This window comes from Lissotriton helveticus, chromosome 3_1 (genome assembly GCF_964261635.1).
Source record: "Lissotriton helveticus chromosome 3_1, aLisHel1.1, whole genome shotgun sequence".
Taxonomy (NCBI): Eukaryota; Metazoa; Chordata; class Amphibia; order Caudata; family Salamandridae; genus Lissotriton; species Lissotriton helveticus.
In genome coordinates this window covers 1,351,486,539-1,351,558,627 of record NC_136061.1, presented here as the reverse complement: position 1 = coordinate 1,351,558,627, position 72,089 = coordinate 1,351,486,539, and positions in this window count along the sequence as shown.

The window sequence follows — 72,089 nt, the reverse complement described above, 5'->3', positions numbered from 1 at the left end:
AAAATGTACGTAGAATGAGATTTTCAGTGAATAGCAGCCAGGCACATTTTAGCAAGTTTTACTTGTAAGTGGGGATGGAAACGCTTTTTAGGCTCAGTACTGGGCTCAAAAGATGCAGCCCTGATGTCTCTCATGATAGTAGGTGGTTAAGTAGAAATTCGCTGCTCGGCTGACCCTGCAGGAGCAAACGTATGCTAAAAATGTTCGTAGAATGAGCTTTTCAGTGAAGAGCAGCCAGGCACATTTTAGCAAGTTTTACTTGTAAGTGGGGTTGGAAACGCTTTTCAGGCTCAGTACTGGGCTCAAAAGATGCAGTCCTGATGTCTCTCATGATAGGAGGTGGTTAAGTAGAAATTCGCTGCTCGGCTGACCCTGCAGGAGCAAACGTATGCTAAAAATGTTCGTAGAATGAGTTTTTCAGTGAAGAGCAGCCAGGCACATTTTAGCAAGTTTTACTTGTAAGTGGGGTTGGAAACGCTTTTCAGGCTCAATACTGGGCTCAAAAGATGCAGCCCTGATGTCTCTCATGATAGCAGGTGGTTAAGTAGAAATTCGCTGCTCGGCTGACCCTGCAGGAGCAAACGTATGCTAAAAATGTTCGTAGAATGAGATTTTCAGTGAAGAGCAGCCAGGCACATTTTAGCAAGTTTTACTTGTAAGTGGGGTTGGAAACGCTTTTCAGGCTCAATACTGGGCTCAAAACATGCAGCCCTGATGTCTCTCATGATAGCACGTGGTTAAGTAGAAATTCGCTGCTCGGCTGACCCTGCAGGAGCAAACGTATGCTAAAAATGTTCATAGAATGAGCTTTTCAGTGAAGAGCAGCCAGGCACATTTTAGCAAGTTTTACTTGTAGGGGGTTGGAAACGCTTTTCCATACTCAATACTGGGCTCAAAAGATGCAGCCCTGATGTCTCTCATGATAGCAGGTGGTTAAGTAGAAATTCGCTGCTCGGCTGATCCAGCAGGAGCAAACATATGCGAAAAATGTACGTAGAATGAGCTTTTCAGTGAAGAGCAGCCAGGCACATTTTAGCAAGTTTTACTTGTAAGTGGGGTTGGAAACGCTTTTCAGGCTCAGTACTGGGCTCAAAACACGCAGTCCTGATGTCTCTCATGATAGGAGGTGGTAAAGTAGAAATTCGCTGCTCGGCGGACCCTGCAGGAGCAAATGTATGCTAAAAATGTTCGTAGAATGAGAATTTCAGTGAAGAGCAGCCAGGCACATTTTAGCAAGTTTTACTTGTAAGTGGGGTTGGAAACGCTTTTCAGGCTCAGTACTGGGCTCAAAACATGCAGCCCTGATGTCTCTCATGATAGCAGGTGGTTAAGTAGAAATTCGCTGCTCGGCTGACCCTGCAGGAGCAAATGTATGCTAAAAATGTTCGTAGAATGAGATTTTCAGTGAAGAGCAGCCAGGCACATTGTAGCAAGTTTTACTTGTAAGTGGGGTTGGAAACGCTTTTCAGGCTCAATACTGGGCTCAAAACATGCAGCCCTGATGTCTCTCGTGATAGCAGGTGGTTAAGTAGAAATTTGCTGCTCGGCTGACCCTGCAGGAGCAAACGTATGCTAAAAATGTTCGTAGAATGAGATTTTCAGTGAAGAGCAGCCAGGCACATTTTAGCAAGTTTTACTTGTAAGTGTGGTTGGAAACGCTTTTCAGGCTCAATACTGGGCTCAAAAGATGCAGCCCTGATGTCTCTCATGATAGCAGGTGGTTAAGTAGAAATTCGCTGCTCGGCTGATCCAGCAGGAGCAAACATATGCGAAAAATGTACGTAGAATGAGCTTTTCAGTGAAGAGCAGCCAGGCACATTTTTGCTAGTTTTACTTGTAAGTGGGGTTGGAAACGCTTTTCAGGCTCAGTACTGGGCTCAAAACATGCAGCCCTGATGTCTCTCATGATAGGAGGTGGTAAAGTAGAAATTCGCTGCTCGGCTGACCCTGCAGGAGCACACGTATGCTAAAAATGTTCGTAGAATGAGATTTTCAGTGAAGAGCAGCCAGGCACATTTTAGCAAGTTTTACTTGTAAGTGGGGGTTGGAAACGCTTTTCAGGCTCAGTACTGGTCTCAAAAGATGCAGCCCTGATGTCTCTCATGATAGCAGGTGCTTAAGTAGAAATTTGCTGCTCTGCTGACCCTGCAGGAGCAAACGTATGCTAAAAATGTTCGTAGAATGAGATTTTCAGTGAAGAGCAGCCAGGCACATTTTAGCAAGTTTTACTTGTAAGTGGGGTTGGAAACGCTTTTCAGGCTCAATACTGGGCTCAAAAGATGCAGCCCTGATGTCTCTCATGATAGCAGGTGGTTAAGTAGAAATTCGCTGGTCGGCTGACCCGGCAGGAACAAATGTATGCCAAAAATGTACGTAGAATGAGATTTTCAGTGAATAGCAGCCAGGCACATTTTAGCAAGTTTTACTTGTAAGTGGGGATGGAAACGCTTTTCAGGCTCAGTACTGGGCTCAAAAGATGCAGCCCTGATGTCTCTCATGATAGCAGGTGGTTAAGTAGAAATTCGCTGCTCGGCTGACCCTGCAGGAGCAAACGTATGCTAAAAATTTTCGTAGAATGAGATTTTCAGTGAAGAGCAGCCAGGCACATTTTAGCAAGTTTTACTTGTATGTGGGGTTGGAAAAGCTTTTCAGGCTCAGTACTGGGCTCAAAAGATGCAGCCCTGATGTCTCTCATGATAGCAGGTGGTTAAGTAGAAATTCGCTGCTCGGCTGACCCTGCAGGAGCAAACGTATGCTAAAAATGTTCGTAGAATGAGATTTTCAGTGAAGAGCAGCCAGGCACATTTTAGCAAGTTTTACTTGTAAGTGGGGTTGGAAACGCTTTTCAGGCTCAGTACTGGGCTCAAAACACGCAGTCCTGATGTCTCTCATGATAGGAGGTGGTAAAGTAGAAATTCGCTGCTCGGCTGACCCTGCAGGAGCAAATGTATCCTAAAAATGTTCGTAGAATGAGATTTTCAGTGAAGAGCAGCCAGGCACATTTTAGCAAGTTTTACTTGTAAGTGGGGTTGGAAACGCTTTTCAGGCTCAGTACTGGGCTCAAAACATGCAGCCCTGATGTCTCTCATGATAGCAGGTGGTTAAGTAGAAATTCGCTGCTCGGCTGACCCTGCAGGAGCAAATGTATGCTAAAAATGTTCGTAGAATGAGATTTTCAGTGAAGAGCAGCCAGGCACATTGTAGCAAGTTTTACTTGTAAGTGGGGTTGGAAACGCTTTTCAGGCTCAATACTGGGCTCAAAACATGCAGCCCTGATGTCTCTCGTGATAGCAGGTGGTTAAGTAGAAATTTGCTGCTCGGCTGACCCTGCAGGAGCAAACGTATGCTAAAAATGTTCGTAGAATGAGATTTTCAGTGAAGAGCAGCCAGGCACATTTTAGCAAGTTTTACTTGTAAGTGGGGTTGGAAACGCTTTTCAGGCTCAATACTGGGCTCAAAAGATGCAGCCCTGATGTCTCTCATGATAGCAGGTGGTTAAGTAGAAATTCGCTGCTCGGCTGATCCAGCAGGAGCAAACATATGCGAAAAATATACGTAGAATGAGCTTTTCAGTGAAGAGCAGCCAGGCACATTTTAGCTAGTTTTACTTGTAAGTGGGGTTGGAAACGCTTTTCAGGCTCAGTACTGGGCTCAAAACATGCAGCCCTGATGTCTCTCATGATAGGAGGTGGTAAAGTTGAAATTCGCTGCTCGGCTGACCCTGCAGGAGCAAACGTATGCTAAAAATGTTCGTAGAATGAGATTTTCAGTGAAGAGCAGCCAGGCACATTTTAGCAAGTTTTACTTGTAAGTGGGGGTTGGAAACGCTTTTCAGGCTCAGTACTGGTCTCAAAAGATGCAGCCCTGATGTCTCTCATGATAGCAGGTGCTTAAGTAGAAATTCGCTGCTCGGCTGACCCTGCAGGAGCAAACGTATGCTAAAAATGTTCGTAGAAGGAGATTTTCAGTGAAGAGCAGCCAGGCACATTTTAGCAAGTTTTACTTGTAAGTGGGGTTGGAAACGCTTTTCAGGCTCAATACTGGGCTCAAAAGATTCAGCCCTGATGTCTCTCATGATAGCAGGTGGTTAAGTAGAAATTCGCTGCTCGGCTGACCCGGAAGGAACAAATGTATGCCAAAAATGTACGCAGAATGAGATTTTCAGTGAATAGCAGCCAGGCACATTTTAGCAAGTTTTACTTGTAAGTGGGGATGGAAACGCTTTTCAGGCTCAGTACTGGGCTCAAAAGATGCAGCCCTGATGTCTCTCATGATAGCAGGTGGTTAAGTAGAAATTCGCTGCTCGGCTGACCCAGCAGGAGCAAACGTATGCGAAAAATGTTCTAGAATGAGTTTTTCAGTGAAGAGCAGCCAGGCACATTTTAGCAAGTTTTACTTGTAAGTGGGGATGGAAACGCTTTTCAGGCTCAGTACTGGGCTCAAAAGATGCAGCCCTGATGTCTCTCATGATAGCAGGTGGTTAAGTAGAAATTCGCTGCTCGGCTGACCCTGCAGGAGCAAACGTATGCTAAAAATGTTCGTAGAATGAGATTTTCAGTAAGAGCAGCCTGGCACATTTTAGCAAGTTTTACTTGTAAGGGGGGTTGGAAACGCTTTTCAGGCTCAATACTGGGTTCAAAAGATGCAGCCCTGATGTGTCTCATGATAGCAGGTGGTTAAGTAGAAATTCGCTGCTCGGCTGATCCAGCAGGAGCAAACATAAGCGAAAAATGTACGTAGAATGAGCTTTTCAGTGAAGAGCAGCCAGGCACATTTTAGCAAGTTTTACTTGTATGTGGGGTTGGAAACGCTTTTCAGGCTCAGTACTGGGCTCAAAAGATGCAGCCCTGATGTCTCTCATGATAGCAGGTGGTTAAGTAGAAATTCGCTGCTCGGCTGACCCTGCAGGAGCAAACGTATGCTAAAAATGTTCGTAGAATGAGCTTTTCAGTGAAGAGCAGCCAGGCACATTTTAGCAAGTTTTACTTGTACGTGGAGTTGGAAACGCTTTTCAGGCTCAGTACTGGGCTCAAAACATGCAGCCCTGATGTCTCTCATGATAACAGGTGGTTAAGTAGAAATTCGCTGCTCGGCTGACCCAGCAGGACCAAACGTATGCTAAAAATGTTCGTAGAATGAGATTTTCAGTGAAGAGCAGCCAGGCACATTTTAGCAAGTTTTACTTGTAAGTGGGGTTGGAAACGCTTTTCAGGCTCAATACTTGGCTCAAAAGATGCAGCCCTGATGTCTCTCATGATAGTAGGTGGTTAAGTAGAAATTCGCTGCTCGGCTGACCCTGCAGGAGCAAACGTATGCTAAAAATGTTCGTAGAATGAGATTTTCAGTGAAGAGCAGCCTGGCACATTTTAGCAAGTTTTACTTGTAAGTGGGGTTGGAAACGCTTTTCAGGCTCAATACTGGGCTCAAAAGATGCAGCCCTGATGTCTCTCATGATATCAGGTGGTTAAGTAGAAATTCGCTGCTCGGCTGACCCTGCAGGAGCAAACGTATGCTAAAAATGTTCGTAGAATGAGATTTTCAGTGAAGAGCAGCCAGGCACATTTTAGCAAGTTTTACTTGTAAGTGGGGGTTGGAAACGCTTTTCAGGCTCAGTACTGGGCTCAAAAGATGCAGCCCTGATGTCTCTCATGATTAGCAGGTGGTTAAGTAGAAATTCGCTGCTTGGTTGACCCTGCAGGATCAAACGTATGCTAAAAATGTTCGTAGAATGAGATTTTCAGTGAAGAGCAGCCAGGCACATTTTAGCAAGTTTTACTTGTACGTGGAGTTGGAAACGCTTTTCAGGCTCAGTACTGGGCTCAAAACATGCAGCCCTGATGTCTCTCATGATAGCAGGTGGTTAAGTAGAAATTCGCTGCTCGGCTGACCCAGCAGGAACAAACGTATGCCAAAAATGTACGTAGAATGAGATTTTCAGTGAAGAGCAGCCAGGCACATTTTAGCAAGTTTTACTTGTAAGTGGGGTTGGAAACGCTTTTCAGGCTCAGTACTGGGCTCAAAAGATGCAGTCCTGATGTCTCTCATGATAGGAGGTGGTTAAGTAGAAATTCGCTGCTCGGCTGACCCTGCAGGAGCAAACGTATGCTAAAAATGTTCGTAGAATGAGATTTTCAGTGAATAGCAGCCAGGCACATTTTAGCAAGTTTTACTTTTAAGTGGGGATGGAAACGCTTTTTAGGCTCAGTACTGGGCTCAAAAGATGCAGCCCTGATGTCTCTCATGATAGCAGGTGGTTAAGTAGAAATTCGCTGCTCGGCTGATCCAGCAGGAGCAATCGTATGCTAAAAATGTTCGTAGAATGAGATTTTTAGTGAAGAGCAGCCTGGCACATTTTGCAAGTTTTACTTGTAAGTGGGGTTGGAAACACTTTTCAGGCTCAATACTGGGCTCAAAAGATGCAGCCCTGATGTCTCCCATGATAGCAGGTGGTTAAGTAGAAATTCGCTGCTCGGCTGACCCAGAGGAACAAACGTATGCCAAAAATGTACGTAGAATGAGATTTTCAGTGAATAGCAGCCAGGCACATTTTAGCAAGTTTTACTTGTAGGGGGTTGGAAACGCTTTTCCATACTCAATACTGGGCTCAAAAGATGCAGCCCTGATGTCTCTCATGATAGTAGGTGGTTAAGTAGAAATTCGCTGCTCGGCTGACCCTGCAGGAGCAAACGTATGCTAAAAATGTTCGTAGAATGAGCTTTTCAGTGAAGAGCAGCCAGGCACATTTTAGCAAGTTTTACTTGTAGGGGGTTGGAAACGCTTTTCCATACTCAATACTGGGCTCAAAAGATGCAGCCCTGATGTCTCTCATGATAGCAGGTGGTTAAGTAGAAATTCGCTGCTCGGCTGATCCAGCAGGAGCAAACATAGCCATAGCCACTGAGTCAAGCCAGAGTCCTGCCCGTCTGCGCCCGTCAGCGTCCCGGAGGCGTTGCGGCCGGCGGGTGGGGCTCTGTTCTTCTAGTATGTGTAAATCTGGCACACTTCTGGTGCGGTACACAGGTGAGGAGTTGCGCTCTCTGAATCATAGGGAGATTTGTTGCTGCTCTGTCTTTCCGGGCCGCCACAGGGGTAAGTCTCGGTGCCCGGGTTGTGGCTGGCGTCCTAACCGGGCTTTGTCCTCAGCCCCGTCTAGTATCATAGCTGGCGCAGAGTACGCCTGCATGCTGCTAAATACCAGATCAGCGTGCAGTCATGCGCAAGACATCTTTGAGCTTCTCGAGACAGAGAAGCCACTCTGTTTAATGTTGACGGAGACTTGGTGGGGAGAATCCTCCAACCCCGATGTGGCAATGGCAATCCCGCCTGAGTATAACATCTTCAGGAAGGACAGAGCGAAGGGCAGGGGTGGTGGGGTCGCTCTGGTGGTGAGGAAGGGCACGTTGTGCACCGTTCTGCCCACGGAGGATATCCGTGGATCGGAATCGCTGGCTTTTTCACTCACGCTAGCGCCGCACCAGTCAGTGAAGGGTCTGTTGGTCTATCGACCCCCTCGCCCGCTCGGAACTTTCTTTGCCGACCTTGATTCGGTGCTGTTGGGTCTGGCCCTGAGAGCAGAACACTGCTTAGTGGCGGGGGACTTTAACATCCGGATGGATGATCCGTCTGACCCCGCTGCTATAAAGCTTTCTGAAGCCATGAATCCACTGGGCCTTATACCTCATTTGCAGGGGCCGACTCATGCTAAGGGGCATACTCTTGACCAGGTTTTTTCGACATCCCCTTTGGTGGTGAAAGAGATTCTCCCGGTCTTGTGGTCGGATCACTGGCTTGCCAAATTTGTGATCAGTGGCACTGCCAGGTCGTCCACCCCTGTCCCACAGCAACGGGGACGAGCTTTTAGAGCATTTAGTAGAGTGACCCCTGAGATGCTGGCACAGGCTGCTTTGAATCACCCCTGTCCTCTCTCAGGTGAGCTGGAGAGGGATTTGGAGTCCTTGCAAGATTGGCTTACGGAGAGGCTTAATGACCTGGCCCCGATGCAGCCCCCCCGCGTGACATCAAAGTGGGTGTCGGCCCCTTGGTTTACTCCTGCACTGTGGGCTACGCGGCAGCAGTGCAAGGTAGCCGAAAGGGCCTGGCGGGCTCACTATGACAGCATGGACAGGTCCGCCTATAAGGCTGTGGTTAAGGTCTACCACCGGGACATCCGCCTTGCAAAGAAAGCCTATCTCGCGGGGAGAATTGAAGCGGCCGGGAATTCCAGCAAGGAGATTTTTACCATCGTAAGAGAATTCATTTCCCCTCGGACCATTACATCGGAAGAGGTGCCCTCAGGTTCCTGGGCGGCGGATCTTGCTTGTTTTTTTACAAGCAAGATAAAACTTATACAGGACTCCTTTTCATCTGTAGTACCTGTTAGGCCGCCGGTGCCCGAGGTTGGTATGTTTTCCTCTGTTGCGCAGGGCGCCATGTTGGCCGAGTTTCCATCTTTGTCAGCCCCTGCCTCTCTAGCGCTTATGGGCAATTTAAAATCTGGGTCTCCGCTGGACCCTTGCCCAGCTAAGCTCTTGGGTAAATTGGCGGAGGTGATCAACCCACTGGCGAACCCTCTCCTCAACTTGTCGTTGAGTTCGGGAGTGGTTCCTTCAGAGTGGAAGCAGGCCATGGTCATCCCGCTACTTAAAAAACCTGGGCTTGACCCAAAGGTCCCAGCTAACTATAGGCCGATTTCGCTGTTGCCGGCTCTTGTAAAAATCTTGGAGAAGCACGTTCAGTCGGTGCTCTCCAATTTTTTGGAGTCCCACGAGATTCTGCATGACTCCCAGTCAGGCTTTCGCTCTAATCGTAGCACCGAGACCGCGCTCCTAGAGGTTTCTGAAACCATCAAAGGGGTGTTGGACACCGGGGGCAAGGTCATGCTGGTGTTGTTGGATCTGTCGGCGGCTTTTGACACCGTCCCCCATGATGGCCTTCTCGCAAGACTCTTTGAGATTGGTCTCCGGGGGACGGTGCTCAGATGGTTTTCGTCTTTCTTAGCCGGCCGCCGGCAGACGGTCTGGACATCACCTGACTCCGCCGTGATGCCGCCATTGGGAGTCGGGGTCCCTCAGGGCTCTATATTGAGCCCGACCCTTTTTAACATCTTTATGACCCCTTTGGCGGCAGTGGCGGAGTCATTTGGTGCCCGGATCGTGTCGTATGCCGACGACATCCAGCTCCTTTTCTCTTGCGAGAAGGGGGCTGACTTTGACGGGGAGAGTATCCGGAATTGCCTTGGGCGGTGTTCACATGGTTCCAACTGAACAGCCTCAAGTGCAATTCCGATAAATCTGAGGTACTCTTTTTCGGGTGCGATTCAGAGCCCAGCTGGCAGGCCTGGTGGCCCGTCGACATGTTCCCACCATCCGGCTCTTCCCCTATGGCTAAAAACTTGGGGGTTAAGATGGATCAGGGGTTGACAATGAAAGCCCAGATTCTTGGGGTGACCGGCACCTGCTTCGGCCTATTAAAAATGCTGCGGAGGTTTCTGCCTCTTCTGTCAGAGGAGCATAGGAGGCTGACTGTGCAGGCTCTGATAGGCTCCAGGTTGGATTATGCCAACATTCTTTACCTGGGCCTTCCAGAGTACCTGCTACAGCGGCTTCAAGTTGCGCAGAATGGGGCGGCCAGGGCCATTTTTGGTCTTAATAGACGTACCAGCGTCTCTGGGCTACTGCTGACGCTGCATTGGCTACCCATCCGCAAACGGATTGCCTTCAAGGCTATGACTTTGGCCTATAAGGCGCTCCACGCGGTGGGGGCAAAGTATCTCCAAAAGAGACTGGCCTTTTACCATCCGGCTCGGTCGCTGAGGTCTGAATCTCTACTCATGGCAGCGGTCCCTCGTGTTAAGAGGGCCAGCCTGGGTGGCCGCTCCTTTAGTCTATTGGCCCCACAGATGTGGAATTCGTTGCCGCTCCCACTTCGGGGGGCTACTACTCTTCTTGAGTTTAGGAAAGGGCTCAAAACCTGGCTGTTCTCTCAGTAGTCCTCCAGGTAGATGCAGTCCTGATGTCTCTCATGATAGGAGGTGGTTAAGTAGAAATTCGCTGCTCGGCTGACCCTGCAGGAGCAAACGTATGCTAAAAATGTTCGTAGAATGAGATTTTCAGTGAATAGCAGCCAGGCACATTTTAGCAAGTTTTACTTTTAAGTGGGGATGGAAACGCTTTTTAGGCTCAGTACTGGGCTCAAAAGATGCAGCCCTGATGTCTCTCATGATAGCAGGTGGTTAAGTAGAAATTCGCTGCTCGGCTGATCCAGCAGGAGCAATCGTATGCTAAAAATGTTCGTAGAATGAGATTTTTAGTGAAGAGCAGCCTGGCACATTTTGCAAGTTTTACTTGTAAGTGGGGTTGGAAACACTTTTCAGGCTCAATACTGGGCTCAAAAGATGCAGCCCTGATGTCTCCCATGATAGCAGGTGGTTAAGTAGAAATTCGCTGCTCGGCTGACCCAGCAGGAACAAACGTATGCCAAAAATGTACGTAGAATGAGATTTTCAGTGAATAGCAGCCAGGCACATTTTAGCAAGTTTTACTTGTAGGGGGTTGGAAACGCTTTTCCATACTCAATACTGGGCTCAAAAGATGCAGCCCTGATGTCTCTCATGATAGTAGGTGGTTAAGTAGAAATTCGCTGCTCGGCTGACCCTGCAGGAGCAAACGTATGCTAAAAATGTTCGTAGAATGAGATTTTCAGTGAAGAGCAGCCAGGCACATTTTAGCAAGTTTTACTTGTAAGTGGGGTTGGAAACGCTTTTCAGGCTCAATACTGGGCTCAAAAGATGCAGCCCTGATGTCTCTCATGATAGCAGGTGGTTAAGTAGAAATTCGCTGCTCGGGTGATCCAGCAGGAGCAAACATATGCGAAAAATGTACATAGAATGAGCTTTTCAGTGAAGAGCAGCCAGGCACATTTTAGCAAGTTTTACTTGTAAGTGGGGTTGGAAACGCTTTTCAGGCTCAGTACTGGGCTCAAAACATGCAGCCCTGATGTCTCTCATGATAGGAGGTGGTAAAGTAGAAATTTGCTGCTCTGCTGACCCTGCAGGAGCAAACGTATGCTAAAAATGTTCGTAGAATGAGATTTTCAGTAAAGAGCAGCCAGGCACATTTTAGCAAGTTTTACTTGTAAGTGGGGGTTGGAAACGCTTTTCAGGCTCAGTACTGGGCTCAAAAGATGCAGCCCTGATGTCTCTCATGATAGCAGGTGCTTAAGTAGAAATTCGCTGCTCGGCTGACCCTGCAGGAGCAAACGTATGCTAAAAATGTTCGTAGAATGAGATTTTCAGTGAAGAGCAGCCAGGCACATTTTAGCAAGTTTTACTTGTAAGTGGGGTTGGAAACGCTTTTCTGGCTCAATACTGGGCTCAAAAGATGCAGCTCTGATGTCTCTCATGATAGCAGGTGGTTAAGTAGAAATTCGCTGCTCGGCTGACCCGGCAAGAACAAATGTATGCCAAAAATGTACGTAGAATGAGATTTTCAGTGAATAGCAGCCAGGCACATTTTAGCAAGTTTTACTTGTAAGTGGGGATGGAAACGCTTTTCAGGCTCAGTACTGGGCTCAAAAGATGCAGCCCTGATGTCTCTCATGATAGCAGGTGGTTAAGTAGAAATTCGCTGCTCGGCTGACCCTGCAGGAGCAAACGTATGCTAAAAATGTTCGTAGAATGAGCTTTTCAGTGAAGAGCAGCCAGGCACATTTTAGCAAGTTTTACTTGTAAGTGGGGTTGGAAACGCTTTTCAGGCTCAGTACTGGGCTCAAAAGATGCAGTCCTGATGTCTCTCATGATAGGAGGTGGTTAAGTAGAAATTCGCTGCTCGGCTGACCCTGCAGGAGCAAACGTATGCTAAAAATGTTCGTAGAATGAGATTTTCAGTGAAGAGCAGCCAGGCACATTTTAGCAAGTTTTACTTGTATGTGGGGTTGGAAACGCTTTTCAGGCTCAGTACTGGGCTCAAAAGATGCAGCCCTGATGTCTCTCATGATAGCAGGGGGTTAAGTAGAAATTCGCTGCTCGGCTGACCCTGCAGGAGCAAACGTATGCTAAAAATGTTCGTAGAATGAGCTTTTCAGTGAAGAGCAGCCAGGCACATTTTAGCAAGTTTTACTTGTACGTGGAGTTGGAAACGCTTTTCAGGCTCAGTACTGGGCTCAAAACATGCAGCCCTGATGTCTCTCATGATAACAGGTGGTTAAGTAGAAATTCGCTGCTCGGCTGACCCAGCAGGACCAAACGTATGCTAAAAAATTTCGTAGAATGAGATTTTCAGTGAAGAGCAGCCAGGCACATTTTAGCAAGTTTTACTTGTAAGTGGGGTTGGAAACGCTTTTCAGGCTCAATACTTGGCTCAAAAGATGCAGCCCTGATGTCTCTCATGATAGTAGGTGGTTAAGTAGAAATTCGCTGCTCGGCTGACCCTGCAGGAGCAAACGTATGCTAAAAATGTTCGTAGAATGAGATTTTCAGTGAAGAGCAGCCTGGCACATTTTAGCAAGTTTTACTTGTACGTGGAGTTGGAAACGCTTTTCAGGCTCAGTACTGGGCTCAAAACATGCAGCCCTGATGTCTCTCATGATAACAGGTGGTTAAGTAGAAATTCGCTGCTCGGCTGACCCAGCAGGACCAAACGTATGCTAAAAATGTTCGTAGAATGAGATTTTCAGTGAAGAGCAGCCAGGCACATTTTAGCAAGTTTTACTTGTAAGTGGGGTTGGAAACGCTTTTCAGGCTCAATACTTGGCTCAAAAGATGCAGCCCTGATGTCTCTCATGATAGTAGGTGGTTAAGTAGAAATTCGCTGCTCGGCTGACCCTGCAGGAGCAAACGTATGCTAAAAATGTTCGTAGAATGAGATTTTCAGTGAAGAGCAGCCTGGCACATTTTAGCAAGTTTTACTTGTAAGTGGGGTTGGAAACGCTTTTCAGGCTCAATACTGGGCTCAAAAGATGCAGCCCTGATGTCTCTCATGATAGCAGGTGGTTAAGTAGAAATTCGCTGCTCGGTTGACCCTGCAGGAGCAAACGTATGCTAAAAATGTTCGTAGAATGAGATTTTCAGTGAAGAGCAGCCAGGCACATTTTAGCAAGTTTTACTTGTAAGTGGGGGTTGGAAACGCTTTTCAGGCTCAGTACTGGGCTCAAAAGATGCAGCCCTGATGTCTCTCATGATAGCAGGTGGTTAAGTAGAAATTCGCTGCTCGGTTGACCCTGCAGGATCAAAAGTATGCTAAAAATGTTCGTAGAATGAGATTTTCAGTGAAGAGCAGCCAGGCACATTTTAGCAAGTTTTACTTGTACGTGGAGTTGGAAACGCTTTTCAGGCTCAGTACTGGGCAAAAACATGCAGCCCTGATGTCTCTCATGATAGCAGGTGGTTAAGTAGAAATTCGCTGCTCGGCTGACCCAGCAGGAACAAACGTATGCCAAAAATGTACGTAGAATGAGATTTTCAGTGAATAGCAGCCAGGCACATTTTAGCAAGTTTTACTTGTAAGTGGGGATGGAAACGCTTTTTAGGCTCAGTACTGGGCTCAAAAGATGCAGCCCTGATGTCTCTCATGATAGCAGGTGGTTAAGTAGAAATTCGCTGCTCAGCTGACCCTGCAGGAGCAAACGTATGCTAAAAATGTTCGTAGAATGAGCTTTTCAGTGAAGAGCAGCCAGGCACATTTTAGCAAGTTTTACTTGTAAGTGGGGTTGGAAACGCTTTTCAGGCTCAGTACTGGGCTCAAAAGATGCAGTCCTGTCTCTCATGATTGGAGGTGGTTAAGTAGAAATTCGCTGCTCGGCTGACCCTGCAGGAGCAAACGTATGCTAAAAATGTTCGTAGAATGAGATTTTCAGTGAAGAGCAGCCAGGAACATTTTAGCAAGTTTTACTTGTAAGTGGGGTTGGAAACGCTTTTCAGGCTCAATACTGGGCTCAAAAGATGCAGCCCTGATGTCTCTCATGATAGCAGGTAGTTAAGTAGAAATTCGCTGCTCGGCTGACCCTGCAGGAGCAAACGTATGCTAAAAATGTTCGTAGAATGAGATTTTCAGTGAAGAGCAGCCAGGCACATTTTAGCAAGTTTTACTTGTAAGTGGGGTTGGAAACGCTTTTCAGGCTCAATACTGGGCTCAAAAGATGCAGCCCTGATGTCTCTCATGATAGCAGGTGGTTAAGTAGAAATTCGCTGCTCGGCTGATCCAGCAGGAGCAAACATATGCGAAAAATGTACGTAGAATGAGTTTTTCAGTGAAGAGCAGCCAGGCACATTTTAGCAAGTTTTACTTGTACGTGGAGTTGGAAACGCTTTTCAGGCTCAGTACTGGGCTCAAAACATGCAGCCCTGATGTCTCTCATGATAGCAGGTGGTTAAGTAGAAATTCGCTGCTCGGCTGACCCAGCAGGACCAAACGTATGCTAAAAATGTTCGTAGAATGAGATTTTCAGTGAAGAGCAGCCAGGCACATTTTAGCAAGTTTTTCTTGTAAGTGGGGTTGGAAACGCTTTTCAGGCTCAATACTGGGCTCAAAAGATGCAGCCCTGATGTCTCTCATGATAGCAGGTGGTTAAGTAGAAATTCGCTGCTCGGCTGACCCTGCAGGAGCAAACGTATGCGAAAAATGTTCGTAGAATGAGATTTTCAGTGAAGAGCAGCCAGGCACATTTTAGCAAGTTTTACTTGTAAGTGGGGATGGAAACGCTTTTCAGGCTCAGTACTGGGCTCAAAAGATGCAGCCCTGATGTCTCTCATGATAGCAGGTGGTTAAGTAGAAATTCGCTGCTCGGCTGACCCTGCAGGAGCAAACGTATGCTAAAAATGTTCGTAGAATGAGATTTTCAGTGAAGAGCAGCCAGGCACATTTTAGCAAGTTTTACTTGTAAGTGGGGTTGGAAACGCTTTTAAGGCTCAATACTGGGCTCAAAAGATGCAGCCCTGATGTCTCTCATGATAGCAGGTGGTTAAGTAGAAATTCGCTGCTCGGCTGATCCAGCAGGAGCAAACATATGCGAAAAATGTACGTAGAATGAGTTTTTCAGTGAAGAGCAGCCAGGCACATTTTAGCAAGTTTTACTTGTACGTGGAGTTGGAAACGCTTTTCAGGCTCAGTACTGGGCTCAAAACATGCAGCCCTGATGTCTCTCATGATAGCAGGTGGTTAAGTAGAAATTCGCTGCTCGGCTGACCCAGCAGGACCAAACGTATGCTAAAAAAGTTCGTAGAATGAGATTTTCAGTGAAGAGCAGCCAGGCACATTTTAGCAAGTTTTACTTGTAAGTGGGGTTGGAAACGCTTTTCAGGCTCAATACTGGGCTCAAAAGATGCAGCCCTGATGTCTCTCATGATAGCAGGTGGTTAAGTAGAAATTCGCTGCTCGGCTGACCCTGCAGGAGCAAACGTATGCGAAAAATGTTCGTAGAATGAGATTTTCAGTGAAGAGCAGCCAGGCACATTTTAGCAAGTTTTACTTGTAAGTGGGGATGTAAACGCTTTTCTGGCTCAGTACTGGGCTCAAAAGATGCAGCCCTGATGTCTCTCATGATAGCAGGTGGTTAAGTAGAAATTCGCTGCTCGGCTGACCCTGCAGGAGCAAATGTATGCTAAAAATGTTCGTAGAATGAGATTTTCAGTGAAGAGCAGCCAGGTACATTTTAGCAAGTTTTACTTGTATGTGGGGTTGGAAACGCTTTTCAGGCTCAGTACTGGGCTCAAAAGATGCAGCCCTGATGTCTCTCATGATTAGCAGGTGGTTAAGTAGAAATTCGCTGCTCGGTTGACCCTGCAGGATCAAACGTATGCTAAAAATGTTCGTAGAATGAGATTTTCAGTGAAGAGCAGCCAGGCACATTTTAGCAAGTTTTACTTGTACGTGGAGTTGGAAACGCTTTTCAGGCTCAGTACTGGGCTCAAAACATGCAGCCCTGATGTCTCTCATGATAGCAGGTGGTTAAGTAGAAATTCGCTGCTCGGCTGACCCAGCAGGAACAAACGTATGCCAAAAATGTACGTAGAATGAGATTTTCAGTGAAGAGCAGCCAGGCACATTTTAGCAAGTTTTACTTGTAAGTGGGGTTGGAAACGCTTTTCAGGCTCAGTACTGGGCTCAAAAGATGCAGTCCTGATGTCTCTCATGATAGGAGGTGGTTAAGTAGAAATTCGCTGCTCGGCTGACCCTGCAGGAGCAAACGTATGCTAAAAATGTTCGTAGAATGAGATTTTCAGTGAATAGCAGCCAGGCACATTTTAGCAAGTTTTACTTTTAAGTGGGGATGGAAACGCTTTTAGGCTCAGTACTGGGCTCAAAAGATGCAGCCCTGATGTCTCTCATGATAGCAGGTGGTTAAGTAGAAATTCACTGCTCGGCTGATCCAGCAGGAGCAAACGTATGCTAAAAATGTTCGTAGAATGAGATTTTTAGTGAAGAGCAGCCTGGCACATTTAGCAAGTTTTACTTGTAAGTGGGGTTGGAAACACTTTTCAGGCTCAATACTGGGCTCAAAAGATGCAGCCCTGATGTCTCCCATGATAGCAGGTGGTTAAGTAGAAATTCGCTGCTCGGCTGACCCAGCAGGAACAAACGTATGCCAAAAATGTACGTAGAATGAGATTTTCAGTGAATAGCAGCCAGGCACATTTGAGCAAGTTTTACTTGTAAGTGGGGATGGAAACGCTTTTTAGGCTCAGTACTGGGCTCAAAAGATGCAGCCCTGATGTCTCTCATGATAGTAGGTGGTTAAGTAGAAATTCGCTGCTCGGCTGACCCTGCAGGAGCAAACGTATGCTAAAAATGTTCGTAGAATGAGCTTTTCAGTGAAGAGCAGCCAGGCACATTTTAGCAAGTTTTACTTGTAGGGGGTTGGAAACGCTTTTCCATACTCAATACTGGGCTCAAAAGATGCAGCCCTGATGTCTCTCATGATAGCAGGTGGTTAAGTAGAAATTCGCTGCTCGGCTGATCCAGCAGGAGCAAACATATGCGAAAAATGTACGTAGAATGAGCTTTTCAGTGAAGAGCAGCCAGGCACATTTTAGCAAGTTTTACTTGTAAGTGGGGTTGGAAACGCTTTTCAGGCTCAGTACTGGGCTCAAAACACGCAGTCCTGATGTCTCTCATGATAGGAGGTGGTAAAGTAGAAATTCGCTGCTCGGCTGACCCTGCAGGAGCAAATGTATGCTAAAAATGTTCGTAGAATGAGATTTTCAGTGAAGAGCAGCCAGGCACATTTTAGCAAGTTTTACTTGTAAGTGGGGTTGGAAACGCTTTTCAGGCTCAGTACTGGGCTCAAAACATGCAGCCCTGATGTCTCTCATGATAGCACGTGGTTAAATAGAAATTTGCTGCTCGGCTGACCCTGCAGGAGCAAACGTATGCTAAAAATGTTCGTAGAATGAGCTTTTCAGTGAAGAGCAGCCAGGCACATTTTAGCAAGTTTTACTTGTAGGGGGTTGGAAACGCTTTTCCATACTCAATACTGGGCTCAAAAGATGCAGCCCTGATGTCTCTCATGATAGCAGGTGGTTAAGTAGAAATTCGCTGCTCGGCTGATCCAGCAGGAGCAAACATATGCGAAAAATGTACGTAGAATGAGCTTTTCAGTGAAGAGCAGCCAGGCACATTTTAGCAAGTTTTACTTGTAAGTGGGGTTGGAAACGCTTTTCAGGCTCAGTACTGGGCTCAAAACACGCAGTCCTGATGTCTCTCATGATAGGAGGTGGTAAAGTAGAAATTCGCTGCTCGGCTGACCCTGCAGGAGCAAATGTATGCTAAAAATGTTCGTAGAATGAGATTTTCAGTGAAGAGCAGCCAGGCACATTTTAGCAAGTTTTACTTGTAAGTGGGGTTGGAAACGCTTTTCAGGCTCAGTACTGGGCTCAAAACATGCAGCCCTGATGTCTCTCACGATAGCAGGTGGTTAAGTAGAAATTCGCTGCTCGGCTGACCCTGCAGGAGCAAATGTATGCTAAAAATGTTCGTAGAATGAGATTTTCAGTGAAGAGCAGCCAGGCACATTGTAGCAAGTTTTACTTGTAAGTGGGGTTGGAAACGCTTTTCAGGCTCAATACTGGGCTCAAAAGATGCAGCCCTGATGTCTCTCATGATAGCAGGTGGTTAAGTAGAAATTCGCTGCTCGGCTGATCCAGCAGGAGCAAACATATGCGAAAAATGTACATAGAATGAGCTTTTCAGTGAAGAGCAGCCAGGCACATTTTAGCAAGTTTTACTTGTAAGTGGGGTTGGAAACGCTTTTCAGGCTCAGTACTGGGCTCAAAACATGCAGCCCTGATGTCTCTCATGATAGGAGGTGGTAAAGTAGAAATTCGCTGCTCGGCTGACCCTGCAGGAGCAAACGTATGCTAAAAATGTTCGTAGAATGAGATTTTCAGTGAAGAGCAGCCAGGCACATTTTAGCAAGTTTTACTTGTAAGTGGGGGTTGGAAACGCTTTTCAGGCTCAGTACTGGGCTCAAAAGATGCAGCCCTGATGTCTCTCATGATAGCAGGTGCTTAAGTAGAAATTCGCTGCTCGGCTGACCCTGCAGGAGCAAACGTATGCTAAAAATGTTCGTAGAATGAGATTTTCAGTGAAGAGCAGCCAGGCACATTTTAGCAAGTTTTACTTGTAAGTGGGGTTGGAAACGCTTTTCAGGCTCAATACTGGGCTCAAAAGATGCAGCTCTGATGTCTCTCATGATAGCAGGTGGTTAAGTAGAAATTCGCTGCTCGGCTGACCCAGCAGGACCAAACGTATGCTAAAAAAGTTCGTAGAATGAGATTTTCAGTGAAGAGCAGCCAGGCACATTTTAGCAAGTTTTACTTGTAAGTGGGGTTCGAAACGCTTTTCAGGCTCAATACTGGGCTCAAAAGATGCAGCCCTGATGTCTCTCATGATAGCAGGTGGTTAAGTAGAAATTCGCTGCTCGGCTGACCCTGCAGGAGCAAACGTATGCGAAAAATGTTCGTAGAATGAGATTTTCAGTGAAGAGCAGCCAGGCACATTTTAGCAAGTTTTACTTGTAAGTGGGGATGTAAACGCTTTTCTGGCTCAGTACTGGGCTCAAAAGATGCAGCCCTGATGTCTCTAATGATAGCAGGTGGTTAAGTAGAAATTCGCTGCTCGGCTGACCCTGCAGGAGCAAATGTATGCTAAAAATGTTCGTAGAATGAGATTTTCAGTGAAGAGCAGCCAGGCACATTTTAGCAAGTTTTACTTGTATGTGGGGTTGGAAACGCTTTTCAGGCTCAGTACTGGGCTCAAAAGATGCAGCCCTGATGTCTCTCATGATTAGCAGGTGGTTAAGTAGAAATTCGCTGCTCGGTTGACCCTGCAGGATCAAACGTATGCTAAAAATGTTCGTAGAATGAGATTTTCAGTGAAGAGCAGCCAGGCACATTTTAGCAAGTTTTACTTGTACGTGGAGTTGGAAACGCTTTTCAGGCTCAGTACTGGGCTCAAAACATGCAGCCCTGATGTCTCTCATGATAGCAGGTGGTTAAGTAGAAATTCGCTGCTCGGCTGACCCAGCAGGAACAAACGTATGCCAAAAATGTACGTAGAATGAGATTTTCAGTGAAGAGCAGCCAGGCACATTTTAGCAAGTTTTACTTGTAAGTGGGATTGGAAACGCTTTTCAGGCTCAGTACTGGGCTCAAAAGATGCAGTCCTGATGTCTCTCATGATAGGAGGTGGTTAAGTAGAAATTCGCTGCTCGGCTGACCCTGCAGGAGCAAACGTATGCTAAAAATGTTCGTAGAATGAGATTTTCAGTGAATATCAGCCAGGCACATTTTAGCAAGTTTTACTTTTAAGTGGGGATGGAAACGCTTTTAGGCTCAGTACTGGGCTCAAAAGATGCAGCCCTGATGTCTCTCATGATAGCAGGTGGTTAAGTAGAAATTCGCTGCTCGGCTGATCCAGCAGGAGCAAACGTATGCTAAAAATGTTCGTAGAATGAGATTTTTAGTGAAGAGCAGCCTGGCACATTTAGCAAGTTTTACTTGTAAGTGGGGTTGGAAACACTTTTCAGGCTCAATACTGGGCTCAAAAGATGCAGCCCTGATGTCTCCCATGATAGCAGGTGGTTAAGTAGAAATTCGCTGCTCGGCTGACCCAGCAGGAACAAACGTATGCCAAAAATGTACGTAGAATGAGATTTTCAGTGAATAGCAGCCAGGCACATTTTAGCAAGTTTTACTTGTAAGTGGGGATGGAAACGCTTTTTAGGCTCAGTACTGGGCTCAAAAGATGCAGCCCTGATGTCTCTCATGATAGTAGGTGGTTAAGTAGAAATTCGCTGCTCGGCTGACCCTGCAGGAGCAAACGTATGCTAAAAATGTTCGTAGAATGAGCTTTTCAGTGAAGAGCAGCCAGGCACATTTTAGCAAGTTTTACTTGTAAGTGGGGTTGGAAACGCTTTTCAGGCTCAATACTGGGCTCAAAACATGCAGCCCTGATGTCTCTCATGATAGCACGTGGTTAAGTAGAAATTTGCTGCTCGGCTGACCCTGCAGGAGCAAACGTATGCTAAAAATGTTCGTAGAATGAGCTTTTCAGTGAAGAGCAGCCAGGCACATTTTAGCAAGTTTTACTTGTAGGGGGTTGGAAACGCTTTTCCATACTCAATACTGGGCTCAAAAGATGCAGCCCTGATGTCTCTCATGATAGCAGGTGGTTAAGTAGAAATTCGCTGCTCGGCTGATCCAGCAGGAGCAAACATATGCGAAAAATGTACGTAGAATGAGCTTTTCAGTGAAGAGCAGCCAGGCACATTTTAGCAAGTTTTACTTGTAAGTGGGGTTGGAAACGCTTTTCAGGCTCAGTACTGGGCTCAAAACACGCAGTCCTGATGTCTCTCATGATAGGAGGTAAGCATGGGCGTAAAATCCGCTCCGATCGCGGATTTTTCGGATTTTCGGCAAATTCGCAATCCGCGAACTCTCCCGAATTTGTCGATAATCCGTGAATCCGCTCGCGGCGGATTTTTTGCTTGGTTGCGGCGCGCGGCGTGGTGCACGGCGTTCACTTTCCGTCATTTTAGCGTTTGCCGAGTTGTTTTTCTTTGCGAGTGACGCGCCATTTTAGATCTTGCTGCGTGTTCCCGCGGGAGTTTGTCGCCCGCGAATACGTACTCGCGGCTTGCCACCTTGCACAGCACACCTCGCGAGAGTTCGCAATTGCGAACACGTAGTTGCGGCGGAAAGGAACAATCTCGCACTTGCGAAATAGAGATTTTGCAATTTCGCACAAGAAAATCACCAGCAAACAGGATAAACCTTCAGAAAATTATGATTTTTATCAGAATCACTCCTCAGGTTGACATTTGCATGGCCTTTTTTTTTGCAAGGAGTCCATTTTGGGGGGGGGGGAGGAAGGAAGTGCCCCACAGTCTCCAACTTCCTGTTCCTGTCCAGCAGGCTCCTCCCAGTGCTTTGTCCATCTCCTGGTCACTTTCATTTGGATCTGGAGCTGGAAGGATTACTTTTTGTGGGTGCTGCTGGATATTTGGATTTGAGGCCTTTTTGACTGTCTTTGGATCACTTTTGGATTAGAAATCAACTTTCACAAGTAAGTTTGTTTGGGGCATTACAGTTGCTGCAAGTACAATTTTGGAACTTTTTCAGAAAATAAAATAAATTATATTGTGGGTAGCCACAGTATCCAGTAGGACCAGGGTTGGTTATGGGTGCATGATACAACTGTTTTGTTGAATTTAAACACCATTGAGGCCATGGATGGGCTGGGATTGTGCAGATTTTATTGTTTTTTGTCGTTTTTTTGGGCCTGCTGGTGTGGCCCTTTGCCCAGGGGTGGTGAGTGTTGCATGGGCCTAGTCTTTCTGTGGGGTGTCTTCTTGAATTTAAACATAATTGAGGCCATGGATGGGCTGGGATTGTGCTTATTTTATTGTTTTTTGTCGTTTTTGGGGGGCTGCTGGTGTGGCCTTTTGCTTGCCCAGGGGTGGTGGTGGTGCATGGACTGAGTGTGCCTGTGGTGTGGTCTCACTCTCTTTGATGTAAACATCATGGATGGCATTGGATTGTGGTGATTTCTGGCTGTTTTTCTGTTTTTTGGGGGTGTACTGTTGATGTGGTCTGGCCATGTGGGTGGTGGTGGTGGCCATCTTGAGTGCTGGCTGGTACAGGCAACATGTGCTTGGGGTGTAAGGGGGCCATTTTGAGGAGAGGCAGTGTCTGAGGCCTGCACTTATTTTGCCTACTTTTCATCCCTTATGCCCAGGGGTAGTGAGTGTTGCATGGGCCTAGTGTTTCTGAGGGGTGTCTTCTTGAATTTAAACACCATTGAGGCCATGGATGGGCTGGGATTGTGCAGATTTTATTGTTTTTTGTCGTTTTTTTGGGCCTGCTGGTGTGGCCCTTTGCCCAGGGGTGGTGAGTGTTGCATGGGCCTAGTCTTTCTGTGGGGTGTCTTCTTGAATTTAAACACCATTGAGGCCATGGATGGGCTGGGATTGTGCAGATTTTATTGGTTTTTGTCGTTTTTTTGGGCCTGCTGGTGTGGCCCTTTGCCCAGGGGTGGTGAGTGTTGCATGGGCCTAGTCTTTCTGTGGGGTGTCTTCTTGAATTTAAACATAATTGAGGCCATGGATGGGCTGGGATTGTGCTTATTTTATTGTTTTTTGTCGTTTTTGGGGGGCTGCTGGTGTGGCCTTTTGCTTGCCCAGGGGTGGTGGTGGTGCATGGACTGAGTGTGCCTGTGGTGTGGTCTCACTCTCTTTGATGTAAACATCATGGATGGCATTGGATTGTGGTGATTTCTGGCTGTTTTTCTGTTTTTTGGGGGTGTACTGTTGATGTGGACTGGCCATGTGGGTGGTGGTGGTGGCCATCTTGAGTGCTGGCTGGTACAGGCAACATGTGCTTGGGGTGTAAGGGGGCCATTTTGAGGAGAGGCAGTGTCTGAGGCCTGCACTTATTTTGCCTACTTTTCATCCCTTATGCCCAGGGGTAGTGAGTGTTGCATGGGCCTAGTGTTTCTGAGGGGTGTCTTCTTGAATTTAAACACCATTGAGGCCATGGATGGGCTGGGATTGTGCAGATTTTATTGTTTTTAGTCGTTTTTCTGGGCCTGCTGGTGTGGCCCTTTGCCCAGGGGTGGTGAATGTTGCATGGGCCTAGTCTTTCTGTGGGGTGTCTTCTTGAATTTAAACATAATTGAGGCCATGGATGGGTTGGGATTGTGCTTATTTTATTGTTTTTTGTCGTTTTTGGGGGGCTGCTGGTGTGGCCTTTTGCTTGCCCAGGGGTGGTGGTGGTGCATGGACTGAGTGTGCCTGTGGTGTGGTCTCACTCTCTTTGAAGTAAACATCATGGATGGCATTGGATTGTGGTGATTTCTGGCTGTTTTTCTGTTTTTTGGGGGTGTACTGTTGATGTGGACTGGCCATGTGGGTGGTGGTGGTGGCCATCTTGAGTGCTGGCTGGTACAGGCAACATGTGCTTGGGGTGTAAGGGGGCCATTTTGAGGAGAGGCAGTGTCTGAGGCCTGCACTTATTTTGCCTACTTTTCATCCCTTATGCCCAGGGGTAGTGAGTGTTGCATGGGCCTAGTGTTTCTGAGGGGTGTCTTCTTGAATTTAAACACCATTGAGGCCATGGATGGGCTGGGATTGTGCAGATTTTATTGTTTTTTGTCGTTTTTTTGGGCCTGCTGGTGTGGCCCTTTGCCCAGGGGTGGTGAGTGTTGCATGGGCCTAGTCTTTCTGTGGGGTGTCTTCTTGAATTTAAACACCATTGAGGCCATGGATGGGCTGGGATTGTGCAGATTTTATTGGTTTTTGTCGTTTTTTTGGGCCTGCTGGTGTGGCCCTTTGCCCAGGGGTGGTGAGTGTTGCATGGGCCTAGTCTTTCTGTGGGGTGTCTTCTTGAATTTAAACATAATTGAGGCCATGGATGGGCTGGGATTGTGCTTATTTTATTGTTTTTTGTCGTTTTTGGGGGGCTGCTGGTGTGGCCTTTTGCTTGCCCAGGGGTGGTGGTGGTGCATGGACTGAGTGTGCCTGTGGTGTGGTCTCACTCTCTTTGATGTAAACATCATGGATGGCATTGGATTGTGGTGATTTCTGGCTGTTTTTCTGTTTTTTGGGGGTGTACTGTTGATGTGGACTGGCCATGTGGGTGGTGGTGGTGGCCATCTTGAGTGCTGGCTGGTACAGGCAACATGTGCTTGGGGTGTAAGGGGGCCATTTTGAGGAGAGGCAGTGTCTGAGGCCTGCACTTATTTTGCCTACTTTTCATCCCTTATGCCCAGGGGTAGTGAGTGTTGCATACTTGCATGTCCCTAGTCTTTCTGTGGGGTGTCTTCAATGTAAACATCATGGATGGCATGGGATTGTGCTCATTTTTCTGTGTTTTGTCGATTTTTTGGGGTGTATAACTGAACTGATGTTCCTCTGTCTTCCATTGCTTTTAGGTGCACAAGAAGACTCAATAGAACAACCAGTGCCAGGAAGAAGTCCTGCAGCGGTGTGTGCAGCATAACGTCACGCGACGTCACGTCTGGACACAGAACCCTCTGCAACTCGTGCAACTGCTGCCTGCTGACCTGCTCTGAAGAAGATGGCCCCAAAAAAAGTAACCCGTAGCTCCTCTAGCAAGAAAGGTGCCAGTAAGGAGCAGAAGAAGCAAGTTACCAAGGACACTGGTGTGCCGCCCGCCCCTTTTTTTGGGAGTAAAAAAAAAAGTATGCCTGCAGCAGCTGCAGCGGGATCTGCTGGGGACCAAGCTGGCAGCAGCACCCCCGCTCCATTGGGCTCAGTGCCACCACCACCACCACGCCAACTTAAGTCCAAGCCCTTGAGTGCTGCAGAGGCAGCCAGTATACTTCTTCAATCACCATCGATCAGTGATGTTGGCTCATCGCAAGAAAGCAGCAGCAATGTCCCTCAATCAACACAGGTTGTTGTAGCTCATCTGACGAGTGTTGAACAACCACAGCCGCAACAACAATCACATGTGCAAGTACAAGCCCAAGTACATGTGGAAGGAGAGGCAGCGCAAGGAGATGCGCAAGCAGAGGTGCATGGAGGGTCACAACAAGTGCCCACAATAGTTGTTCCTCCCGAAGTAGGGGCACATCAGGAAATCGACAATCAAGGCGAGGTATCATTTGAGGAAGCCACTCCTCCTGATGATCCTTCATTGTCTTCCACACCCCTAGCAAGGAAGAGATCAAGGGTGGTGTCTACATCCTCTTCAAGCACACCTCCTTCTGATGATACGGATCAAACTTGGGAACAAACAAAGGTAGTTAAGCGTAAAAGGAAGCTCGTCCAAAGTCTCAGAGTTATGGAGTGTGATGAGTCTCAACAAGAAGTGGCGGATACTGCTGCTGATGAAGACTCTGCCAACGACGACCCAGTCATCATAAAGGTCACTGCAGCCCCAGCGGGCATGCAGCAAACAGACATTTTGACCCTAGCCCGAAGAGCTGCTGAGCGTGATGATGATGTTGTCGATGAGGAGGCAGTGGAAACACCACAATCATTGGAGTTAAGTAGTACACCAACTCGTCCCGCTTCCATATTTCTTTCTGGCAAGAAGAGACCTCCGTCAATCTCGACCTTAATTAGTGGCGGTGAAAGTGCAAAACGTACAAAAGTTGGGCAATCCACATCCTCCACTTCATCTGGCATTAGCTTCATGACCACCACCACCAGTATCGCCGCCTCCTCCATGTCCCACAGACACTTCAAGTCCCCAGTTTGGGACTTCTTTACTGTTTGTCCAAAAAATCCAAAGTTTGCCATTTGTACCATTTGTAAGCAAGCAGTTAGTCGTGGTAAGCCAGGTACCAACTATGGTACCGGAGGCCAGAGAGGTCATCTTAGGAGACAGCACACTGTCAAATGGTTTGCGCACCTAGATGCGATCAAGAAAGGCCAAATTCAAGGAAACGTTGATGTTTCATCTGATGATGACGAGCAGGAAGAAGACGTGTCAAACACTTCCCTTACACCCAGTACCCCTGTCAGCAGCACACCCAATGTGAGGCACACTAAGAGTGTTGGAGCGAGTGAGACACCAACGCACAAAAGTTCACCAGCGAGCAAAATTGGGTCAACGAAGTCATTATCAGCCCGTAAATGCTTGGTCCAGGGCAACATTAGAACAATGCTTACTTCAGACGTGCCATATGAACGCAACCACCCACTGACGCGTCTGTATAACACTAAGCTGGCTAAAATGCTAGCTGTGGACCTTCTACCTTTTTCTTTTGTAGAAGCGGTAGGTTTTCTTGAATTAGTGGCAACGCTCTGCCCTAAATGGAAGGTTCCGAGCCGGTTCTATTTTGCCAGAGTTGCGGTTCCAGCACTACATGAAGATGTGCTGCAGGCGATTGGGGCAGCTTTGCAGAAGAGTGCTGTTCACACAATACATCTGACAACAGACATGTGGACCAGTGGCCCAGGCGATGATTACATGTGCATCACTGCACACTGGGTCTCTTTTTCAGGTGTTATAGCAAAGCTAAACGCAGGTGTTGACCCGGACCAAGTTTTCAAAGCTGCTCGGAAACATGCAACACTAGCCATGTTTGGCTTGGAGAAAAGTCACACAGCAGAAAACCTTTTGGAAGAGTTTGACAAAAAGGTCTTGACAATGCTATCCCCCCTAAAACGCAAGATTGGTTATGTTTCCACGGATAATGGCGCCAATGTAGTTAAGGCCATGTTGAAGGGTGACCATGTTAGAGTGCCGTGTTTGGCGCACTGTATCAACCTGGTAGTTCAAAAATTCTTGAGTGATAAAGAGAGTCCAGCGTTCGAGGTAATGGCCACCTGCCGCAAAATGTGCAACCATTTCAGCCATTCTTTTAAGGCCCGGAAGCATCTGCGGAGACTGCTACTTGAACGTGGAATGCCAGTGAAAGCACTCATCCAGGAGGTGGCAACACGTTGGAACTCAACCTTCTACATGCTTGAGCGTCTGTATGAGCAGTATACGGTACTCGATCACTATTTCTTGACAGAGGCTACATCTCAGAAGGAGGACCTGCGGATGAGTAAGGCGCAATGGGCCATAGTTAAAAGCCTGACAGACATGCTTCGTCCTTTTGAGTTCTTCACGCGTGCAGTCAGCCAGGAGGACTGTAATTTGGGAAAAGCTATCCCATTGTTGTGCATACTGGAGCACCAACTGATGGCGGTTTCTTCTGAGTTTCAAAAAGATGAAAAAAAAAAAACCCATTTCATTTTGTCTGAGAAATTATTACATCGCCTACGTGGTGATGAACGTCTTAAAAACATCAACTCAGATCAGCATTACATTTGTGCTACTATTCTGGATCCACGCTACAAAAAGGCGCTGGCAGACAACGCATTCTTTCCTTTCGCTGATGCAGATGTTCAAAAGTACAAACATTGGTTAGCCTGGTCAGCCAAGAGGTTTGAAAAAGAACGGCAGGTTATTGAAGGAGAAGCCAGTACATCAGCATCAGCATCAGCAGGCCATCCGCAGTCACAAGAATCCACTTCTGCACCTGTGGCTGGGGCACAAGTGACCTCTCAGCCGTTAAAGACACCGGCAACTGGATCATCTGCACCACACACAATGACAACACTAACAGTGGCTGGGGAGGAGGATTGGCTAAGTTTGATGGGGTATGGTTCTCGAAAAAATGTCACAGGCACAGCAAAAAGTAAGCAAAGTGGAGGAACAGTTGATGACCTTGAGTCGATGGTGCAGGACTATCTGAATGACTCAACAGTGGTCTTTCTTAATGAGGAGCCATTGCAGTATTGGCATGGCAAAAAACAATTGTGGCCACAGCTCTACAACCTGGCTATAAACTATTTGTCTTGCCCACTCGCAAGTGTGTCTTCTGAACGTGTTTTCAGTGCTGCTGGTGGCATTGTAACTCCCAAACGGAGCCGCCTCTCGCCCAAAAATGTGGAGCGGCTGACAATGATCAAGATGAATCAGCACCTCATACCACCAGATTACAAAGTACGAGAAAGCACGCCGCATGAAGACGAGGAGGACAGCAACGTAGATGAGGGGATTTTTTCTCTGTTCGGTGCCACTGACCTCATCCAGCCTGAATTCGCAGAGTATGATGACGAAATCTTGTTCTTATTCCCTGACACCGAGCCCTGAAAATGAGACAATCAATCAAGAACTTTCTTTTTCGTCCTTATTCACTTTTATTCCTGTGTGCTTTGTGTCTCTCTTTCTTTGTTTTGCACAGTTAATTTAATTCAAACTTTAATCACCTAATCCCAAAAACAAGACCATCATCAGAACTGTCTTCACTTGTTTGCTTATTGATTTGAAGGTGCCGCAGTCTACATTCCTCAGGTTCACAAGTTCTGAAGAACATGCTCCTCTATCCTCCTCCTCCAGACTGCGATTTCCCTCCAAGCAGAGTGCTGGATTACGCACAATGAAGAAAGACTCAGCACTTGTGGGGGTGTTGTACTTCTTTGCGGGTGAGTTGACGGTTTTGGGCCCATTGCTGTGAAGCTCTAATAATGGACAAAAGTGTTTTGGACCAAATATGAGGTGGAAATTTCTTGCCGTTTTTGCTGACTTGCTTGCCTTTGAGGTGCTCTTTGGCGGGGTTCCGGGGGTTTGTGTGTAATTTTTGGTGTCTGTCGAAGCACTGCTGCGACAGTCTAATCTTGATTGCATTTGCTTTTCAGGAAATCCGTGGTGGAAAACAGGAGTTATGATGATTGATGATGATGACGACCTAGCTGCACAGCGCCGCGTTTGGACCGAAGGCCGAGAGACATTGTAAGTATGAGATTTAGCTTTTCCGCTGTTTGGGGGTGTTGTGTCGGGTGTTTTTTTGCGGGTGGGTTGGCGGGTCTTGCCTGGGGCATTCCTGGGAAGGTCTAATACCGGATACAAGTGTTTTGGACAAAATCCATAAGGAACAGCCTTTTTTTTGCCATTTCTTCAGACATCTTGCTCAATGTAGCGTTTTGGGGGGCTTCCTGCTGTTCGTGGGTGGGTTGCGGCCGGGGTCTCTGTCGAAGCACTGCTGCGACAGTCTAATCTTGATTGCATTTGCTTTTCAGGAAATCCGTGGTGGAAAACAGGAGTTATGATGATTGATGATGACCTAGCTGCACAGCGCGTTACTTTGGACCGAAGGCCGAGAGATATTGTAAGTATGAGATTTAGCTTTTTCGCTGTTTGGGGGTGTTGTCGCGTGTTTTTTTGCGGGTGGGTTGGCGGGTCTTGGCTGGGGCATTCCTGGGAAGGTCTAATGCCGGATAGAAGTGTTTTGGACAAAATCCTTAAGGAAAAGCCTTTTTTTTGCCATTTCTTCAGACATCTTGCTCAATGTAGCGTTTGTGGACGGAATTGGCTGAAATTTTCAGGAAAATGGCACATTTTGTTTCTGAGCAGCCCTTGAAAATGTGGGGGGGGTTCGTCCAGTGGGGGCCGAGAAAAAAGGGGGGTCCCAAAACGTGTTTTTAACATTGAGTTTTCCATAGGGCGGTTGGCCTCACTTTTAGCCCGAACGGCTGAATGGATTTGCACGAAACTTGGCAAAATTGTAGGGACTGGTAGCCCGATGTGCCTTTTGTAGGTCTCAATATATGTGCTCCAGTGGATTTTGAGAAATGAACGTTTAAAAAAAGATATATATCTGTAACAGCGGACCGGGCAGCGCACTGGTTCGCGGACTTTTCGCGCAACGGAGCTTTGTGAAGCGAAGCTGATTGGTTCTCCGGCGTCTGTCAACATTCCAAACAGTCCGTAGCGGCCGCCATCTTGTCTCTCGGTAGGATCGAGAGACAAGAGGAGGTCAAAACAAAGGGGGAAATAACTATAAGGGGGCATAGTAGATCCTCGCTGACCCCCTAGGTTTGATGTGGAGGTTTTAAAAGGGCCCCGCGGGGCAAAAAAAAATAATAATAATAATAATCGAACGGCTGAATGGATTTGCACGAAACTTGGCAAAATTGTAGGGACTGGTAGCCCGATGTGCCTTTGCTAGGTCTCAATATATGTGCTTCAGTGGATTTTGAGAAATTAACGTTCAAAAAAAGATATATATCTGTAACAGCGCACCGCTTCGCGTACTTTTCGCGTTACGGAGCTTTGCGAAGCGAAGCTGATTGGCTCTCCGGTGTCTGTAAACATTCCAAACAGTACGTAGCGGCCGCCATCTTGTCTCTCGGTAGGATCGAGAGACAAGAGGAGGCCAAAGCGAAGGGGCAAATGACCATAAGGGGGCATAGTAGATCCTCGCTGACCCCCTAGGTTTGATGTGGAGGTTTTAAAAGGGCCCCGCGGGGCAAAAAAAAAAAATAATAATAATAATCGAACGGCTGAATGGATTTGCACGAAACTTGGTAAAATATTAGGGACTGGTAGCCCGATGTGCCTTTGCTATGTCTCAATATATGTGCTTCAGTGCATTTTGAGAAATTAACGTTCAAAAACAAGATATATATTTGTAACAGCGCTCCGCTTCGCGGAGATAAAATTATATCTGTATTACCTAGCTGTTGCTAACACCAGTTAGCGACGGCTAGTAGGAGATAGCGACCATCTTGGGTCCCACTTTGCATGTGAGTGATATTTATCACTAATGACATGCAAAGTGGGCATGCCAAGATGTTAGCGACTGGAAACAGTCGCTAACATCGCTATCTCCTATTATCAACTTTTGGAAATATTCGAGATAAGCGCGAATATCTCCAAAAAGTAACAGCTGCCCTGAGCAGTTCTTAGCCATGTTATCCAATGGGAGGTGGATAACATGGCTAAGAGCATTAGCTCGGTAATGCATGAATATCGCGGAGTTTTCAGCGATATTAATGCATTGCGCTCGTTTTTCATCGTATTTGCGATAAACCTTGATAATAGCAAGGTTTATCTGCGATAATTTCTGACGGTAAAAAAATCTTTGCAATGCATCGTTAGGGATAAATATCGCTTAACTTTGGTAATATGCCCCAACGTCTGTTAACGTTCGATTCGAAGGAAATCAGGAATTGTTGAAAAACATTGTGTGCGCCATCTTGTCTTTTTTCAAATGCCACACTTTTGTCGTGCACGGCAGCCATTTTAGATGCCTTGACCAGACCCACTCTGTGCACGCTGTCGATCCTTAGCATGGCTCCCCACCCTCGCAAGCATCTCACCCAGGCAGTGGTCACCCCCGCTCTCTGTCTTATGCATGGGTAATAAACCTCCCCCCATCTGCGCTGCTCTTCCCTGAGAATCACACCCTGTGCCCGCCCGACACCTCCCTTTCGCCCTATTCACTACCGCACCCTCTGACACTCCTTTTCCTCTGTGTCCGATTGTCCAGGCCGGTCCTAGGCTATCAGCTAGCCCTGCAGATGTAGTTTATGGCCACAGCTGTAAAGAATCACCCCTCTTCAAAGGAGTTATAGTAGATCAAGGCCCACACTCGATGAGATCCGTCACAGCAGAAGCGTTGCTATTATCTGAAAACCATCCTTTATTGTGATTGGGGAGGGGACCGAGCGTGAAGCGGAAGATTCCAGGGATGACTCTTTGTACATCAAAGTTTTTACAATTATGTGTCACATTAAAAATATATAGCACTCCGACAAAGTAGTAAGATTATAAAACTTTAATAATTTATAAATATATACAAGAAAACAAAAATAGTAATAACATATAAACATTTTTAGGGAAAAACAACGAAGTAGCGGTCGGCTGTGTGAATAGTCCCAACGCAGCACAACGTCCAGATTTCCGGCGTGGGGCGTCGCGGGGGGTGGGTCATCAGTAGCAAACTGTTGTGCGAATAGTTCCAAGGCAGCAGAACGCGCCGAAATCTAGATGACACGAAAGTGATGTCTAGTAAGTTGCCACCCAGCAAATAACGGCGTGGGGCGTCGCGGGGGGTGGGTCATCAGTAGCAAACTGTTGTGCGAATAGTTCCAAGGCAGCAGAACGATGGCACCAAGGTGATGTCCAGTAAGTTGCCGCACTGGTTTTGGTATCCTACAATGCTGCTCCGAATAACGGCGTGGAGCGCCCCGGGGGAGGCGGCGTGAACGGGCCTCTCCAGGTGGAGTCTCATCTGTTTTAGTGGGGCGCCCCTTTACCGTTTCAGTTGCCATTCCGTCCGCTTTTGGTCCACTGTGTCAAAATCCGCCATTCAGCTGAGTTGCGCCCACTCTTGCGGTGCAGCGATAGGCGGCTGCCACAGGACTCTCAAAATGGCGGCAGGCTCTTTCCTTTTTGGGCGTGGTCCACTGAAATGGCCCTGGGACACCTTGGAAATCGGACGCTTGTCTGCTAGGTCTTGGACCCCATTCTCGAAAGCGTCCCCTCCGCCTTGAGAATTCATCAAAAGTTTTGGGGGCCCCGACTCCTGCAGGCTTCTGGTGGGGAGCGGCTGCCATGATTGCTCGCGGAATGACCACGACGGAGCTACGAGATGGTGGTGCTCTCATGCTGACGCCAGTTTAGTCTGAAACATCCAGAAACAAGGTGGGGCTTTCATCGTTTGGGGGAAAAAAAAAGTTTTCATCCAATGAAAAGTGTTGTTTTTAGGTCATATGATCAAGCCTTCCATCATTCGGAAACCAAAAGTAAAATGAACCAATGAAAAGTTTTATAAACAAGTCACATGACCTGTTATGCGGCATAGGGTATAAAATGCGGAGAAAATACGTTGGCACGTGAGGCGGCGTCAGTAGCGGACCGATGTGCGAATAGGCCGAAGGCAATACAACGCGCCAAGATCCGGATGGCACCGAGGTGGTGTCCAGCAAGTTGCAGCACTGGTGTGGCCATCCTACAATGCTGAAAGTCGGCGTGGGGCGCCCCGTTGGCCTGTGAGTTTGCATCAGTAGCGGACCGATGTGCGAATAGGCCGAAGGCAGCACAACGCGCCAAGATCCGGATGGCACCGAGGTGGTGTCTAGTAAGTTGTCGCACTTCTGTGGCCATCCTACAATGTTGAAAGTCGGCGTGGGGCGCCCCGTTGGCCTGTGAGATGGCGTCAGTAGCGGACCGATGTGCGAATGGGGCCAAAGGCAGCGCAACAATATTTTCTGACTGACACCACAAGGCGCTGAGATGCCAAGATCCGGATGGCACCGAGGTGATGTCTAAGTTGCGGACTGATGTGCGAATGGGGCCAAAGGCAGCGTAACAATATTTTTTGTATGGAAGATACCACTAGGCGTTGAGATGCCAAGATTCGGATGGCACTGAGGTGATGTCTAGCAAGTTGGTGTGGTCATCCTACAATGCGGAAACTCGGCGTGGGTCGCCCCATTAGCCTGTGAGATGGTGTCAGTAGCGGACCGATGTGCGAATAGGCCGAAGGCAGCACAACGCGCCAAGATCCGGATGTCACCGTGGTGGTTTCATAGTTGAGAGGCACTTCATCTGCAGTGGGGCGCCGAGATCCGGATGGCACCGAGGTGATGTCTAGCAAGTTGCTGTACTGGTGTGGTCATCCTACAATGCTGAAACTCGGCGTGGGTCGCCCCATTAGCCTGTGAGATGGCGTCAGTAGCGGACCGATGTGCGAATAGGCCGAAGGCAGCACAACGCGCCAAGATCCGGATGTCACCGTGGTGGTTTCATAGTTGAGAGGCACTTCATCTGCAGTGGGGCGCCGAGATCCGGATGGCACCGAGGTGATGTCTAGCAAGTTGCTGTACTTGTGTGGTCATCCTACAATGCTGAAACTCGGCGTGGCTCGCCCCATTAGCCTGTGAGATGGCTGTTCTTTGGATTTGGGCCTGGTCCACCAAAATGGCCCTGGGACACCTTAGAACTCGGACGCTCGATTTTTTTTTTCCTTTCCTGTACATGCAAAAAAAGGTAAATGCCCGGTACGTTACACGCTTCATCTGCCACGATGAACTCTCCAGAGGAACCGAAAAAAAATATAGTTGTGGTAACTATACCATGCATCGTCATATGGAGAGGTGGCACCAATTAATTATAGTGCTGCATAAAAGAGAGATTTGGAGGAGAACCCCTGACCTGCTAGTACATTCATCAAAGAAGTGGCACTGAGAGCTTCAGAGGCAAGGGAAACGGTCCCAAATATTTAGAAGAACTTTGGAAAGATTAAAATGACATGTTTAGATTGTGGCAAATTAATTTCATGTGGACAGATGAGTGTTACTCTAATAAATACAGCATATGAACATCATCATAGTCGATGGTTGGTAGAGACATTTTGACTATATCCTGGACCTGCCCGTCCTCGCCCAAAATGGCGCCGGAATAAATGGGACTCGTAACTCCTTGTTGTGTACTGGTTGCAGAACCTTGAAATCACGAGATACGTATGCAGTTTTGAAGCACATGGCGGGCGGGGACGAGAATTGATTGAATATTTCGACATCCCTATTGATATTAAGTTCTGATGTGTTATTGATTACTGTACTGTTGAAAGTTCGAATTAACGTCACCCATGGTACTTGCCCGCAAATGTATATCTAGATAATTTTATTGTAACTGGCCCTGTCGTATTTTAATTATAAAATGTACGTCCACCGATTCCGTAACTGTTAGACACCTTAGTTCTTGCAACTTAATGGCCCGCCCGTTACGTTCCTCTACAGTGTAAATGTCTATTCATCATATACGATTACAGTTTGCTCTGTGGCAGGCCCACGTGGTTATAGGCTCGTATTTGTATAATGAAATTTTCACAATAAAGGTTTTTAAAAGAAAACATGGTAGTAGTATATACATTGGTAAAGTTTTTAATAATAGTGACTGTTTTAGAATCATTAAAAGGCAAGTGAAATAAAGCAGACCAATTACATGAAGGGTAAAAGGTATAATGCGAAGGAACGCAGTAAAGATAAATGGTCAAGGGCTGTTGTGTTTTCTATTCCTGCAACATAAAGTGATCGATAAGAATCTCATATTCAGGCGTATCGGCGACTAAGACAGCAGGTCGACCCTCTTTTGCTCAACGGCTCCGTCATGGGACGAAGAAACGCTCTTTTTCTCGAAAAAAGAATATATTTTACTTGCAGGACAGTTGTAAAATTTCCGGGAAAGTACATTAGCCTGGAACATTATAACATATATTTAAGAAAAAATAATGTTCGGAAGTAATGAAAAGCGTAATTTTTAGGTCATATGACCAAGCCTTTCATCATTACAATAAGAAAAGTAAAATGAACCAATGAAAAGTTTTATTAACAAGTCACATGACTTGTTATGCTTACGTTACGCGCTGCGCGCCCCGGATGACTTCCGGATGCGCTAACGCGGCGCGTCATATGACGCATTACGCGACAACGCAGGTACAGAATATAGTCAAAATGTCTCCACCAACCAGCGGTCGGAACACAACCCCTTTCAGCAGGCTAAATAGTTCTGTTAAATGACAACAGAAGGGACAGGCAACAAGAACCATCAGTCAAAGAGGGGAGAGCTAGTTCTTCTCTACCGGGTTACATTGGGGCGCTACCGGAACTGATCGAATTGGTAGTCTACAGTGTTTCTGGATGTTTCAGACTGAAGCTGGGGTTAGCATGAGAGCAGCACCATTTCGTAGCTCCGTCGTGGTCATTCCGCAACCAATCATGGCAGCCGTTCTTTATCGTTATTTTGGGCGGGGTGGGTGGCGGAGCCGAGCTGTTTTGCAGCCATCATTGTGTGGAGTTCAGTTAATCTCACTAGTTTTGTATTTGTCATGAGGGGTTGTTCCTAATGTTTCTATTTTAGCGAGGTCAAAAAGAGATCCCATTAGTGGCCTACTGATTTTGCTCGATTCCTTTTCTTTTTTTTTTACACGATTTTTCGTTATCTGCAAAGACTAAACAGAGTATTGCGACTCTGTGTTTGTTTGTAAATAGAGAATGAACCAAAGAGAACTAATTCTAAAACAGTAAATACTTGGATAACAATCAATCAAATGGAGAGAGAAGCAGGCACGACGGATTACAATGGGGGCAAAGACCTGCGTTAACTACCTTTCACTATCTGCAAAGAGAGAGTACTCCTAATAGAAATGAGGGGGGGGGGCACCATTCAAAGCAGATCAGTGTGCATAAACACGAAAATGTTTTCACTTACCACGTACTTGACATTCGACAGCTTATGATATTTGCTATTAAAAAACCATTGAAATTCACTGAAAAAACCATAGGTTATAGACCATATATAGTTAGGAATTAGCATTTACAAAACCTTGAAAATTCACTGAAAAAACCATAGGTTATAGACCATATATAGTTAGGAATTAGCATTTAAAAAACCTTATTTTACTCACACAAAACCATTGAAATTCCATATATAGTTAGTTGCACTAACTATATATCGCGCACCTGCAATCCACTGCTGATCATGTCACATATTACATCATTCATGACATGGTCAGTGACATCACTGATGACATCACTGATGACATCTCAAATGACATCACTGATGACATCTCATTTGACATCATTCTTGTGCTAATACGATAAACCTCTTCAGACTCTAATATAACCTTAGATACACTCAGTGTATACAGACACTCACACACTGCCACTCATCCATGGAGTTACTCACACACCCAGTCAGTCATGCAAAGAAACAATCTCATCTCCATTTCTTCAACTATACAGTTAAACACACCTTACTTATTGAAACATATACTAACACATATTTACTCTCTTATACAATCCCTGATACAAGTTCACAATGATCGATACAACCACTCACTCATTCGGTGGCTCTCATGCACAGTTATTTATATATGCCAACTCTCACATGTACTGTGTTTTACATATGTACTTACTATGACATGTAGCATTGAGATATCCATTCACTCATCAATACACTCATGCACACAGTCAACTGCCCATGTAGCTGTTTCCACATGCACTCTTGAACTCATACACCTAGTGAATAAACTGTTCACACATCTATGCATAGAGTCACACACCTTCCAGCCACCCCCACGCAAACTCAATCTCCCATAGAAATACTTGGGCAACCAATTAATAACACATATAGCCTCTCGTATAGCTAATGATCAACACATGCAGCAGTTTACAGAACAACAGACATAATGATGCACACATTAAGACAGTTTAGTCACTAACCCATGCATTCAGTGAGACACATTTAATCACTCACTCATACAGTCAGTCACGCACCTACTAAATCCTTCATCCAGACACTTATACATCCACTCATTCTTCAATATGTAAGACATATTTTAACTTTACAGAAACATACAGTCACTGGATGTTGTCATCAGTGATGTCATCAGTGATGTCATTTGAGATGTCATCAGTGATGTCATCAGTGATGTCACTGCATGTAAGAAAGGAAAGGGGTACCCCCGACTAGAGTTCCTAATTTCGGGATATGTGACCGTGTGTAAATACAATAATTAGGAACAGGATAAAAGGGCGGATAATTACTGACAAGAGAAAAGGAACACTAAATCAACAAAAACGTGTACGGTGCAGTTAGGTTTCATATCTTTTTTATTTTTTATTTAACAATCATATATCAAAAGAGGGGGAGGAAAGGGAGGGACCAATATATTTTATACATTCGTTATTGTGTGGTCTCCGTCCTATTCTACAACAGCATATAGTTATACATATTTGTTGCTATGGACAACTTGTTTGAGGTTTACATTCGTGGTGCTGTGTAGAATATTACATTAAAATACATGGCTAAAGATTAGGGTGTTACTACGCGCGTTTCGGCTATTTAGATTTCATCAGGGAGCCATGATGAGTATTTCTGAAGTACCCGGAACTTATTGTTGTAACGTCCTGCAGTGTTGGCACCGATGAGTGATGTGGATATTGTTCAGTTGCCAGTGGAGGGAGATAAAATTCTATATGGTAACGAGCTTGGCGACAGTCTTTAGTAGTGCGTGAAATTATTTAGTAGCACATCAAGATTAATCTCTGTGGGTATGGTGGGTCCTCCGTTCAGAGCAATCACTGGATGTTTAGTGGCAGTGATGGCACTAATAGATCGTGCCTTGTGTGGATCACTGGTATGTTAGCTGGTGGCCGGTCCTTTCTGCTTACAAGGTTGGAGGTAGGTGGAGCTGGTGTGGATTACTCGTATATGAGCTGTTAGCCGGTCTTTTCCGTTTATATATGTTGACAGGTGGAGCAAAGCTCTCCTGTTGTAGCGCTGTTTAGGCGGGCCGGTGCGTGTCCCGCTGGAAGGTATATATTGTTTTGCGAGCCAGCCGCTGATAGAAATGCTGGGCGGGCCTTCCAATCGTGGGTTTCAGCAGAGACCTCCGTCCCGGTGTGGTGAAAAAACCATAGGTTATAGACCATATATAGTTAGGAATTAGCATTTAAAAAACCTTATTTTACTCACACAAAACCATTGAAATTCCATATATAGTTAGTTGCACTAACTATATATCGTGCACCCGCAATCCACTGCTGATCATGTCACATATTACATCATTCATGACATGGTCAGTGACATCACTGATGACATCACTGATGACAACATCCAGTGATTATGTGTTTCTGTAAAGTTTAAATATGTTTTACATATTGAAGAATGAGTGGATGTATAAGTGTCTGAATGAAGGTTTTAGTAGGTGCGTGATTGACTGTATGAGTGAGTGATTAAATGCGTCTTACTGAATGCACGGGTTAGTGACTAAACTGTCTAAAAGTGTGCATCAGTATGTCTGTTGTTGTGCAAGCTGCTGCACGTGTTGATCAGTAGCTATATAAGTTGCTATATAGGTTATTGATTGGTTGCACAAGTATTTGTATGGGAGACTGAGTGTGTGTATGGCTGGCTGGGAGGTGTGTGACTCTGTGCAGATCAATGTGTACTTGTATCAGTGATTCTATAAGAGAGTAACTATGTGTTAGTATATATTTCAAAAATGTAAGGTGTTCTGTGTTTAACTGTATAGATGAGAAAATGGAAGTGTGATTGATTCTTTTCAGGACTGACTAGGTGTGTGAGTAACTCCATGGATGAGTGGCAGAGTGTGAGTGTCTGTATAGGTGTATGAGTGCATATGATAGTGTTGTAAAGATGAGTGATTGTATGTATGAATGATTGTATGAGTGAATGTGTGTGTAGACATAGGAATCAGTGAGTGCGTATGTAGTAACTAGTATTGGTGTGTCAATGGTTTCAAAAATGATACTCTCTATTTAACACTGGGTGTAACGGAGGTTATATTAGAGTGTGAGGAGATGCATTGTATTATCACATGAATGATATCATCAGTGATGTGATCATTGATGTCAAGTGAGATGTCATCAGTGATGTCATTTGAGATGTCATCAGTGATGTCATCAGTGATGTCACTGACCATGTCATGAATGATGTAATATGTGACATGATCAGCAGTGGATTGCGGGTGCGCGATATATAGTTAGTGCAACTAACTATATATGGAATTTCAATGGTTTTGTGTGAGTAAAATAAGGTTTTTTAAATGCTAATTCCTAACTATATATGGTCTATAACCTATGGTTTTTTCAGTGAATTTTCAAGGTTTTGTAAATGCTAATTCCTAACTATATATGGTCTATAACCTATGGTTTTTTCAGTGAATTTCATTGGTTTTTTAACAGCTAATATCTGTAGCTGTAAAATGTATTCTTCTTTAAATCCAAAAATATATTTTATATGTTTATTAATAACTTTTTTTTTTAATATTTTTTTTTCTTCGTTCCCGCTTCGCGAATCGGGAAGCTTCCCGTTAGCTGACCTTGATGCCGCGAAATAGACCGCGAGCCGGTAAACGTTTCTTTACCGCAACTGCCGCGTTAGAAAACAACATCGTGACGCCTCCCGTCCGCATGACGTTTCGCGTTGTCGCGTGATACGTCATATGACGTGCTACGTTAGCGAACTCGTACGCTTACCGAGTCGCAAAGCACAGGTTTCTGGAAGCAAACCGGGAGGCCCTGCAAAGCGCGTAACATACACACAGCAGGTCATGTGACTTGGTAATAACACTTTTCATTGGTTCATTTCACTTTCGGTTTCCTAATGATGTAAGACTAGGTCATATGATCTAAAATGAAGACTTTTCATTGGTTGAGAACTATTTTTTTTCCCAAATGGTGAAAATCCCTCCTTCTTCCCTCACTCTGACTTTCATCATTGTGAGAGAAAGACCCTTTGTTACCAGTGAGCAATGGCTTCTTTACTAGCTTCAGCTGGTGCTTCCCCACCACCTCCACCACATCCAAGGAAGAGTGGACCACCTGCTAAAGTTATAATTCAGCAAGAAGAGGAAGAAGAGGAACAGGACGACCTAGATAATCTCCCTATTATGGCCAGAAGATCTGTTGTACCGGAAGTAACGGGACCAGAGGGCAGGGAGATGGTGCCAAATATACAAACGAGATTTCGTGAAGTAAAACAAGTCTGCGTACATTGCAGTGGATTCATTTGCTACGGAGAAAGTAGCATCACTCTGATCAACAGAGCTATTGACAATCATGCTCATGTTTGTCCGAAACTCCCCAAACAATAAATTCTTTTTTTTTGTTTTCTTGCTCCTGTTGAGCCCTTTACAATGAATCGTTTTCGTTGCCCCCTCCGAAAAAAAAACAAAAAAAATATAAAACTGTTCAGAAAAATTCAAAAAAAGTAAAAAAATGTTCAGAAAAATAATAAAAAAAATATAAAACAACAAAAACAATTTAAAAAAAAGTTATTTTCAGAACTACCTCCCCGTTATTAAAAAATTGGTACAATATTTGCAACTGTGCCAACCTCTATTTCTCTTAGTTCGCTTCCCAGTTCGCTCCCCGGTACGCGAACCGGAAGCGAACCAAAAAATTTTAAAAAAAAAAAAGAACAGTAAGTATAAGGGAAGGAAACAGACACTTATGTTAAAAGAAAGACAGCTATAAGGGAGTAAACTAGAGATACTATTACCCGTAATCCACTGCTGATGATGTCACATATTACATCATTCATGACATGCTCAGTGACATCATCAGCAGAGGATTGCGGGTAACAGTATCCCTAGTTTATTCCCTATAGCTGTGTTTCTTTTAACATAACTGTCTGTTTCCTTCCCTTATACTTACTGTTCTTTTTAAAAAATTTTTTTAGATCAGTCAGAAACAGTGAAAGTAATGAAATATAAAAGACTACGTAGAATATGAGCACTGTATGCAACAACTTTGACACTTACAGAAGCCTCACCTTCTCCATGCCTCCTACACAGTTCTACATGTACATCATAAATGCAAACAGAACAGAATTAATTATACATGTTAAATGGTTTATTTTTGCTGTTCTCAGAATGTATCAAATTTCACTAAAACAGTGACTTGAAGGTATTCATCATATAACAGCGGGGGAAAAAAAACACAATCAAAATGATTGTGTTTAAAAAACCCATACAACATTAGAAATCAGAATTCAGAACTCCTTAAAGTTAACTTACTTTCCATGACGGCCAAGGATGTCCTATGAACAGCTTACACTCTGTTGTGCTGTTATTACTTTCAACCCGCCACTTTCTGAAAGAAAACCTCCATCGTTTTCAAAAACATGTTACATACAATAAATGACTTCTTGCTCTCTACCACAAGATTCCACAAGGCCAAATCTTGTCAGAGCCATGTATAACTCTTGGATTTCTTGTTAGCCAATCCCGTCTTTTCGCATTTCCGCAACTTTCAGAATTAAAATGTTGAAGATCATTTACACAATCCTGGACTAGTAATATCTTCCCCTTCTTGCTCAATCATGTTCTACATTTCCTATCACACTGATACTGCTTACTATGAAGCAGACTTACACTACCTTTATGACTAGTACAATTATTTAATTCTCTACATCACTTTTAATCACAAAGCAATGTAAAACAGTAGACAGCATTGCAGACTTACATTCCCTCTACTCCATGTTTTGATTCGCTGCTTCAATTAGCTTATAAAAAGAAATAGTTTTTCTGAACTCATTCAAAGTGCACGTATTTCTCAATAACGTCCAGTGTTATGGTAAAAAGTTATGTCTCTGTACTACACTTATCTTCAAGGCCAAATAGTGTAGGAGCCATGAGAACTTCTTGAAATTCCTCAGAGCACATCCCGAGATTCTTTCCCTAAAATTTTGGTTTTAAAAACACCAGGTAAGAGTTTTTAAGGTCATATGGCAATTTTTTTTTGAAAATTAAAACAGAATCATTGCAGAATGACCAGCCATTTCTACACTTTAAATAAGCTGTATAATGTCCTGATGTTATTGAAGAACCATCATGATATATAATTGCTACAGTTACAAAAGTCCTTCCTGATATTGACAACTGTGAAGCCACAACATTTTTAATTAAAGTTGTCAATTTTGTTCCATCAGGCCTACATCGTTGGAACATTAAAATGACATACTGGCCATATGTTCGTATAAATAATGTGGACATCATTTCAGATTTACATTGCCTACACTCCATATTGTGATCAGCTGCTTTTACTAGCTTATTAAAAGAGACTGATTTACTGTCTGGCAAAGTTAAATATATAAGTCTACACTAGTACTACTTGATACCCTACAGTTCTCGCAGTCATGCTGCCATTGATAAGAAAGCCCAAACAGATGATCTACATCTACACCTTCAGCATGTAATACATCAAGCATATACATTAAAAACTCCTGACAATCTTGCTGACTATTTTGAGAGAATTGTGTTTGGCCTGAACATCTGTCTAACAGATTTCGAATTTCAGACACACTTTCTATGTTTGTTCTATCAGTGCTACATTTCTCTAACACAGAATTTAACAAACTGCAAAATCTTTGATCAGAATTGACCACAATCTCTTCTTTTACATTTTGTAGAGAAAACAAAACATTAACCACTACATTAGCATAGCAGTTGACACCAGAACTGTTTTCAAATTGAAAACCAACAACATCTTCAACAGAATCCTTTTTGTTTCTGCTTATAATTTCAGGTTCATCGACTTTTCGTCTTTTTGCTACAACCTCCCCAGTATTGGTCACATTTCTTCGTTTCCGGCCTACCACACGTTTCTCAAACAAAGGATACTGAGGCAAATGTGGCGCATACTCTCTTCTCAACCTATTGTATTCCTTAACACAATCTAGATCCGCACAAATGTTTGTGACATCACACTCAATCAAGTACAATCCCGATAAAGTCCTAACTCGTGACAATGCCACATATGCCATACCCTCCTTGAACACAGAACTGCCAATATTCACCAATGCACAGTCTACACTTAAACCTTGCGATTTATGGATTGTCACCGCATATGCCAAGCAAACAGGAAACTGCTTACGACGAACATATAAGTCTTTTACAAGCAAAAATCTAGCAGAAAAACGAGCAATTAGCTGTACTTCCTCAATGCCATCAAATTTAATTTTTAAAAATTCAATTCCATCTCTATTTCTGTATTTCACAAAATCAACAACATTACCCATTGATCCATTTACCAGACCTCTTTCAACATGTAAATTCCTTCTTAAAATTATACGGCAGTTCAAGCACACATTCAGAGTCTTTTCAAAACCCGCAGTTTTAGATATACTCTTCTCTAATGAATCCAATTTTGTTTTCAGATTCTCAGACAAAATAATTGTTGATCCCATATGCTCTACTCTGTCAATAGCTTCCAATTTCACAATCTCTTGCTTTTCTAAATGCAACATTTTGTTGTTGAATTTGGCACATTCTGCAAGAGTTGGCATCAAACATATTCCAGATTTTTTCTCAGTAACTTTCTGAAAAATATTCTCAGGCACAACATCTTCGTCTGGATATAAATTTGTCAGTAATCGTGCATGTAAAGCTTCTTTCCCATGCTCGGTCACTTTTCCAATTCTAACATCTTGTAGAATAGTCTTGTAAACTTCATCCTTTGCCTGACGCATATTTTCATGCAGTTCAGCATAATTGAAGTTTAACCATATATTGACGTTGCCAATACTCCCTAAGCACTTCCTGGTATCTTCATGCGTGAGCATTTTGAACACAGGTTGCCCTTTCACTGGTGTCCGCTGCAGAAGATCTCCGAAAACAATGATGTGTTTGCCACCAAATAACACATCATACTCTGTTTTGAGAACTTCTTGCATTCTCAAATGCACAAAGGCAAGCATGACATTGGAAACCATGCTTACTTCGTCAATGATAAGAAGTTTCATTTTCCTCAAGACTCTTGAAACTTCAAAACAAGCATCTCCAGATAGCTTGTGATATTCTAATTTGTTGTCATGCTCCACTGGCAGCATCAGTAAACGATGTAAAGTAATCCCTTTAATGTTATGTGCAGCCAGTCCAGTTGGAGCGGTGACAACACAAGACAGCGATGACTCTGTCCTTTCCTGCAAATAACATGAAATTGCTTTAATAAGGAAACTTTTTCCAGTTCCCGCTTCTCCACTCACGTACAGTCGGACAGGCTTCAACGACGTACATGAGCACTCTTTCTTGTCATGACTTAATCCATGATCAATTTGCATGGTAAGTTCGTCATATATTTTCCTCTGCTCAACGTTGAGTTGTCTTTCCAACTCTTCTAAGTTAACCACATCCTCCTGAGCATGTGCCATGGCTCTTTCCACTTCATTCATAGCAGTGGCAGCTTCATTTTCGATAAGAGGTCCTCCTAGTGGATCCTGACTCAATGAAGCAGAACTCTGACTGTCCTGAGAACTGTCTCTGGCAATCTCGGCTGCAATCGTTGCTTCCTGCTCAATTTCCACATTCAACATTTCTACATATTTGGGAAAAGCAGGACATTCTATGGTCTCCTTGGCAGCATTGAATGAGTCTTCGTAACAAAGGAAATCTCCAAGCAGTTCCTCTTCTGCACGCCAAGGCTTAAAAAGTTGCAAAAGTGCTAAATAGAAAAACTCCTTTTTTTCAGGAGATTCGCCACTCAATTTTCGATGGTTTATCAAGTGGCATTTTCTTTGCTTCACCAGACATCCCTCACTTCCTATTACAGCATACACTCCTTTCTCAGTATCTTCTTTGATGTTCCTCTTGAATATGTAATTTTGCAGAACCTCATACAGACAAACATTCTCGAGGTGACTGCTTCGATTTGGATAATATGTATCCAACATGTTGCTCTTCAAAATGTCGGTACTGTTTGCCTCCTTTTCCGCCAAATACTCAATTTCCTGCACAGGTTTCAGAACTCGATTACGCGTTGCAGCAAGACCAACACTCGCCCAAACGATACTCCTGGACTTGGCATAGAGACTTGCTGAAGACAACCGGTCAGAACATTCGTAAGCTCCGATTTCTCGATGCGACAACATCTTCAGACTGAAACTGTACAACTTCTTGCTGAGGCTCTTTTCATGGGAAATGTCCTCCCACATATCCTTCAATTCTGTCTTCTCTTTTTTGGTGATGTAAGATGTCACATACCGAGCCACAGCCATACAGTTATCAGCCACAAACTGTATATCCATGTTAGCATTCCACATGGACAAAATCACCGGGTTATAGTCGTTGATGTACTTAGACTCTTCGTTCCTCTTCAAATTGTATGTGTTTTTAGGTGATTTCTTCATCACATTATGTCGCAGCGAAGACATCAAACTGTTCACTCTTCCTTTAGAAATCACCGATCGTGGAAAGCCGAAACGACATTTGGTGTAGAACTTGTCTTTGTTCCGGAATTTACGACGACAGTACTTTCCACATCGATGGCTTTGGAAACGTAGAACTTTTTCTCTTAGGCTTTTTTTCTCCTTTGCATTTGGAACAGCACACGTAGAATACTGTTCTATGAAACTCATCACTGAGTCGTCTGCATCCGTTCCAAATTTAGGTGCATCCTTGATCCACAGCAACATATGTATATGAGGAGCACATCTTGCTTGGTACTCCTTCCTCCAGAAGAAATCCAACACCTCTCCAAGAGGTGGATTCTTCTTATTCATGATGAAAGACATCATACCTTCAAATCTATGATTGAAGTACCTACATACATTGACTGGATCCAAAGAGCACAGTTCTCCGGGTGTCTTGAATTCGATGTTTTCTACGTTAGCATTTGCCTCTCGTAGAAATTCAAGTAAGTCTTCCCAGCCATACTCAGCACAGCTCAAAGTGAGGAACCATGTGGGAGTTCCTAAGTTCCTCAGCATACATTTTAAATCACCATGACGACGGTACCAGTACTCATTAGTACCACGCTGACACGCCATGAGATTAATCAGGTGAGAATCCAAAATACTGTCTTGGACATTGACTTTATCCATAAAGTCACTTGCCGAGATGTTTTGCATGTGTATACCACTTTTCAAGATGTGGTTCACTGCATATGACAGTCCAGACAGATCGCTTTCAAACAGGAGATGAAACAAATAAGGAATGCATTGTCGAAACCTAGGATCTCCTGCATACAATCGCAAAGTCCGGTATTCAGAAGCAGGAATTTGATGAGGTCGCTCATCATATCTTCCTCCCTGACCTGTTGGAAAAAGCTGTGGGAAACACCGAGCTTCCAAACTTTCCTCCCAAACACTAATGGGACTCCCTTTCGCTTGTTTCATTTGAAACAACTCAATAGCATTCCCCATGACTTCCTTGGAATGCAAAGGATGAACACTATAATGTTCATATATTTCTTCACTAGTACAGGGTTCTACTTTCTCAATTTGACCAGCACACAAATCGCTATCCTCTTCCTCACTTACTTCCTCTTCTGCAACATATACATTTTTATAGTATTTATTATATTTTTTCAAATACAATGTTGCCCTTTTGACTTTCCTAACATCTACTAAATCTTGCCATATTTTCTTATTCTTTGTCGGAACCCCATTAACTAAGATAACAAGAGGTTCCTCTTCCACTTTTTCTACTCCAATTGTGTTAATGTTTTTCTTCAAATCTAGAGGCAAATAAACAACTCTTCCCTTTAATCCTCTCTGTAAATCTGATGGAGGCAATTTCCCTGTCTTTGGCTCCATTCTTACAATAGCCTGAAAGGGATGGATACTTTGAATCAAAATAGATTCATAAGTATTTAAATCCTTCAATTCAGAAGGAATCTCAACCAATTCCAGATTATTATGAACTGCTCTAGCAGGCATCTGGTTTTGATTTAATTTGTTACAACAATAAGTACACACACGTTGATCCAATCCCAAATCAAAACAATTTTCTACCATCAAGTATGTTGTAAAATCCTTCCATTCACTATTATTTTCCCTTTCACTTTTTCCATATAAATCCACTAACTTAGTCTGATTCTTATAATAAGTGCGTCGACAACACACACAAGTGAAATTTGGCCTCTCACTTGATTTCACCTCAAACGTCGCAATTTCCCTCTGGAAATTATCTGTACTGGAAACCTGTACACTATCTTCCACATTACTCTCTTCTTCTTGGTCAATTTCAACATTCTCCTCTTTACTTCCAAAGTAACAAAACTCAATTTCTTCACATATATTCTTCACATCTATTTCAGAACCATGCAAAAGAGCAGCGCATAATTGTTTAAGCATAATTGCTGGACTCTTAGCATAATACAACATTCTAACTAATTTCCTCACTTTATTATGATGCACTGCTAGCATCCTGAAATGATGAAAAACACTCTGGCATACTCTCCTGGAAAGACAAGCCAGTGAATGACCATGCAAACCTATCACTTCTCTCACTCTGCAAGGATCTAATTCTTGCAACAACTTCATTTTCTGCTTCAAACTTTTCTTACTAAATGACCATATAAAATCACAAAGCAAATTGATGGAATCCTGTCGTACACTGCAAATACTACTACACTTCCAGGTGTACACAGGACCCTTAGGACGTCTCCCTAAAACCTCATTACCTAACACCTCTTCTATCTCTGTTCTCACAAGTTTTTCTTTTTCAACTGGACAACCATCTTTCACTTCATAAGCTCGACCACTGGTGTCAACTGCATGCACCAAATCATTATCCTGGAAATAACTCTCCTCATTAAAAAATGCCTCAGAGCTTGAACTATGCATCCATTCTCCAGAAAAAACTTCACAAAAATTACTACGATTAACTATTCTCTTCCATCTACTATTTCTTTTGAAATCATAAATTACCTTGTTTAGCTTCCTAATTCTATTGATTGTCAAAATAAATAACTTACGTTTAATTTCAAATGCCTGATCAATAACTTTCTCAACTATTTTTTTTCTCTTATAAAAAACCACTTTCTGCTGACCTTTCTTAATATTTTTTAACAAATTCCCAATTATCCTGTTGCGGAACATTCGTTTACGAATATCCCTAAACTGTTGTTTCCTTCTACTTTCATGCATAGAGTTATCTCTTACTCTAGCAGTAACATTTCTCATTGGCCTTTCCTTACCATTTGAATTCTTTCTCCTTTTCTGAACTGAAACATTTTCTGTAGTAATATTTTTTTTACTACACATATTTCTTATGACTGTTTTTCGACTCTTACCCGGTGCTTTCTTGGTGACTTGACAAATCTTTTTGTTAGAGGACTGCTGCATTATTCCATGGTCCTGCTGTCTTTGACGTTTTGCAGCCTTTCTTACTCTTTCTTTGCTAGGCATCCTAAAATCTTGAAATAATCTGCAGTTGAATCTGTGGTAAAATATAATAAAAAATGTTATTAACCACTATTACCCAACAGTAAATTAATAACAGTCATCAAAAACTTAACACACTACTTAAGTATATAATATACTGAAGCCTTTCTCCAATTTTTCAATGAACAGGACTCATCTCTTCTTAACCTTGGATAAACCTCACCTACTCTGTGTCCCCTGCACATAATTAAATGTAAAGGGGCAGATTTATATTAACTAGCACATCCCCAGGGATGCACCAGTTAACGTGCACCGCTGCTCTGCCACCCACGGTGTGCCGCATTTACAATCAGATAGGACAAAGCTACATCAAAACCCTGCGCCTGCTTGAAGCAGGCATAGATCTTGACGCAGGTAGGCTGAAAGCTAAAGCAACAACTAAGTGTCGTGTGCAGAAGTTACAAAAAAGGAAAAATGGCGTTTAAACCAGTAATGAGACCATGCTAACGTAATACAGAGTAAAAATATCCAGGATCTACATCAGTTTGGGGTTCACGAACCTGGCAGGTACAAGGCACTGAGGCTTTCCACCGTGCATGTCTCATCCCAAAACATATGTGGTTTGTGAATGAAACAATTTCCCAGACCAAATGCTTTGGATTGGCTACTTCTAAAAAATTAAACACCCCTACTATCCCGGAGTTAGAGGAATATGATGGTTGGAGTAATTTTACTCGTTGTCTATTAAAGATTTACAGGCCCTACTCCGTAACTCTTCCTTTAACATTTCCAGTATAAATCCAAAAGGTTGACTGCTTTGGCAACGTGCCTTATCCACGGTTTAATAACGCTGCCTTTTGCTTTATATAAGTTTTCAAATTGTATGAAATATATACCAATAGGTCGTTATTAACCTTTAGGTAGTGGTTTTCTTCATGAAGTCTGGTCGCTTCCATACACATACAGATTTTCAAAGATGATCAAGAACTTTATCTGAATGGAGAGGAATGCACTGAGACGCCAGATCATTCACTAATGTGTAGGCACATACAGTTACACGGTTCATGCAACAAACACCGACCAAATATGGCTTGCGTGTTGCAAGGCACACCAGTTCCTGCTATCATCCCCACGTTCAAGTTCTTGGAAAATGGTAGTTATTTGATGCTCAATAATGAAGATTGTTCTGGGTTAATTAAAAGTATTCATTTTATCGTAACAGTAAATGAACGGGTTATTTGCTGCAGAAATGTTCTATTTCCTCCCACACATGAACATAGGGAGTTTTCAATCTGGCCACAAATACCAACCTTGGCAGCACATTTCAACGGCATGGCAAGAATAAGAGCTATTTTGTCTCAGAGAGAGGTGGCCTTGAGTTCGGCCCGTGAAACTTTCGTGCTTCACACAGCGAACACCCGTACAGAGGTGCAGACCCTTTTAAATACAGATTCACCTTTCCATTTCAGCAAGATGGTTCGGACTATCTCTAACGCGTCCTCCACAAAGGGCCTGGCGCACTTTTTTAAAATTGTTACCAGTGGTCTCGTGACTTCATTTGAGAAAATCTTTGGAGTCATCCCTGCTTTCTTTCATTATATATTTTTCCACTGTGCTTCGTGGATTCCCATTTTTACTTGCATTACCAGCGGACGCTCTTGTGCTTTTTTACATTTTTAAATATGGATGTCCCTCCTGTGCAAGCTCCCGCCCTGAAGCTGCTGACACTGTTCCGCAATCGCATGCTAGAATATTATGGCACAATGCCGTTGGCGATATTAAGCACGGCATATGGATTATCTTTTCTATGCTGATGTGATTCCTTCAAATCTAAGACACTAAAGTATCGGCACGCCCTAAACCAACACAAAGAGACCTTCTTAGCAAATAATATAATATGTGTATTAGGGAGGGTGAGATATAAGCAGCCGCGGGCCGTGGAGGGAGTTACGGTGAGGCAGGGAGGCGGGGAGGGGGAGAAGCAGGGTGGAGCCCTCTCTACCTTGCCCCTCCCCCTCCCCGCCTCCCTGCCCCACCGTAACTCCCTCCACGGCCCGCGGCTGCTTATAAGTGTTGCTAACTCTTATTCATTTACAGCATGTTAACATACTGTCACCATTCGCTTTTTATGTACTAGTAACTATGCTGGTAATTTTGCTACTGATAATATGTGTACTTGTATTATCTAAGATACTACGCCTGAGAAGACGGCATTAGTAAATAAACATTTCAAATACACATGTGTTCTTCTTAACTCCATGTTCTGGTTTCTAAGAAATATATAACGACCGACTGTTCATGAGTTCCACGTATCCTGAGGTACTATAAGTTCATATTCTGGATTGTCTAAACATTGAGAGTTTGTTATATCCAATGTGACACTGTACCTAGCTTGCTAAGGGGTTTTGATTACTAAGGTGAGTTTTGGGACACCCTAATTCGCCGAGGTTCCAATCCTCTGTCCACAGTTCTGTGTCAGAACAGAAACCCTGCGACAGGGGCACCCCTCAACCTTACTGGAGCTTCATCACACTTGCGATACAACTCCAGCAATGCGCCAAGTTTACGGCACAAATACGTCACGCATCTGTGCTGTTTTTGCCCCATGATGCGCCGCATTGTAAATGCAGCACACCATAGGTGACGGAACAGCGGCACAGAATGACTAACACATCCCTGGTGATGCGCCAGTCATCATAAATCTATCCCTATGCTTCTTATCTTGTTAGAGATAAACCGCCATATGTATCATCAAAGTTTTTTGCATTTCCTAAATAGCGAACTTTAAGGAATAAATAGCGATTCTTTACCATTCCTAGTTTGCGATGAGCTATTTGCTAATTACAAATTACCCATTCATTTCCATGCAGCAGGAGGCCCATAGGAATGAAGGTGCAATTTGCGATTAGCAATTACCTCATCGCAAATTACGAATTTTTCCGACGGTGCAGGGGTGTCTCAAGAACACCCTGCTGCACCCCTGAAAAAGAAATTTGGGGTCATATGGCGCACATACATTTTGAAAACATTCCTTTACCTCAAAAACGATTTTCAACTCATAATTTGAAAACACTGCACATGGGGAAATGACTTAAAATGTCCTTAAGACACATAAAAGCATTTTTTGATTGCCTTTGCAGCATGTTTCAATCACCTTTAACATGCCTATGTAACGGAAACATTCAAAATCTAAATTTGCCATGCACAGGTGGGAGCATATTTACAAGCAATTTGCTCCACAGACAAACTTCTTACATTGAAATGGGAAAAATAACATCAGAGACTCTCAATTACCTTATAAAGAAGCAGACACCATTATGTCCTTCTCATCAATATTAAAACCATTGCTTTTTCTCAAAAACGATTTACAAGTCATAATTTGAAAACACTACACAGCTCCTATGCACATAAAAGCCCTGTCAGTACTAATACTTCACATTTTCTCCAATTACAATTTCTCAAAGAAACAAAATCTATTTGTGAAACACTTGAGACAAAGCAACATTTGAAAAACACAACTTTCTTCATAATTTTCTCCTTAAAGCACACTATTTTCTATCTAAATTAAAGAAATCTTTTCTCACCTTAGCAAATACTTTGAGTTTCAAAACAGTCTCAGAAACACACCAATTTGTCTTCAGCAGAGCAAAAGGTATGCACTCCAGAGTCTGCAGCTATCAAAAGCACAGAAATGCTGTAATTCCTCACACATATCTCTCATGTCACCCAATCAAAACTCTTCCCTCACTTTTTTTCAAAGCAAAACCCTTCCCCCCTCTGCCCCCTCTCTGCTTTTTCTGCATAGCAACCACCTCTTGCAAGACCTCTCACACAACAATGTTGCAATTGAACTCTGAACTCTCAGTGCACCTGCATATCCAGAGCATTCTTTCATTTAATGATTTTTTCTTCGCCACTCAAAATACATCTTTCAACGAACTCATCCATGCACACTAACTTTCTGTTTTCAGCAATCAAAATCCACCAATCACTCTTACTGCTTCATTAACACAGAAACTCCTCAGTTTTTTTCATTTTACACTCTCATTTTTTCAACTGCCATTTCATTGCCACACTTCATCTGACTGCAGCAGAACCTTCTCTCACCATGTTTTCTGTCTGGATTGTTGGACATAGTTACATATATTGGGCTCAAAGGTACGCTGAAAACAGGAATGTACCTAACCTCAATTTACAAGATGTGGAAATTAAGTGGTTTGGCCACAGAGGATTAAAATGTCACCAATTGATACCATTGGTGAAAACCTTTATGCATTTGCCAAAACCTGACCTGTTAATTGTGCACTGTGGAGGTAATGATTTGGGCACTTTGACTGGGGTAGGTCTGGAAATGCTTTTAAAGGACACCTTTGAGCAATTGATGGCACTTTTTCCTCAGACTGCCTTGGTATATTCAAATATATGCCAAAGACAGAAATGGAGGTGGTCGAACCAATTTTGTCCACAAATTGAGAAGTCGAGGAAGCATGTAAACAAATCTGTTTCAGCTTACATGAGAGACCATGGAATGGGCTCCCTGTACAACAATAACTTGCGTTACTACATGCAAGATATCTACAGAGGAGATGGAGTTCACTTCTCAGATGAGGGCAACAGAGTTTTCACTCTGAATTTAAGAATGTGCATTGGTACCTACTTAGAAGTACCTAAATGTACCATAAACCCAAAAGCTCTTCTCAGAGCTACCCTACATCTGATCACTCACAATTATTATTTTACTCTAACTTTTTTCACTAATTTTCAAGAAAGTACGCTCCCCAGAACGCTTCCCGGTTCGCGAACCGGGCGCACTCCACGCAAAAAAACTAAAAAAACTGTATATTTTTTTTTGCCCTGCGAGACCCCTTCAAAGCCTCCACATCAAACCTAGGGGGTCAGGGACGATCTACTATGCCCCCTTATGGTCATTTGCCCCTTCGCTTTGGCCTCCTCTTGTCTCTCGATCCTACCGAGAGACAAGATGGCGGCCGCTACGGACTGTTTGGAATGTTTACAGACGCCGAAAAACCAATCAGCTTCGCAAACCTCCGTAACGCGAAAAGTACGCGAAGCGGAGCGCTGTTACAGATATATATCTTTTTTTGAACGTTAATTTCTCAAAATCCACTGGAGCACATATATTGAGACCTAGCAAAGGCACATCGGGCTACCAGTCCCTACAATTTTGCCAAGTTTTGTGCAAATCCATTCAGCCGTTCGATTATTATTATTTTATTTTTTTTTGCCCCGCGGGGCCCTTTTAAAACCTCCACATCAAACCTAGGGGGTCAGCGAGGATCTACTATTCCCCCTTATGGTCATTTGCCCCTTCGCTTTCGCCTCCTCTTGTCTCTCGATCCTACCGAGAGACAAGATGGCGGCCGCTACGGACTGTTTGGAATGTTGACAGACGCCGGAGAACCAATCAGCTTCGCTTCACAAAGCTCCGTTGCGCGAAAAGTACGCGTCCTGGGACGCTGCCAGGTCCGCTGTTACAGATATATATCTTTTTTTGAACGTTAATTTCTCAAAATCCACTGGAGCACATATATTGAGACCTACAAAAGGCACATCGGGCTACCAGTCCCTACAATTTTGCCAAGTTTCGTGCAAATCCATTCAGCCATTCGGGCTAAAAGTGAGGCCAACCGCCCTATGGAAATTAACATGGGAAAAACGCGTTTTGGGACCCCCCTTTTTTCTCGGCCCCCCCTTGACGAACCCCCCCAAAATTTTCAGGGGCTGCTCAGAAACATAATGTGCCATTTTCCTGAAAATTTCAGCCAATTCCGTCCACAAACGCCAAAGTTATTAGACATAGAATTTTCAAAAATCCCATAGAGAAAAAATCCTAACTATATATTACCTACTGGCGGTCGCCAGTAGGTATATATAGTTAGGATTTTTTCTCTATGGGTTTTTTGAAAATTCTATGTCTAATAACTTTGGCGTTTGTGGACGGAATTGGCTGAAATTTTCAGGAAAATGGCACATTTTGTTTCTGAGCAGCCCTTGAAAATTTGGGGGGGGTTCGTCCAGGGGGAGCCGAGAAAAAAGGGGGGTCCCAAAACGTGTTTTTAACATTGAGTTTTCCATAGGGCGGTTGGCCTCACTTTTAGCCCAAACGGCTGAATGGATTTGCACGAAACTTGGCAAAATTGTAGGGACTGGTAGCCCGATGTGCCTTTTGTAGGTCTCAATATATGTGCTCCAGTGGATTTTGAGAAATTAACGTTTAAAAAAAGATATATATCTGTAAGCGCGGACCAGGCAGCGCTCTGGTTCGCGGACTTTTCGCGCAACGGAGCTTTGTGAAGCGAAGCTGATTGGTTCTCCGGCGTCTGTCAACATTCCAAACAGTCCGTAGCGGCCGCCATCTTGTCTCTCGGTAGGATCGAGAGACAAGAGGAGGTCAAAACAAAGGGGGAAATAACTATAAGGGGGCATAGTAGATCCTCGCTGACCCCCTAGGTTTGATGTGGAGGTTTTAAAAGGGCCCCGCGGGGCAAAAAAAAAATAATAAAAATAATAATTGAACGGCTGAATGGATTTGCACGAAACTTGGCAAAATATTAGGGACTGGTAGCCCGATGTGCCTTTGCTAGGTCTCAATATATGTGCTCCAGTGGATTTTGAGAAATTAACGTTCAAAAAAAGATATATATCTGTAACAGCGCTCCGCTTCGCGTAACGGAGGTTTGCGAAGCTGATTGGTCATTCTGTCACTGGGCTATAGTTGGGCTACATCTGGCTGATATTTGGGCTACATTTGTTTTTTTGTGTGTCTGGCGGCCATCTTTGGGCTACATTGGGCTACATTGGGCTTCATTGGGCTACATTCGGCTAATTAGCAAATAGCTCATCGCAAACTAGGAATGGTAAAGAATCGCTATTTATTCCTTAAAGTTCGCTATTTAGGAAATGCAAATAACTTTGATGATACATATGGCGGTTCATCTCTAACAAGATAAGAAGCATAGGGATAGATTTATGATGACTGGCGCATCACCAGGGATGTGTTAGTCATTCTGTGCCGCTGTTCCGTCACCTATGGTGTGCTGCATTTACAATGCGGCGCATCATGGGGCAAAAACAGCACAGATGCGTGATGTATCTGTGCCGTAAAGGTGGCGCATTGCTGGAGTTGTATCGCAAGTGTGATGAAGCTCCAGCAAGGGTCGGGGGTGCCCCTGTCGCAGGGTTTCTGTTCTCACACAGAACTGTGGACAGAGGATTGGAACCTCGGCGAATTAGGGTGTCCCAAAACTCACGTTAGTAATCAAAAACTATTTAGCAAGCTAGGTACAGTGTCACATTGGATATAACAAACTCTCAATGTTTAGACAATCCAGAATATGAACTTATAGTACCTCAGGATACGTGGAACTCATGAACAGTCGGTCGTTATAGATTTCTTAGAAACCAGAACATGGAGTTAAGAAGAACAGATGTGTATTTGAAATGTTTATTTACTAATGCCGTCTTCTCAGGCGTAGTACCTTAGATAATAAAAGTACACATATTATCAGTAGCAAAATTACCAGCATAGTTACTAGTACATAAAAAGTGAATGGTGATAGTATGTTAACATGCTGTAAATGAATAAGAGTTAGCAACACTTATAAGCAGCCGCGGGCCGTGGAGGGAGTTACGGTGAGGCAGGGAGGCGGGGAGGGGGAGAAGCAGGGTGGAGAATACAAGTACACATATTATCAGTAGCAAAATTACCAGCATAGTTACTAGTACATAAAAAGCGAATGGTGACAGTATGTTAACATGCTGTAAATGAATAAGAGTTAGCAACACTTATAAGCAGCCGCGGGCCGTGGAGGGAGTTACGGTGGGGCAGGGAGGCGGGGAGGGGGAGGGGCAAGGTAGAGAGGGCTCCACCCTGCTTCTCCCCCTCCCCGCCTCCCTGCCCCATCGTAACTCCCTCCACGGCCCGCGGCTGCTTATATCTCACCCTCCCTAATACACATATTATATTATTTGCTAAGAAGGTCTCTTTGTGTTGGTTTAGGGCGTGCCCATACTTTAGTGTCTTAGATTTGAAGGAATCACATCAGCATACACCAGCTCTCTCTTCATGTGAACCGCATCAACTGTTGTGTATGTGTGTTCGGCAAAGCAATATAAAACCCGCCTCATGCCCAGAATTGGCAGAAGTTGCACTTATGTTATGAGTATGAAGTCGTGGAGATCAGACCTCATAACAATTCTGTATCGTGTTGTTCTTGAAACTTTAGCACTCGCTGTACAGATATAGTTTAACAAGTAAAGCAGATAGTAGACCAATAACATATTATTCTCATGTAAACCACGATGAACTACTAGGTGGAAAGCTAAAGCAACAACTAAGTGTCGTGTGCAGAAGTTGCAAAAAAGGAAAAATGGCGTTTAAACCGGTAATGAGCCCATGCTAACTTAACACGGTGTAAAGATATCCAGGACCTAGATGACACCTCCTCATGATCCGGAAACGAACTGAATAAGATAATAGAAGTGCCATCTCATGAGAGCAGATTGCAAGTTTATATGTGGACGGTCCGCAAGGTAAAGCATTAAAAACTAGGAAAATTCAATGCTAAAGAAAAATAAAACAGCCAAGTACTTTATCGAGTCTTAAGCCAATAGGCAAGGTAAATAATAAAAACTTGACAAATAAGTCAATGAATTGTCAATGAAATGCTAGTACTCAGCATATCAAACATGAAAGAGGTCTATGACATAACTGTGTATGCAAAATAAGCTGCAACAGCCTCCAATAGGAAGTCACCGTCTTCATCCGAAAACAGTTCAGCCATCCAATTTAAAAGCGGAAAAGAACATACGTGCTCTCCCAGCACCGGATCCTCTATCACCATCAGAGGACAGCTCGGTGGGTTTTCAAGAAAGCTGTGTTCCAAGAAAGACTGTGCTGCCGCCAGTAAATTCCAGGGACCAAGTAGTCCATGCATCAATGCCACAGCCATAATCCTTTCGCCAGGACAAATCAACTCGTGAGTAATGATAGGAGTCATCAGCTGATTAAAGTCGACGTCAGGAGAAACCGGTCCGCAGAGACACAAATCAATGGCCCAATCGAAATCACAGGTCAGGCAGTGAAATACAGGCTGGACACAGGTGAAGTAGGAGAACCGAAAAGATAATCCATATGCCGTGCTTAATATCGCCAACGGCATTGTGCCATAATATTCTAGCATGCGATTGCGGAACAGTGTCAGCAGCTGCAGGGTCGGAGGTTGCATAGGAGGGACATCCATATTTAAAAATGTAAAAAAGCACAAGAGCGTCCGCTGGTAATGCAAGTAAAAATGCCAATCCACGAACCAGAGTGCAGAAAATACAATGAAAGGGAGCAGGGATGACTCCAAAGATTTTCTCAAATGAAGTCACGAGACCACTGGTAACAACTTTAAAAAAGTGTGCCAGGGATTTTGTGGAGGATGCGTTAAAGATAGTCGGAAACATGTTGCTGAAATTGAAAGGCAAACCTGTGTACGGGTGTTCGCTATGTGAAGTACGAAAGTTTCACGGGCCGAACTCAAGGCCACCTCTCTCTGAGACAAAAGAGCTCTTATTCTTGCCATGCCGTTGAAACGTGTCCCAAGGTTGGTATTTGTGGCCAGATTGAAAACTCCCTATGTTCATGTGTGGGAGGAAATAGAACATTTCTGCAGCAAATAACCCGTTCACTTACTGTTACGATAAAAGGAATACTTTTAATTAACTCAGAACAATCTTCATTATTGAGCATCAAATAACTACCATTTTCCAACAACTTGAACGTGGGGATGATAGCAGGAACTGGCGTGCCTTGCAACACGCAAGCCATATTTGGTCGGTGTTTGTTGCATGAATCGTGTAACTGTATGTGCCTACACATTAGTGAATGATCTGGCGTCTCAGTGCATTCCTCTCCATTCAGATAAACTTCTTGATCATCTTTGAAACATCTGTATGTGTATGGAAGCGACCAGACCTCATGAACAAAAGCACTACCTAAAGGTTCATAAAGACCTATTGGTATATATTTCATACAATTTGAAAACTTATATAAAGCAAAAGGCAGCGTTATTAAACCGTGGATAAGGCATGTTGCCAAAAAACCCGCAATCCTCTGCTGATGATGTCACTGAGCATGTCATGAATGATGTAATATGTGACATCATCAGCAGTGGATTATGGGTAATAGTATCTCTAGTTTACTCCCCTATAGCTGTCTTTCTTTTAACATAAGTGTGTGTTTCCTTCCCTTATACTTACTGTTTTTGGTTCGCTTCCAGTTCGCGTACCAGCGAGCGAACTAGGAAGCGAACTAAGAGAAATAGAGGTTGGCACAGTTCCAAATATTGTACCAATTTTTTAATAACGGGGAGGTAGTTCTGAAAAGAACTTTTTTTTTTATTTTTCTGAACATTTTTTTACTGTTTTTGAATTTTTCGGAACAGTTTTATATTTTTTTGGGTTTTTCTTGGAGGGGGCAATGAAAACGATTCATTGTAAAGGTCTCAACAGGAGCAACAAAACAAAAAAAAGAAGTATTTATTATTTTGGGCGTTTCGGACAAACTTGCATATGATAGTCAATAGCTCTGTTGATCAGAGTGATGCTTCTTTCTCCGTAGGAAATGAATCCATCGCAAAATACGCAGGTGTGTTTTACTTCACCAAATCTCATTTGTATATTTGGCACCATCTCCCTGCCCTCTGGTCCCGTTACTTCCGGTACAACAGATCTTCTGGCCATAATAGGGAGATTATCTAGGTCGTTCCGAAACTGTGCAGCACTGTAGTTGTTAGGATGCCACCTAGTCATATGGCGATGCATTGTGTAGTTTCCGAAACTGTATTTTTTGTCGGTCCCTCTGGACAGTCTATCTTGACATATAAGGCAAGTTACGTATCTTGCATTTACTTTTTTCTGACCTTTGGGAATTTTAAAAAATTGCCAAATGAAGTTTTCTTTCCGGTGAGACGTCTTGGGCTGCTCAGGCAAAAACTGCCTCTCTTCGTGCTCGTCCTCCTGTTCCTCTTCTTCTTCTTCTTGTTGAATTACAACTTGAGCAGGTGGTCCACTCTTCCTTGGATGTGGTGGAGGTGGTGGGGAAGCACCAGCTGAAGCTACTAAAGAAGCCATTGCTCAGTGTTCACAAAGGGTCTTTCTCTCACAATGATGAAAGTCAGAGTGAGGAAAGAAGGAGGGATTTTCATCATTTGGGAAAAACAAGAGTTCTCAAGCAATCAAAAGTGTTCATTTTAGATTATATGACCTAGTCTTACATCATTAGGAAACCAAAAGTGAAATGAACCAATGAAAAGTGTTATTACCAAGTCACATGACTTGCTGTGTTTACGTTAAGCGCTTTGCAGGGCCTCCCGGTTTGCTTCCAGAAACCTGCGCTTTGGCACTCGCTTCGCGTACCAGTTCGCTAACGTAGCACGTCATATGACGTATCACGCGACAACGTGAAACGTCATGCGGACGGGAGGCGTCACGATGTTGTTTTCTAACGCGGCACTTGCGGTAAAGAAACGTTTACCGGCTCGCGGTCTATTTCGCGGCATCAAGGTCAGCTAACGGGAAGCTTCCCGATTCGCGAAGCGGGAACGAAGAAAAAAAAATATTTAAAAAAAAAATTATTCATAAACATATAAAATATATTTTTGGATTTAAAGAAGAATACATTTTACAGCTACAGATATTAGCTGTTAAAAAACCAATGAAATTCACAGAAAAAACCATAGGTTATAGACCATATATAGTTAGGAATTAGCATTTACAAAACCTTGAAAATTCACTGAAAAAACCATAGGTTATAGACCATATATAGTTAGTCATTTGAGATGTCATCAGTGATGTCATCAGTGATGTCACTGACCATGTCATGAATGATGTAATATGTGACATCATCAGCAGTGGATTGCGGGTGCGCGATATATAGTTAGTGCAACTAACTATATATGGAATTTCAATGGTTTTGTGTGAGTAAAATAAGGTTTTCTAAATGCTAATTCCTAACTATATATGGTCTATAACCTATGGTTTTTTCAGTGAATATATATATATATTACCTACTGGCGGTCGCCAGTAGGTATATATAGTTAGGATTTTTTCTCTATGGGTTTTTTGAACATTCTATGTCTAATAACTTTGGCGTTTGTGGACGGAATTGGCTGAAATTTTCAGGAAAATGGCACATTTTGTTTCTGAGCATCCCTTGAAAATTTGGGGGGGGTTCGTCAAGGGGGGGCCGAGAAAAAAGGGGGGTCCCAAAACGTGTTTTTAACATTGAGTTTTCCATAGGGCGGTTGGCCTCACTTTTAGCCCGAACGGCTGAATGGATTTGCACGAAACTTGGCAAAATTGTAGGGACTGGTAGCCCGATGTGCCTTTTGTAGGTCTCAATATATGTGCTCCAGTGGATTTTGAGAAATTAACGTTTAAAAAAAGATATATATCTGTAACAGCGGACTGGGCAGCGGCCCAGGACGCGTACTTGTCGCGCAACGGAGCTTTGTGAAGCGAAGCTGATTGGTTCTCCGGCGTCTGTCAACATTCCAAACAGTCCGTAGCGGCCGCCATCTTGTCTCTCGGTAGGATCGAGAGACAAGAGGAGGTCAAAACAAAGGGGGAAATAACTATAAGGGGGCATAGTAGATCCTCGCTGACCCCCTAGGTTTGATGTGGAGGTTTTAAAAGGGCCCCGCGGGGCAAAAAAAAATAATAATAATAATAATCGAACGGCTGAATGGATTTGCACGAAACTTGGCAAAATATTAGGGACTGGTAGCCCGATGTGCCTTTGCTAGGTCTCAATATATGTGCTCCAGTGGATTTTGAGAAATTAACGTTCAAAAAAAGATGTATATCTGTAACAGCGCTCCGCTTCGCGTAACGGAGGTTTGCGAAGCTGATTGGTCATTCTGTCACTGGGCTATAGTTGGGCTACATCTGGCTGATATTTGGGCTACATTTGTTTTTTTGTGTGTCTGGCGGCCATCTTTGGGCTACATTGGGCTACATTGGGCTTCATTGGGCTACATTCGGCTAATTAGCAAATAGCTCATCGCAAACTAGGAATGGTAAAGAATCGCTATTTATTCCTTAAAGTTCGCTATTTAGGAAATGCAAAAAACTTTGATGATACATATGGCGGTTCATCTCTAACAAGATAAGAAGCATAGGGATACATTTATGATGACTGGCGCATCACCAGGGATGTGTTAGTCATTCTGTGCCGCTGTTCCGTCACCTATGGTGTGCTGCATTTACAATGCGGCGCATCATGGGGCAAAAACAGCACAGATGCGTGATGTATCTGTGCCGTAAAGGTGGCGCATTGCTGGAGTTGTATCGCAAGTGTGATGAAGCTCCAGCAAGGGTCGGGGGTGCCCCTGTCGCAGGGTTTCTGTTCTCACACAGAACTGTGGGCAGAGGATTGGAACCTCGGCGAATGCATTGCTGGAGTTGTATCGCAAGTGTGATGAAGCTCCAGCAAGGGTCGGGGGTGCCCCTGTCGCAGGGTTTCTGTTCTCACACAGAACTGTGGACAGAGGATTGGAACCTCGGCGAATTAGGGTGTCCCAAAACTCACGTTAGTAATCAAAAACTCCTTAGCAAGCTAGGTACAGTGTCACATTGGATATAACAAACTCTCAATGTTTAGACAATCCAGAATATGAACTTATAGTACCTCAGGATACGTGGAACTCATGAACAGTCGGTCGTTATAGATTTCTTAGAAACCAGAACATGGAGTTAAGAAGAACAGATGTGTATTTGAAATGTTTATTTACTAATGCCGTCTTCTCAGGCGTAGTACCTTAGATAATAAAAGTACACATATTATCAGTAGCAAAATTACCAGCATAGTTACTAGTACATAAAAAGTGAATGGTGATAGTATGTTAACATGCTGTAAATGAATAAGAGTTAGCAACACTTATAAGCAGCCGCGGGCCGTGGAGGGAGTTACGGTGAGGCAGGGAGGCGGGGAGGGGGAGAAGCAGGGTGGAGAATACAAGTACACATATTATCAGTAGCAAAATTACCAGCATAGTTACTAGTACATAAAAAGCGAATGGTGACAGTATGTTAACATGCTGTAAATGAATAAGAGTTAGCAACACTTATAAGCAGCCGCGGGCCGTGGAGGGAGTTACGGTGGGGCAGGGAGGCGGGGAGGGGGAGGGGCAAGGTAGAGAGGGCTCCACCCTGCTTCTCCCCCTCCCCGCCTCCCTGCCCCATCGTAACTCCCTCCACGGCCCGCGGCTGCTTATATCTCACCCTCCCTAATACACATATTATATTATTTGCTAAGAAGGTCTCTTTGTGTTGGTTTAGGGCGTGCCCATACTTTAGTGTCTTAGATTTGAAGGAATCACATCAGCATACACCAGCTCTCTCTTCATGTGAACCGCATCAACTATTGTGTATGTGTGTTCGGCAAAGCAATATAAAACCCGCCTCATGCCCAGAATTGGCAGAAGTTGCACTTATGTTATGAGTATGAAGTCGTGGAGATCAGACCTCATAACAATTCTGTATCGTGTTGTTCTTGAAACTTTAGCACTCGCTGTACAGATATAGTTTAACAAGTAAAGCAGATAGTAGACCAATAACATATTATTCTCATGTAAACCACGATGAACTACTAGGTGGAAAGCTAAAGCAACAACTAAGTGTCGTGTGCAGAAGTTGCAAAAAAGGAAAAATGGCGTTTAAACCGGTAATGAGCCCATGCTAACTTAACACGGTGTAAAGATATCCAGGACCTAGATGACACCTCCTCATGATCCGGAAACGAACTGAATAAGATAATAGAAGTGCCATCTCATGAGAGCAGATTGCAAGTTTATATGTGGACGGTCCGCAAGGTAAAGCATTAAAAACTAGGAAAATTCAATGCTAAAGAAAAATAAAACAGCCAAGTACTTTATCGAGTCTTAAGCCAATAGGCAAGGTAAATAATAAAAACTTGACAAATAAGTCAATGAATTGTCAATGAAATGCTAGTACTCAGCATATCAAACATGAAAGAGGTCTATGACATAACTGTGTATGCAAAATAAGCTGCAACAGCCTCCAATAGGAAGTCACCGTCTTCATCCGAAAACAGTTCAGCCATCCAATTTAAAAGCGGAAAAGAACATACGTGCTCTCCCAGCACCGGATCCTCTATCACCATCAGAGGACAGCTCGGTGGGTTTTCAAGAAAGCTGTGTTCCAAGAAAGACTGTGCTGCCGCCAGTAAATTCCAGGGACCAAGTAGTCCATGCATCAATGCCACAGCCATAATCCTTTCGCCAGGACAAATCAACTCGTGAGTAATGATAGGAGTCATCAGCTGATTAAAGTCGACGTCAGGAGAAACCGGTCCGCAGAGACACAAATCAATGGCCCAATCGAAATCACAGGTCAGGCAGTGAAATACAGGCTGGACACAGGTGAAGTAGGAGAACCGAAAAGATAATCCATATGCCGTGCTTAATATCGCCAACGGCATTGTGCCATAATATTCTAGCATGCGATTGCGGAACAGTGTCAGCAGCTGCAGGGTCGGAGGTTGCATAGGAGGGACATCCATATTTAAAAATGTAAAAAAGCACAAGAGCGTCCGCTGGTAATGCAAGTAAAAATGCCAATCCACGAACCAGAGTGCAGAAAATACAATGAAAGGGAGCAGGGATGACTCCAAAGATTTTCTCAAATGAAGTCACGAGACCACTGGTAACAACTTTAAAAAAGTGTGCCAGGGATTTTGTGGAGGATGCGTTAAAGATAGTCGGAAACATGTTGCTGAAATTGAAAGGCAAACCTGTGTACGGGTGTTCGCTATGTGAAGTACGAAAGTTTCACGGGCCGAACTCAAGGCCACCTCTCTCTGAGACAAAAGAGCTCTTATTCTTGCCATGCCGTTGAAACGTGTCCCAAGGTTGGTATTTGTGGCCAGATTGAAAACTCCCTATGTTCATGTGTGGGAGGAAATAGAACATTTCTGCAGCAAATAACCCGTTCACTTACTGTTACGATAAAAGGAATACTTTTAATTAACTCAGAACAATCTTCATTATTGAGCATCAAATAACTACCATTTTCCAACAACTTGAACGTGGGGATGATAGCAGGAACTGGCGTGCCTTGCAACACGCAAGCCATATTTGGTCGGTGTTTGTTGCATGAATCGTGTAACTGTATGTGCCTACACATTAGTGAATGATCTGGCGTCTCAGTGCATTCCTCTCCATTCAGATAAACTTCTTGATCATCTTTGAAACATCTGTATGTGTATGGAAGCGACCAGACCTCATGAACAAAAGCACTACCTAAAGGTTCATAAAGACCTATTGGTATATATTTCATACAATTTGAAAACTTATATAAAGCAAAAGGCAGCGTTATTAAACCGTGGATAAGGCATGTTGCCAAAAAACCCGCAATCCTCTGCTGATGATGTCACTGAGCATGTCATGAATGATGTAATATGTGACATCATCAGCAGTGGATTATGGGTAATAGTATCTCTAGTTTACTCCCCTATAGCTGTCTTTCTTTTAACATAAGTGTGTGTTTCCTTCCCTTATACTTACTGTTTTTGGTTCGCTTCCAGTTCGCGTACCAGCGAGCGAACTAGGAAGCGAACTAAGAGAAATAGAGGTTGGCACAGTTCCAAATATTGTACCAATTTTTTAATAACGGGGAGGTAGTTCTGAAAAGAACTTTTTTTTTTATTTTTCTGAACATTTTTTTACTGTTTTTGAATTTTTCGGAACAGTTTTATATTTTTTTGGGTTTTTGTTGGAGGGGGCAATGAAAACGATTCATTGTAAAGGGCTCAACAGGAGCAACAAAACAAAAAAAAGAAGTATTTATTATTTTGGGCGTTTCGGACAAACTTGCATATGATAGTCAATAGCTCTGTTGATCAGAGTGATGCTTCTTTCTCCGTAGGAAATGAATCCATCGCAAAATACGCAGGTGTGTTTTACTTCACCAAATCTCATTTGTATATTTGGCACCATCTCCCTGCCCTCTGGTCCCGTTACTTCCGGTACAACAGATCTTCTGGCCATAATAGGGAGATTATCTAGGTCGTTCCGAAACTGTGCAGCACTGTAGTTGTTAGGATGCCACCTAGTCATATGGCGATGCATTGTGTAGTTTCCGAAACTGTATTTTTTGTCGGTCCCTCTGGACAGTCTATCTTGACATATAAGGCAAGTTACGTATCTTGCATTTACTTTTTTCTGACCTTTGGGAATTTTAAAAAATTGCCAAATGAAGTTTTCTTTCCGGTGAGACGTCTTGGGCTGCTCAGGCAAAAACTGCCTCTCTTCGTGCTCGTCCTCCTGTTCCTCTTCTTCTTCTTCTTGTTGAATTACAACTTGAGCAGGTGGTCCACTCTTCCTTGGATGTGGTGGAGGTGGTGGGGAAGCACCAGCTGAAGCTACTAAAGAAGCCATTGCTCAGTGTTCACAAAGGGTCTTTCTCTCACAATGATGAAAGTCAGAGTGAGGAAAGAAGGAGGGATTTTCATCATTTGGGAAAAACAAGAGTTCTCAACCAATCAAAAGTGTTCATTTTAGATTATATGACCTAGTCTTACATCATTAGGAAACCAAAAGTGAAATGAACCAATGAAAAGTGTTATTACCAAGTCACATGACTTGCTGTGTTTACGTTAAGCGCTTTGCAGGGCCTCCCGGTTTGCTTCCAGAAACCTGCGCTTTGGCACTCGCTTCGCGTACCAGTTCGCTAACGTAGCACGTCATATGACGTATCACGCGACAACGTGAAACGTCATGCGGACGGGAGGCGTCACGATGTTGTTTTCTAACGCGGCACTTGCGGTAAAGAAACGTTTACCGGCTCGCGGTCTATTTCGCGGCATCAAGGTCAGCTAACGGGAAGCTTCCCGATTCGCGAAGCGGGAACGAAGAAAAAAAAATATTTAAAAAAAAAATTATTCATAAACATATAAAATATATTTTTGGATTTAAAGAAGAATACATTTTACAGCTACAGATATTAGCTGTTAAAAAACCAATGAAATTCACAGAAAAAACCATAGGTTATAGACCATATATAGTTAGGAATTAGCATTTACAAAACCTTGAAAATTCACTGAAAAAACCATAGGTTATAGACCATATATAGTTAGTCATTTGAGATGTCATCAGTGATGTCATCAGTGATGTCACTGACCATGTCATGAATGATGTAATATGTGACATCATCAGCAGTGGATTGCGGGTGCGCGATATATAGTTAGTGCAACTAACTATATATGGAATTTCAATGGTTTTGTGTGAGTAAAATAAGGTTTTCTAAATGCTAATTCCTAACTATATATGGTCTATAACCTATGGTTTTTTCAGTGAATATATATATATATATTACCTACTGGCGGTCGCCAGTAGGTATATATAGTTAGGATTTTTTCTCTATGGGTTTTTTGAAAATTCTATGTCTAATAACTTTGGCGTTTGTGGACGGAATTGGCTGACATTTTCAGGAAAATGGCACATTTTGTTTCTGAGCATCCCTTGAAAATTTGGGGGGGGTTCGTCAAGGGGGGGCCGAGAAAAAAGGGGGGTCCCAAAACGTGTTTTTAACATTGAGTTTTCCATAGGGCGGTTGGCCTCACTTTTAGCCCGAACGGCTGAATGGATTTGCACGAAACTTGGCAAAATTGTAGGGACTGGTAGCCCGATGTGCCTTTTGTAGGTCTCAATATATGTGCTCCAGTGGATTTTGAGAAATTAACGTTTAAAAAAAGATATATATCTGTAACAGCGGACTGGGCAGCGGCCCAGGACGCGTACTTGTCGCGCAACGGAGCTTTGTGAAGCGAAGCTGATTGGTTCTCCGGCGTCTGTCAACATTCCAAACAGTCCGTAGCGGCCGCCATCTTGTCTCTCGGTAGGATCGAGAGACAAGAGGAGGTCAAAACAAAGGGGGAAATAACTATAAGGGGGCATAGTAGATCCTCGCTGACCCCCTAGGTTTGATGTGGAGGTTTTAAAAGGGCCCCGCGGGGCAAAAAAAAATAATAATAATAATAATCGAACGGCTGAATGGATTTGCACGAAACTTGGCAAAATATTAGGGACTGGTAGCCCGATGTGCCTTTGCTAGGTCTCAATATATGTGCTCCAGTGGATTTTGAGAAATTAACGTTCAAAAAAAGATGTATATCTGTAACAGCGCTCCGCTTCGCGTAACGGAGGTTTGCGAAGCTGATTGGTCATTCTGTCACTGGGCTATAGTTGGGCTACATCTGGCTGATATTTGGGCTACATTTGTTTTTTTGTGTGTCTGGCGGCCATCTTTGGGCTACATTGGGCTACATTGGGCTTCATTGGGCTACATTCGGCTAATTAGCAAATAGCTCATCGCAAACTAGGAATGGTAAAGAATCGCTATTTATTCCTTAAAGTTCGCTATTTAGGAAATGCAAAAAACTTTGATGATACATATGGCGGTTCATCTCTAACAAGATAAGAAGCATAGGGATACATTTATGATGACTGGCGCATCACCAGGGATGTGTTAGTCATTCTGTGCCGCTGTTCCGTCACCTATGGTGTGCTGCATTTACAATGCGGCGCATCATGGGGCAAAAACAGCACAGATGCGTGATGTATCTGTGCCGTAAAGGTGGCGCATTGCTGGAGTTGTATCGCAAGTGTGATGAAGCTCCAGCAAGGGTCGGGGGTGCCCCTGTCGCAGGGTTTCTGTTCTCACACAGAACTGTGGGCAGAGGATCGGAACCTCGGCGAATGCATTGCTGGAGTTGTATCGCAAGTGTGATGAAGCTCCAGCAAGGGTCGGGGGTGCCCCTGTCGCAGGGTTTCTGTTCTCACACAGAACTGTGGACAGAGGATTGGAACCTCGGCGAATTAGGGTGTCCCAAAACTCACGTTAGTAATCAAAAACTCCTTAGCAAGCTAGGTACAGTGTCACATTGGATATAACAAACTCTCAATGTTTAGACAATCCAGAATATGAACTTATAGTACCTCAGGATACGTGGAACTCATGAACAGTCGGTCGTTATAGATTTCTTAGAAACCAGAACATGGAGTTAAGAAGAACAGATGTGTATTTGAAATGTTTATTTACTAATGCCGTCTTCTCAGGCGTAGTACCTTAGATAATAAAAGTACACATATTATCAGTAGCAAAATTACCAGCATAGTTACTAGTACATAAAAAGTGAATGGTGATAGTATGTTAACATGCTGTAAATGAATAAGAGTTAGCAACACTTATAAGCAGCCGCGGGCCGTGGAGGGAGTTACGGTGAGGCAGGGAGGCGGGGAGGGGGAGAAGCAGGGTGGAGAATACAAGTACACATATTATCAGTAGCAAAATTACCAGCATAGTTACTAGTACATAAAAAGCGAATGGTGACAGTATGTTAACATGCTGTAAATGAATAAGAGTTAGCAACACTTATAAGCAGCCGCGGGCCGTGGAGGGAGTTACGGTGGGGCAGGGAGGCGGGGAGGGGGAGGGGCAAGGTAGAGAGGGCTCCACCCTGCTTCTCCCCCTCCCCGCCTCCCTGCCCCATCGTAACTCCCTCCACGGCCCGCGGCTGCTTATATCTCACCCTCCCTAATACACATATTATATTATTTGCTAAGAAGGTCTCTTTGTGTTGGTTTAGGGCGTGCCCATACTTTAGTGTCTTAGATTTGAAGGAATCACATCAGCATACACCAGCTCTCTCTTCATGTGAACCGCATCAACTATTGTGTATGTGTGTTCGGCAAAGCAATATAAAACCCGCCTCATGCCCAGAATTGGCAGAAGTTGCACTTATGTTATGAGTATGAAGTCGTGGAGATCAGACCTCATAACAATTCTGTATCGTGTTGTTCTTGAAACTTTAGCACTCGCTGTACAGATATAGTTTAACAAGTAAAGCAGATAGTAGACCAATAACATATTATTCTCATGTAAACCACGATGAACTACTAGGTGGAAAGCTAAAGCAACAACTAAGTGTCTTGTGCAGAAGTTGCAAAAAAGGAAAAATGGCGTTTAAACCGGTAATGAGCCCATGCTAACTTAACACGGTGTAAAGATATCCAGGACCTAGATGACACCTCCCCATGATCCGGAAACGAACTGAATAAGATAATAGAAGTGCCATCTCATGAGAGCAGATTGCAAGTTTATATGTGGACGGTCCGCAAGGTAAAGCATTAAAAACTAGGAAAATTTAATGCTAAAGAAAAATAAAACAGCCAAGTACTTTATCGAGTCTTAAGCCAATAGGCAAGGTAAATAATAAAAACTTGACAAATAAGTCAATGAATTGTCAATGAAATGCTAGTACTCAGCATATCAAACATGAAAAAGGTCTATGACATAACTGTGTATGCAAAATAAGCTGCAACAGCCTCCAATAGGAAGTCACCGTCTTCATCCGAAAACAGTTCAGCCATCCAATTTAAAAGCGGAAAAGAACATACGTGCTCTCCCAGCACCGGATCCTCTATCACCATCAGAGGACAGCTCGGTGGGTTTTCAAGAAAGCTCTGTTCCAAGAAAGACTGTGCTGCCGCCAGTAAATTCCAGGGACCAAGTAGTCCATGCATCAATGCCACAGCCATAATCCTTTCGCCAGGACAAACCAACTCGTGAGTAATGATAGGAGTCATCAGCTGATTAAAGTCGACGTCAGGAGAAACCGGTCCGCAGAGACACAAATCAATGGCCCAATCGAAATCACAGGTCAGGCAGTGAAATACAGGCTGGACACAGGTGAAGTAGGAGAATCGAAAAGATAATCCATATGCCGTGCTTAATATCGCCAACGGCATTGTGCCATAATATTCTAGCATGCGATTGCGGAACAGTGTCAGCAGCTGCAGGGTGTGAGGTTGCATAGGAGGGACATCCATATTTAAAAATGTAAAAAAGCACAAGAGCGTCCGCTGGTAATGCAAGTAAAAATGCCAATCCACGAACCAGAGTGGAGAAAATGGAATGAAAGGAAGCAGGGATGACTCCAAAGATTTTCTCAAATGAAGTCACGAGACCACTGGTAACAACTTTAAAAAAGTGCGCCAGGGACTTTGTGGAGGATGCGTTAAAGATAGTCGGAAACATGTTGCTGAAATTGAAAGGCAAATCTTAATTTAAAAGGGTGTGCACCTCTGTACGGGTGTTCGCTATGTGAAGTACGAAAGTTTCACGGGCCGAACTCAAGGCCACCTCTCTCTGAGACAAAAGAGCTCTTATTCTTGCCATGCCGTTGAAACGTGTCCCAAGGTTGGTATTTGTGGCCAGATTGAAAACTCCCTATGTTCATGTGTGGGAGGAAATAGAACATTTCTGCAGCAAATAACCCGTTCACTTACTGTTACGATTAAAGGAATACTTTTAATTAACTCAGAACAATCTTCATTATTGAGCATCAAATAACTACCATTTTCCAACAACTTGAACGTGGGGATGATAGCAGGAACTGGCGTGCCTTGCAACACGCAAGCCATATTTGGTCGGTGTTTGTTGCATGAACCGTGTAACTGTATGTGCCTACACATTAGTGAATGATCTGGCGTCTCAGTGCATTCCTCTCCATTCAGATAAACTTCTTGATCATCTTTGAAACATCTGTATGTGTATGGAAGCGACCAGACCTCATGAAGAAAAGCACTACCTAAAGAATACATTTTACAGCTACAGATATTAGCTGTTAAAAAACCAATGAAATTCACAGAAAAAACCATAGGTTATAGACCATATATAGTTAGGAATTAGCATTTACAAAACCTTGAAAATTCACTGAAAAAACCATAGGTTATAGACCATATATAGTTAGGAATTAGCATTTAGAAAACCTTATTTTACTCACACAAAACCATTGAAATTCCATATATAGTTAGTTGCACTAACTATATATCGCGCACCCGCAATCCACTGCTGATGATGTCACATATTACATCATTCATGACATGGTCAGTGACATCACTGATGACATCACTGATGACATCTCAAATGACATCACTGATGACATCATCTAGTGTCTGTGTGTTTTTGTAAAGTTTAAATACGTTTTACATATTGAAGAATGAGTGGATGTATGGAAGACTGAGTGTGTGTGTGGCTGGCTGGGAGGTGTGTGACTCTGTGCATATCAATGTGTACTTGTATCAGTGATTGTATAAGAGAGTAAGTATGTGTTAGTATATGTGTGAAAAGTATGGTGTTCTGTGTTTAACTATAGATGAGGAAATCGAAGTGTGATTGATTCTTCACAGGACTGACTAGGTGTATGAGTGCATATGATAGTGTTCTAATAATAACTGACTGTATGTATGAGTAATTGTATGGGTGAATGAGTGAATGTGTGTGTAGACGTACGAATCAGTGAGTGCGTATGTAGTAACTGGTATTGGTGTGTCATGATGTCATCAGTGATGTCATTTGAGATGTCATCAGTGATGTCATTTGAGATGTCATCAGTGATGTCATCAGTGATGTCACTGAAGTATGGTGTTCTGTGTTTAACTGTATAGATGAAGAAATGGAAGTGTGATTGATTCTTTACAGGACTGACTTGGTGTGTGAGTAACTCCATGGATGAGTGGCAGTGTGTGACTGTCTGCATAGGTGTATGATTGCATATGATAGT